Here is a 72,089-nt window from a genome sequence, read left to right on the forward strand (position 1 = left end):
AGCAAACTCAATCAAAGACAAGTGTGTATCCCAACTTCCTTCAAACTTGATAATGCAAGCCCAAAGCATATCCTCCAAAATCTAGATGATTTTCTCAAACTGGCCATCTGGCTGTGGATGGAATGCTATGCTGAAATTCAATCTAGTTCTCAGGACTTTTTGAAGACTACCCCAGAATCTAGAAGAGAATCTCGAATCTCTATCGGACACAATAGATACTGGTACTCCATGCAATCTCACCACTTCATCAATATACAGCTTAGCCAATCTATCCAGACTATAGTCCATTCTCACTGGCAGAAAATGTTCAAACTTAGTCAATCTATCAACAATAACCCAAACTGCATCATGATTCTTCTGTGTACATGGAAGTCCCATAACAAAATCCATAGTAATTCTCTCCTATTTCTACTCGAGAATCGGCAATGGCTGTAGCAACCCTGCTGGCACTTAGTGTTCTGCCTTCACTTGCTGACAAGTTAGGCATTTAGCTACATATTTTGCAATGTCTTTTTTCATGCCATTCAACCAGTAGTGCTCTTTAATGGTTTTATACATTTTAGTTCCACCAGGGTGCATAGCAAATGGTGAATCATGTACCTCCTTCAAAATGATCTGCTTTAATCCCACATCATTAGGAATGCACATTTTGCCCTGGTATAACTGCAACACCCTTCACCCATCTATAGGGTAGCCGAGCAAGGCATGTCACACTCGGTGCCGGAGCGCCTTAACTTATCTTATTATATTTCCTAGTAATCGCATTTAATTTTTATTAATTTAGGTTCAATTAATCAATCGGAGAAACTGACGGAATTTTCTCTAATTTATTCACAATTTGACAATTTTCCACCTGTTTAAAATCTCAATAATATAAATTTTTCACAGTTTCAATGCTTCCTCTCAATGTCTCAAACTCACAAATTCATTCATTCCATACATAAACAAAATCATACTCACATTTATAAATAAAACACTCAATTTTTATTAATTTACATAATTTACAAATAACTACATGAGTTCATAATTTACATGACAAAATTAATGTCTAACTACAAAATACACTGATATAGCCTAGCGGTCCTACCAAAATGCACTGCAGAGGATGGCGACACTGAACTCAGGTTCAGATCTAGACTCCCAAAAATCCCAATCTATGGCCTACTGGGTTCTCTCTCCTGGTTTCCAGTACCTGCGCGTGGCAAAAAGCAACGCGCTAAGCATAATGCTTAGTGGTACAAATATAATATAAAAATAAACTAAATAATTAAAAATAAAAGAATTTTGTTATTATGTCATGCAAACTGTATTTTGAATAATTATTTGTGATTTATTTAATTTTTCAATGGTTTTTCTATTTATTACTTATTAATAAATTTTTAGGACTTATTTGATTGTCCAAGTAACCTACACAATTTGACTAAACTGGATAAACGGGTAACTGGCACTGGGTATGAAGTACCTCGGGTGTGCAATAGAATGGCTAAAAAACCATAATATCAATCAGGCATAATGCCATGTATGTCAAAGAATAACAAAATGGCCAAAAGCCATAAATCACAAAATGACAATAAAAGCCATAAATTACGAAATGGCATGGAGCCATAAACAGTACTGCACATTAGAACCCTATTGACATACCAACCTATCCAAACCAATCATAACTAGGCATACATGGGCATATTAGCAATTTAGTATTGGTTCTCTGCATTTTATGTCTTCGTGGTTACTATTTCCAATACTATTCATGCTAAATTTTGATTATTCCATAAATAAAAGGTATACAAGTTCTAAATATATGATCATACCACATTTTGGGTTATAAAGTTGTTGACATTAATTGTCAACCACAATTCAAGTCTTCCTAGAAGCATTTTAAAATTTTCAGTTTTTGCAACCTAAGTTTATTGTTCCATTGGACCAATCTACAATGGGATTTTGGCTAACCTTTCTGTATCAAAGTTGTTCCTTAATGTCTCTACTTTAATTCTATTTTTGAATCATTCCATTTGGAGTTTTGTAGCTCAAGTTATGATATTTTTACTATAACTAGTCGGATTGGTCAATGTCCAGAATTTTCTGGACAGTTTTGGTTATGGCAGTTTTGATTAGCTAAATTTGGTTAGCAATTTGATTAGGTTATAGTCAGAATTTGGATTTCTATTCTTCATGAAAGATGTTCTAATATGTCTAAGCTTTCCATGGGTTCAAGAATCAGGTCATTTGGACCTCTCTACAAAGAGTTATACCCATTTGAACAATCACTGTTCATATAGTCATTTTTTCCAGGTCCAGATTTTGGTTACCCGAATTCAAGATAATTTTAGGTCACTTTGTGTTGGGTTTATGGGCAGGGTCTCTCTATGAAAAATGTGGCATTATGTCCCTAGTTTCACCTCTAATTGGCTTTACACTAATTGAAGCTACCTAATTCTACTTATACCTACCCAAACCTACTAGACTCATAGTCCAGAATTTCAAGTACAAAGAGCACTTTTTCCTTTTAGCATTTCAACTCCAAAAGCAACCCCAATCTAAGGTCAAACCACACCAAATGGTCATTAATTGACCTTAACATCATCAATTTAACAACCATTTAATAAATCCCCAATTTATCACAAACTCTAACTATCACAATCCATAATTCCATCCAATACATGCAAATTAACTTATCTATCATGTTTATCACTTCACCACAATTAAAATCAATGTTTAATTTCAACAAAGAACATCAAATTCTCCATGTACCTAGGCTGGCTGAAATTCATGTGTACTCTTACATGTATATTTTTTTTCCTTTTTCATCAAATTCTAACTCAAATCAATGTCCTAATAAGGATAGAAAGAGAAGGGAGTGTGTATTGGCACTAACCTCTCTTACCCCAATTGAGACTTTGCCTAAACTTTACTTTCTTTCACTTTCTTGGCTTCCAAACACTTCTCCAAGGTGCACAAGCAAGTTTTTATGAAGTAATCTAGAGATTTTATAGTGTTTTTACATGAGAATTCAAGCTTAAAAATTGAAGAACAATGGAGGAGGGAGGAGCTTGAGTTTCGGCTGGTGTGGGAATGGGAAGAAGATGATGGATTTTTAATTCTTTTAATTATTTTTTATCTCCTTTTATATGTGGTTGTCTAAGTTTAATTAATTGGAAATTTTAATTACCTCATTTTTACATAATACTTATGTCATAATTAGATTTTAATTTCATTTTATTTTATTTTATTTTCTTCTTTCTTTTACTCATTTCTAATTAAATTTTTATCTTTATTTATTCCTATTTTATTACATAATTCTCACTTACTTAAATGGACATTTTGGTTAAAAATCATCTCTGAGGGTAAAATGACCAAAATGCCCTTCATTGTGTTCACCAAGTTATAATTGTCTGTATCAATTGACATAAATTTTCTGTATTTTTTTAGCATTCTATTGTCATCTAAACCTTAATAATCCTTCACTTAAGTCCCAAATAATTATTTCATAGGGATCTCCACGGGTCTAGGGTTGGCAACTGTCTTCATAATTGCTTCCCGTTAGGGTTACCCATCGCCGGAGCTTCGGCTCATTTAACCTCTTTGCATTTCATTTCTTTAATTTCTCCTTAATTTTTCTTAGTCATTATTTAGGTTATTTATGATTCCTCACTTTAGTTTAAACATAGTCCCAGACATTCTGGCTGTCTGGATAAACATTGGTCACCAGAACAGTAGAATATAGAGACTACCTAAAGTGAAGGCGTTACAATAACAACAAGCCTTCACCATTTACTGAAAATTTTGGTTTCTTGCCATCTCGAGCCTCTTCCACTAATTTCAAATACTTATCATCATTCTGAGCTACTGCTTTGATTTATTCAATCAATATTGGCTTCACTTGCCAGGTAGCTATCATTTACCCATCATCACCCATCTCCAAATTTGCATGTAATGCCCTCAAGTCATGCACTATGGATAAAGGTGAAACTCTCAAGCTAGCCATGGTCTTACGACTTAAGGCATTTGCTACAACATTAGCTTTCCCAGGCTGGTAGTCAATCAAGCAATCATAATCTTTTATCAGTTTCAGCCATCTCCTTTGCCTCAAATTCAACTCTTTCTGAGTGTCCAGATATTTCAAACTCTTGTGGTCTGTGTAGATGTAGCATTTTTTCCCATATAGGTAATATTTTCATATCTTCAAAGCAAAGACAATTGCTGCTAGCTCTAAGTCATGTATAGTATAATTCCTCTCATATGGCTTAAGCTAGCGTGAAGCATAGGGAATGACATTTCTATCTTGCATCAACACACAGCATAGTCCATTATGAGAAGCATCGCTATAGATAGTGTACTCTTTAACTATTGTCGGTAAAGTCAAGACTGGAGATTCAATTAAACACCATTTCAGCTCATCAAAACTCTTTTGACATTGATTAGTCCACTGAAATTTTACTTCAAAGCAACTTAGTCAGTGGAGATGCTAAAATGGAGAATCCCTTCACAAATCTACGATAATATCTGGCTAACCGAGAAAACTATGAACTTTTGTGATATTCCCTGGCAGCTTCCAGTTAAGAATAGCTTCTACCTTGCTGGGATCCACCTTGATACCCTCTGTGGATACAATATGCCCCAAAAAGCAATCTCCTTCAGCCAAAACTCACATTTGGATAGTTTGGCATACAATTGTTTCTCTCTCAAAGTCTGCAAAACAATCCTTAGGTGCTTATCATGCTCCTTTGCATTCTTTGAATACACCAGAATATTATCAATAAATACTACCACAAACCAATCAAGATATGGCCTAAAGATAGTGTTCATCAGGTCCATAAAAAGCAGCCGAAGCGTTAGTCAACTCGAATGGCATCACCAAAATTTCATAATGGCCATGCCGAGTCCTGAAGGCAGTTTTAGGAATACTTTGCTCCTGCACCCTCAACTGGTATTATCCCGATCTCAAATCTATCGTAGAGAATACAACTGCATCTTTCAACTGATCAAACAAATCATCTATTCTTGGCAGAGGATACCTATTCTTCACTGTCACCTTATTCAACTGTCTGCAGTCAATGCACAGACGGAGAGTGCCATCCTTCTTCTTTACAAGCAATACTAGTGCTCCCCAAGGTGACACACTAGGGCTGATGAAACCCTTATCTAGCAACTCTTATAACTTCACCTTCAACTCTTTCAACTCAGTAGGTGCCATTCTATATGGAGTGATAGAGATTGGCTCCATATCAGGTATCACCTCAATTTCAAACTACACCTCTCTTCCTGGAGGCAATCTTGGCAATTCTTCAGGAAAGACATCTGAAAAATCACACACTGTAGGGATATCCTTAAGATCTGGACTCTCTACTCGTGTGTCTATTACATGAGCCAAGTAAGCTTCACACCCCTTCCAAATCATTCTTCTAGCAAGTGAAAGTGAAATGAGATTAGATGGCAATAACTGCCTCTCTTTGTGTATTACTACGTTTGCATACTTGGGAAGACCAAAAGTGATTGTTTTCAGTCTACAGTCAATCATTGCGTGATGTCTAGCTAGCCAATCCATGCCCAAGATGATATCATAATCTCTGAAGGGCATTTCAATCAAATCAGATAGGAATGTATGTCCTTGGATCACCAACGGACAATCCTTATACAATCTATTCACTCTAACCTCTTGTCCTGAAGGACTAGTCACCAGCACATTAAAATCCATTTTCATGTAAGGAACAACAGCAAAACAAACAATGCTAGCACTAGCATACGAGTGAGTAGAGCCGAGATCAAATTGTACATAAAAATTTATGTCAAAGATGGAAAACATACCGGCAACTACATCTGAAGTCTCTGCCTCTTCCCTTTGGTACATGGTGCACCACTCTGCTCTGGTTGGTGCACCACTCTGCTCTGGTTGGTTCATTATGCCCTGACTGCCAAAAGTGCTACCTCTACCTCTACCTCTACCTCTAGTGACTGTCTGTGAATCCCTAGAGGAAAAACCTTGGATAGACCCTTCAGCTATGGTAGGTGGCACAGATTTGCTGGCACTGACACAATCCTTAGCAAAATGTCTCATTCCACCATAATTGTAGCAGGCTCCTATGGCCTTATAACATACCCCTCAATGTACCCTATCACAAGGTTCACAGGTACGGACAGGAAGGGAATTCTTGGGCGCTTGTTGACTCGATCTGGGTGGCCTCTGTTCTGAGGATCTCCCTCTACCGAATCTATAAGTATTGGGTCCCCCAAAGTGCTTTCTTTTTCCCAAATCACTATCTGAAGCTTGACCAGAAGTTTTCACACTATTCTCCTTTTCTCATGTTCCCTTCTAAGTTGCCTCTTCCAATTCTATTCTTTCTAACTCAAGTGCCTGGGATATCAATTCTGAGAAGTTTTCATGTCGGAACCCAACTACTTACAACCTTAGGTTGGGCCTCAAACCAGCTTTAAACCTTTTGCATCTGTCCCAGCTGGCAGCAAGTAGACTCCTCGCATAGTGGCTTAGGCAGGAGAATTCTCTCTCATACTCAGCTATAGTTTTGTCCCCTTGTTTCAAACTGTAACGCCCTCAATTTAGGTAGTCCGTACATTCTATTGTTCCAGTGACTAACGTTTGTTCGGATAGTTAGAATGTCTGGAACTACACTTAAACTAGGGTGAGGAGACATAAATTGACTGAGTACAAACCAAATAAAATCAAGGAAAAATAAAAGAAGGGAAGTGCAACTCGGTTAAAGGAGCTGGAGTCACGGCGATGGGTGACTGTACCGAGAAGTGACTGTGAAGACAGTTGCCGACTCCAGACTCGAGAGGAACCCTGTGGAATAAATATTTTGGATTAATTGAAGGTTTTATGAGGATTAAATGACATTAAAAATGTCAAAGAAAATTTAAGTCAATCAGTATAAACAAGTATAACCCGATAAGCATAATGAAGGGCATTTCGGTCATTTCAACCTCAGTATTGAATTTTGACCTGAATGTCGAGTAAAATGAGAGAGATTAAAACACCTAAAATGAATTTAAAATCATGAATTTGCATTATGGAAATGAAAAAAAAAATAAAGAAAATTTAAATGTGTTATGGCATAAGCATGATGTTATAGTGACATCATTAAAACTTTCAACCAATTAAAATTTAAGCCGAACCACAATAGCTAGACTCCACCATTGTTTTTCTTTTCTTCTCACTTAATTTCCCAAGCAATTCCACCCCAAAACTCATACCATCCTTCATTAAAAGTTACTCCTACACTTTAAGGAAGCGCTAGGCAGCTAAGGAAGAGAGAAATATTGAAGTTTTCACAAGCTTGGAACTTTCTTGATCAAGGTTAGTGCACTATTATGCTTCCCTCCTTCATTAAACTTTGAATTCTAGTTAAAATGAGTTGAAATTTTATAAAAACAAAGGAAAATCATGAATAAAAGGGTAAACCTAATTTTTGGAAGCCATTAAAAGAGTTAGGATTTGATGATTTTGATTGAATTAATTGTCTAATAGAGTTGTTTATGAGCACATGTGATAGACAAATTGATTGGATATTAGTTTGGTATGTATTTGCATGAATTGAGTAATGTTGAGTTAGGGTTTTGACCTAACTTTGAGAACCTTGTGTATGGCTGGAATTTGACCTTGTTGAGATGAATTGTTGATCATTAGAAGTGCTATGAATGCCAATTGAAGTTTGGGAGTTGGGAGAAATTGAATTGGGAGTGTTAAATTTTTTATGCAGGAATTCGGACCTATAAGTCAAGTGTAGTGTTTAAGCTATAAGTAGAGTTGTGTTGTTTCAATTGGTGTGAGGCCAATTGGAGATGTAACTAGGGTCAAAACGTCCCATTTTTCATGAAGAAATCATGCTCAAATATTGTCTCCAAATTGACCTAAAACTTGCTTGAATTTGGATGACCATACCCTAAACCCAGAAAAATGACCAAATGAACATTCATTTGGCCATAACTCCCTCCAGGAAGGTCAGAATGACCTGCTTTTTATACTATAGGAAAGGTTAGACATAGGAGTACATTTTACATGAAGATCACAAAACCCAGATCTACCTCTAACCAAATCAAATTGTTAGCACAATTTAGGTTAACAAAATTGTCCAGAACCAAACTGCCCATAAATTCTGGACTTAGACATACCCGACCAGTTTTGGCAAAAAGGCAATAACTTGGTCTACAAAATTGCAAATTCAATGAAACTAGTGTCATAATTTTTATAAGACATAGGTCTACAATATTGGTGTTTTGACCAGAAAACAGAACCTAGGGGAACTAGGCCAAAATTTCTAGAACAAGTCAGCACATCAAAACCTGAAATTTGACTAAACTACCATTTGACTCCAGTTCAATATTTATATCATATCTTCCACTAGGAAATCCCAAATGAGATGAGCTAAACTGTTCTGGAAACCTGAGAGACAGGGCTCCAACTTTGATTTAGAAACTTGCCTCAAAATTTGAGTATAAGAACCCTAAAATGTGAGTCAAAGTTATTAACCTAAACCTAGATTCCTGAAGACACAAGGTACCTGAATCCAGGCTAGTTAATTAGCTATAACTAATTCTAAAAAACTTGAAAAATTGTGATTCAAAATTCTAAGTGATCATAAGACATAGGGTAACAACTTCTATAAAGAAAATTAGTCTAAAGGTGACTGTGACATGTCCAAATAATTAGGGAAAAATTGACTCTAGAATCTGTCTGAATCTAGACCTAGAAAGAGACCATGAACCAGTTGTGGTTATTTGACCATAACTTGAGTTCTAAAACTTCAAATAACATGATTCAAAAAGGAAAACAAAGATAAGACATAGAAAAACAATTTTCATGAAGGAAGTGTGGCCAAACAGTGGCCACATCTTGACCAATTTGTTAGGTGAATTTAAGATATCAAATCTGGACCTTGAGAAAGGTTCTTAAAATGACTTGTTATATGATATGAAGTTAACCAAAATGAGTTGCTAAACACATAAGTCATATGAAAATACACTTGGGACCTATGTTCCCATTATTAATGACATAAAATGATATAAAGTATAGATAGTACATGAAGTGAAATAATAACATGTTATGAACCCTTAATAGTACATAGCATAAAATATTAAAACTATAAGTGCTTAAAAATACTATTTTGCCCAAAGTATACCTGGACTTATTTATATAGCATGGATCGATTGGTATACTAATTATGGACTACAGATTGCAGTACTGCCCACAGGAATAATCATTGACATACAATATATGTCTGGTATGATTGTTCTACAGGTTTTATGCCTGTCCATTGGCCATTGTGCCTATTATTTTATTTTTGGCTTTATGCCTGCCCACTGGCCTTGTGCCTGACATGACAGATCTATACATGTTAGACATACGGATGTTTAACTAGTATATTCCCGTGCATCTAGTCTTTATAATTTGTTATAAGTTACTTGGACACAGATATGAGTAATAAGTCTTAAATTTAAATAATTACATGAAGAGATTACATATATGAACAATAAGATTGAAAATGACATAAATGAACAAAGAAGATCCTAATAATTTACTTGCTCCCAAAATTTCATAAAATATGTAAATGACTTAGAAATTTATAAAATTACTCATTGAATAATTATTTCAATTATTTAGTTTTTTTTTATTTCAATTTAGTTACCACTAAGCAATATGCTTAGCGCGTTGGTTCTTACCACGCGTAGGTAAGAAATACCAGTACCAGCAACAGCAGTAGTAGTAGAGCTTAGATAAGATTTTGTTCTTCATTAAAACTTTCAACCAATTAAAATTTAACAAATAGATATTAAAAGATAAGAAGGGAATTTAAAGGAGAGAGAAATGGTCTTCTTCTTCTCTAGTTCCTCATGGCCGAACCACAATAGCTAGACTCCACCATTGTTTTTCTTTTCTTCTCACTTAATTTCCCAAGCAATTCCACCTCAAAACTCATACCATCCTTCATTAAAAGTTACTCCTACACTTTAAGGAAGCTATAGGCAGTCAAGGAAGAGAGAAATATTGCAGTTTTCACAATCTTGGAACTTTCTTGATCAAGGTTAGTGCACTATTATGCTTCCCTCCTTCATTAAACTTTGAATTCTAGTTAAAATGAGTTGAAATTTTATGAAATCAAAGGAAAATCATGAATAAAAGGGTAACCCTAATTTTTGGAAGCCATTAAAAGAGTTAGGATTTGATGATTTTGATTGAATTAATTGTCTAATAGAGTTGTTTATGAGCACATGTGATAGACAAATTGATTGGATATTAGTTTGGTATTTATTTGCATGAATTGAGTAATGTTGAGTTAGGGTTTTGACCTAACTTTGAGAACCTTGTGTATGGCTGGAATTTGACCTTGTTAAGATGAATTGTTGATCATTAGAAGTGCTATGAATGCCAATTGAAGTTTGGGAGTTGGGAGAAATTGAATTGGGAGTGTTAAATTTTTTATGCAGGAATTCGGACCTATGAGTCCAGTGTAGTGTTTAAGCTATAAGTAGAGTTGTGTTGTTTCAATTGGTGTGAGGCCAATTGGAGATGTAACTAGGGTCAAAACGTCCCATTTTTCATGAAGAAATCATGCTCAAATATTGTCTCCAAATTGACCTAAAACTTGCTTGAATTTGGATGACCATACCCTAAACCCAGAAAAATGACCAAATGAACATTCATTTGGCCATAACTCCCTCTAGGAAGGTCAGAATGACCTGCTTTTTATACCATTGGAAAGGTTAGACATAGGAGTACATTTTTCATGAAGATCACAGAACCCAGATCTACCTCTAACCAAATCAAATTATTAGCACAAGTTAGGTTAACAAAATTGTCCAGAACCAAACTACCCAGAAATTCTAGACTTAGGCATATCCGACCAGTTTTGGAAAAAAAGGCCATAACTTGCTATAAAAAATTGAAAATGCAATGAAACCAGTGCCAAAATTTTTATAAGACATAGATCTAAAATGTTGGTGTTTTGACAAGAACCCAGAACCCAGGGAAACTAGGCCAAATTTCTAGAAAAATTCAGCACATCAAAACCTGGAATTTGACTAAACTACCATTTGACCCTAGAACAATTTTTATATCATATCTTCCACTAGGAAATCCCAAATGGGATGAGTCAAACTGTTCTGAAAACCTAAGAGACAGGGCTCCAACTATGATTCAGAAACTTGCCTCCAATTTTGAGTGTAAGAACCCTAAAATGCGAGTCAAAGTTACTGACCTGAATTTGGATTCCTGAAGACACATGGTACCTGAGTCCAGGCCAGTTAATTGGCTATAACTAATTCTAAAAAACTTGAAAAATTGTGATTCAAAATTTTGAGTGATCATAAGACATAGGGTCTAAAGGTGATTGTGACATGTCCAATGGACTCCAGAATCTTCCTAAATCTAGACCCAAAAAGAGACCATGAGCCAGTTGTGGTTATTTGATTATAACTTGAATTCTAAAACTTCAAATGATATGATTTAAAAGGAAAATAAAGATAAGACATAGAGGAACAATTTCTATGAAGGAAGTGTACCCAAACAGTGGCTACATCTTGACCAATTTGTTAGGTGAAGTTAAGATATCAAATCTGGACCTTGAGAAAGGTTCATAAAATGACTTGTTATATGATATGAAGTTAATCAAAATGCGTTGCTAAATCCATAAGTCATATGAAAATATACTTGGGACCTATGTTCCCATTATTAATGGCATGAAAATGATATAAAGTATAAATAGTATATGAAGTAAAATAATAACATGTTATGAACCCTTAATAGTACATAGCATAAAATATTAAAACTATAAGTGCTTAAAAATACTATTTTGCCCAAAGTATACCTAGACTTATTTATATAGCATAGATCGATTGGTATACCAATTATGGACTACAGATTACAGTACTGCCTACATGAATAATCATTGATAGATAATATATGTCTAATATGATTGTTCTACATGTTTTATGCCTGCCCGTTGACCATTGTGCCTATTATTTTATTTCTGGCTTTATGCCTACCCACTGGCCTTGTGCCTAACATGACAGATGTATACATGCTAGACATATAGATGTTTAACTAGTATATTCCCATGCATCCAGTCTTTATAATTTGTTATAGGTTACTTGGGCACAGATATGAGTAATAAGTCTTAAATTTAAATAATTACATGAAGAGATTACATATATGAACAATAAGATTGAAAATAACATAAATGAACAAAGAAGATCCTAATAATTTACTTGCTCCCAAAATTTCATAAAATATTTAAATGACTTAGAAATTTATTAAATTACACATAGAATAATTATTTCAATTATTTAGTTATTTTTATTTCAATTTATGTACCACTAAGCAATATGCTTAGCACGTTGGTTCTTACCATTCGTAGGTACGAAAGACCAGTACCAGCAACAACAGCAGTAGTAGATCTTAGACAAGATTTTGATCAGATCTGCTAATGTGTAGGTTGTCACCTCAGCAGTCCATTTTGGCAGGGTTCATGTATATTTAGATTTTTCATTTTGATTATTGTATATAAGTAAAAGATGTAAATCATTTTGTGGTTGTAAATAATTTGTACGTTATTGTATCTGAATTTTATATGAATGTATGAATTTTATATGAATGAAGTGAAATATTTTATTTACTTAAAATGGTTATGAGTATTATGCTGATATGACATGGTTTATGGAAAATGATATGGATATGAGATTTTAACAGGTAAATAATAGAATCCGCCAAACACTAATAAAACAGAGGAGACTCTGTCTGGGTCTCCACGAAAATAAAATGTGATAAAAAAAATTTCTACTTGTAAGATAATATAATTAAATTAATATTGTATACGATAAGACAGGATAGGGTGCTCCGACACCAATTGTAGCATGTCTTGCTCAGCTACACTGTAGACGGGTGAGAGATGTTACACAAACCTAGAAACTCCTAGAGCTTTATGTCCACATAGGTGTCTGGGACATACTTTTGCCTAAATTCCCTCAGAAAATCACCCCAGGTCAGAATAGGGGGCTCCATCAGACTATTGGGGATGGTCTTCCATCATTTATAAGCATCTCCTTGTAGTAGAGAAACTGCGTATTCGAATTTGAAGGCCTATGTGCATTGTAGTTTTCTGAAAAACCTTTCCATCCTCTGTAACCATTGCTCTACTTCAAGAGGATCTATTGTGCCTTTAAACTCTGTTACCTCATACTTCACCAACTTCTCATATTGTCTTGCTGGGGGTTGGGGTTGCACTAGTGGTTGTGCTTGCACGTTTCCAGCCATTTGTTGAAAAAAAAAAAAAGCAGCCATCTGTTGTGCAAACTATGTAGAAAACTACATAGGTGGGACTGGTGCAGCTGGCCCACTGGCATTTTGAGGAGCTGAGGCCTCTCCCTGTGCCGCAACTGCAACTGATTGCTCTACGGTGTTATCTCCTTCTTCCATCTCAATTCACAAAGGTTTTCTATCTCCTGAACAACCAACACAAGGAAATTCTCTCCATTAGTCTATTTTCATGATGTAAATGCACTATATGTATCAACCCATGATATTTGAGCAGTTGTACTAAACAAAAATATTTCAAATTTACAATTCAAAACTTGTATAAAAATTTACTTTGATATCACTACAACATGTCTCACCCTACTCTGCTATAAGGTATAATATGATCTCGTAGTACACCTAATGAGTTACCGAACTTTGCTTACCGATAACCTATTAAATATACTAAAATGGATTTTAAATGAATCAAAGCATTTTATTTCATTTTATTTTGCGAAAAATTTGCGTGGTAACGACTGTAATTTTATAAAACCAAATTTTAAAACCTGTTGAAAACAACTTGAGATAAACATATATCATAATTTAAAATCAAGTAATATTCAACTAGAAGATTTTCTTCATTCAAATTCAAAAGAATAATAATTCTTCATTTATATCTCAAGGAAACATTTGATTGCAAATTTACATTCATTGGAGATAATAAAATTTATATTACAAAATTTACAATGGAATAAAGTCTCAAAATAATATTACAACATTTATGTACAACTGCTCAATTTGTCTTACATACACATAGTTACAAATATATCCAAAATGAAATTACAAGGGTATACCTAGTATATACCCAAAGATAACTCCAAACTTAGCCTTAAACCACAGCTTCAAGTAAGCTCACTTAATTTCTCTATCTTTTTCTTTACCTGCGATAGCATACAAAAGTTATCGTTGAGTATTTCACTCAGTGGTGCACAACTAAAAATTTTAAGAAAAACCCAATACAAAACATAATTGTCAAATCATAACAAAAAGGGTTTACAATACATTATTTAAATTTTTCATAAGTCATAACAGTAGTATCACAAATCATTTATTTTAATCTATTTTATATCAAAACATTCACAAAACAATGGTGTTGCCAACAATCACACAATGTAGTACATTACACAAAATTTCACGATCAATGTCATATTGCATACCATGACAAAGCAATCTCAACCCCATTAACAATTATTAATGAGGGAGGGGGCTAGCTAGCAATATGAGTACTCATCCGATTTCAACCTCAATTGGCAAGCCAAAGAGGAAGGCAACATAATCAAATATCAAACACTAATTAGCCGTTACTAATGGGGAATACCGTAAGGGACTGTAATGCCAATTGTGATTTCAAAACAATCTCAAAAAAAATTTCCATTCAATAATCACATTACAAATCAAATAATCACACATCATTTATCAAACATCCCCATATAGGGTTGGCAACACATCAATTCTCAAAATACTTCTAAAAACATTCAAATCGGCTCACCCCCTTGCTACAATAATTTGAAATAGCCAATATCCGCCATTCCACGATTATAAATTCATTTCGCATTCAAAATTCTCAAAACAAGGTAAATAATTCTGAAATGCAAAAAGGAAAGCATACTTGGCTTGAACAAAGTCGATTCAATCCATTTACAATTTTTAAAACAAAAAGCAATTGAGTTGTGTACAAACCTTACGTAAATCTTCTCTTCTTTGACTTACTTCTCCTTTTCTTTCAAGGCCTCTTTTTCTACTGAAAACACACAAGTGCAATGTCTCAATACTCATCCCAATTATCATTAATAACTAATCAAACAAATATCTAATGAATCCCTAAGCTAACTTTGCAATTTCAATGAATTCTGGGTTCATGGCAGTTCTGGGCCCTGACATTAGAATCAAATTTTAACCTAGTTCCAGTCATAATTTAGTAAGTTACTCAAGTTATGGCCAAATTACTAAATACTGTTCCGAATATCATATCCTGAGATTTCATGTTTTCCAGATTTTTACCTTAAACTTGCATTCAGTATCTAGGCCCCTTATGCATAGAATTTGGACCAAGTCCCTAAAACAATGTTTTAGGCATTTGTCTTAGGTTTCTAAATCATTTTGAATCACCTAAATTGGAGTCTTGTAGAAGAAGTTATGGCCTGATAACCATGAGGAGGTCACAAGACAATTTTGTTAAAGTGCAAGATTTTCATATTTGGCATTCCTGACTTACCTCAACATTTCTCCTACTTTGCCCTAAGTTTAGGTCAAAACAAGAAATTTGTAGTTCTATGTCTTGTCGCAAGGGATTTTGCGATCGCCTGGACTAATTCTCACAGAAGTGGGAAAAGTGAGGAGTCGCCACTTTAATTTTGAGGGAAATTAAAGAAAACCATTTGTTTTCTAAATAAATTTAAAAACCACTTTGAAAATAGAGATTCCAGGTTCGGGGTCCGTATATAGGTGGGGAAGGTGTTAGGCACCCCACCTCTTCCCTCAACGAGGGTAAGCAGATTTAAAGTTATGCTCTTTATAAATTAAAATTAATAATTAGGGGGTTGTAATAACGATGTTAATACTTTATGCAGATAAAAGGAATATTTGATATTTCACTATTTAGGGTTGCCTAAGGACACGAGTACTTGAGATGACCCTTCAGTGAATAATTGTTGTATAATGGATTTTTGTTTGTGGGTTAATTCGCATATTGAAGTTGTGACGTTTTGATTTGGATTTAGGTTGGGTAAAAACTCTCTCTCGATCTCTTAATGTATTCGGTTTGAAATTTAAGTGGGAGATTTTGGATAAGAACTCTCCTCCGATCTCTACATATTTTATTAAGAATTTGGCAAAGAATTCGGGTAAAGACTCTCCCCCGATCTCTTAGTGTATTCGGTTTAAATTTTAAGTGGGAGATTTTGAATAAGAACTCTCCTCCGATCTCCACATATTTTATTAAGATTTTGATTGAGAATTCGGGTAAGAACTCTCTTCCGATCTCTTAGTGTATTCTGTTTAAAATTTAAGCGGCAGGTTTTGAATAAGAACTCTCCTCCTATCCCCACATATTTTATTAAAATTTTGATTGAGAATTCAGATAAGAACTCTCCCCCGGTCTCTTTAATTTATTGTGTTTAGAATTTAAGTGGGAGGTTTCAGATAAGAACTTTCCTCCGATCCCCACATATTTTATTAAGATTTTGATTGAGGATTCGAGTAAGGACTCTCCCCCGGTCTCTTTAATTTATTGTGTTTAAACCGAGCTCGGGTAAGAACTCTCCCCCTGAACTCTTAATGTGTTGTATTAAAAATTAAACTGAGTTCGGATAAGTGCTCTCCCCCGAACTCTTAATGTGTTTATTAGAATGGCGTTTATTAAGAACTAGGAACTAAGGATTTTGGTAAAAGGTCCTTCTTGACCCCTTTTGTGGGAATGAAGTATCGAGGACACAAGAGACCCGTGTACAGCCTTTCCTAGCCTATGAGACCTCATAACTAGATAGTGGACGAAAGACCAAACTCCTTGTCGATCTTTCGCGTGATTGCTTTAGCAATATCCGATCTCTTTTTAGTCGCTAGTCCGGGATCCGATCTTATCTCGATTCTCGATCTATTATATTATCTCTTGGGCTCGTTCCATGGCCAGACCTCATAACTTACTTATTTGACCTATTCTTGTTTCCAACTTATTCGACCTATGCTACACTTATCTTCCTTTGTCATTTTTGTTTTTTATTAGACCGAAAACTCTTACGTCGAAATACCCCTACCTATATCCTTTTGAGTAGTTACAAGTTGCTTATGACTTGAACATCTACTCTTGAAGGAAATGAAAACTTAATGACGATAAATGGAATTTGCGAATGAAATAAAAGAAGAAACAGGAAACAACTATTGGCCTAGATAATCTATTTTGAGATTTAATATGACTGGATATAAAAGAAATTTTAAAAGAAAACTGGAGAAAACAAAAAAAGGATGTTCAACAAAATAACAGTTTAGGCACTTACCTGTGGGAAGTTGGGGAGACAGATGAGCTGACTCCGAAATCTATAAGTCTTGTAGAGATTAAAGCTGACGACCGGAGGACTCGAACTTACCCGAAGTAATGGAAATAGGTCAGAACGAAGTTGAACTCTGAAGGTAGTGTCGGATACTAGAACGATGGGAATGAAGATGGTTGCACAAAAACTGAAAATGGAGGTTTCAGGACTTAGAGCTCCTTTTAGTGAAATACTTAAGAAAACTGGTTTCTAAAGTTTTTCAACACTTCAAAAGCTTAGAATGGCAAGTAGTAAGACTGAATCAAATTTCAGAGTCTTTCCACTATAATCACCACCTTCTCGTTTTTTTGTCCGTCCCTTCTATAGTATTGCATGAGGGTTAGGATCTTGCCAGGGGGAGACGGAGGGTTTAGATGCAAAAGGAAATAATCTGATGTCTAAGAATTAAAGAGAATCAAAATGGAGGGCTGGGATCCCGCTCAGAATATCCGTCCTTTCTCTTCTTAATCCAAGGGTCGGGATCTTACCTTACAAATTAGATCCAAATGCTGGGAATAAAAAGCGCTGAACCTGTCGTCTACTTTTTAATCCGACGGCTCCAGATCCATCCTTACGGTTGTGATCAATGCTGGAGATCAAAATGTACAAGACTGCTTTAACTGTTCTGGCGTCTGGAGGCTAGGTGGGCGTCCTTGCAAATGAGATGTGTGGTGAGGTTCTGATCACGCTTGTGATGTTTTAACTAACTCCAATCGGAGGTTGAAGAGAGTTAGTTGAAAGTTTGGACTGGAAATTACTTAATCCTTCTGCGCTTTCCGATCTCTATAGGTCGCCTCCTGCTTTATCATGACCATCCCCCTATTCCAATCTCTATCTCTTGCATCGGGTCCCCTCTTATTTCCCAATCTCTCATTCCTGATATTTCCTTTTCGTCTAACTTGTGTTAGTCAAAGCAATAAATTCTCCAGTTACTGATGCATCCGCTTCGGGTTCTATATGCAATAAATGCCAAGGCCCTATATATATGCAGCAATAGGAAATCACCTTCACACTTCACTTTTCCTTTTTCAGTTTATTTTTGATGCGCCACTTCTCCAATTTTAACTTTTTCGGTGATAACTTTGATTATGATGGCCCTTTTGATCTTTTTCTAACTGTTTCCTTCGCCCCTCGCCTGAAAATTTGTGACCCCGGTGATCAAAGAGCTATGAGAACGTCACCTAATGACAGTGAGAGAGCCGAACTAATTTACCGATCAAGACCGAAAGCGACGGCCATGCCGATCTCGAATCGGTCTATCGATATAATCGATAGACCGATCTCGGATGAGAGGACTGCTAATTTCAATCTTAATGTCGGTGACCACCTCTTAAAGTTCATTTGGCTCCCAACCATATCGGGCATCCAGACTATAGCTCTGTTCTGGTCAATGACATCGGTGATGACTCTGCTCAATATCATGAGAGTCATAGTCACCCCATCTGAGCTGCACATCCATCCAATATTTGTGGCTGGGTTTCTGATCAAACACATCTTTTGATTCAGCCACAAGACTAGGCTTTGACATAGGCCTGCTTTTTGGGCCTCAGAGTAGTCTTAAGCTAGGTAGGATGTAGTGCTGATCTTTAGAGATTGCCTAAATAATGTAATTCGATCTTTAGAGATCGTACCAATGATGTAATTCGATCTTTTGAGATCGCCCAAATGATGTAATCCTATCTTTTGGAAATGAAATAAAATTTTTGTTTAAATGTTTGTCTTATTATTGCATTAGTTATTTTTCGATCTCTGATATGTGTATCCGATCTGACCCCTAAACAAATCGCCATTAGCCGATCCGTGTTTTGGAAGTTTGCTCAATCCGATGACCTTGGCTAACCTATCTCATTTATTCGATTTTTATTATGTTTCTGGAACCTTCTTGCGACGTGTCAAGGAAGCGGCCGGTTCCACTAACCGATGCGTCACTTGGGACTTCACGAGCATTTAATGCTCAGACGGGTATAAATAGGGGAGAGGTGAGTCAGTCATTTCCTTATGTCATTTTCAGAACTTCTCTAGCAATCTCAGTATTTTCTCTCATTTTCTTAAGTTTTCAAGCACCGATTACACTCCGGTAAGGGTTTTGATTCTTTTCTTGGTTAATTTCTTTTTGTTTTCCTGAAAATGAGCGGTGCCGAGGGTCAAAAGGCTGCAAGCTCACCTTCCTTCCATATTTCGTGGACCTCGAAAAAAGGCGATGTGATTAGATCAGGTAGTCAAACTAGCACGGCTATTGTTTCGATTACTGGTCCAGCTACCAAACCTAAGCGAGGAACCTCTTCGAGGAGGGAAAACCTACCAGTTGATGAGCTGTTGTCCATTCTGAGGGAAACAGATCTCCAGTCCATAAGTCAGGAGTACAATCTGCAAATCGACTCCTTCGAACTGATCAAGTGCCATGGCGACCATCAGGCCGATCACTTCTTTGATGAATGCGATCTCATCATAGTGTATGAAGAGTAGCTGAAGGCTGGGCTCCGTTTTCCTTTGGACAAATTTTACAAGGCCATCCTGAAGTTCCACCATGTCTCGGTAGCTCAAGTGCATCCGAACTCTTGGCAGATTTTAGTAGCCTTCAAGGGCCTCTGCCGAGCCAAGAGACTGGAGCCCACGGTTAAAGTCTTTTCCGAGCTGCATAGGCTTGCCCGAAGGAAGGATGACGAATTCTAGTTCTTCCAAGCAAAGCTGAACTGTGCGCTTTTTATCGATCTCCCTTCTTCGTTGAAGAATTGGAAGGATCGGTTTTTCATCCTTAGGACTAAGGATCGAAACAGTTTTGAAGGGATCCCACGCAATTAGAGTTATGTGAAAGAGTTAAAGACTCAAGCTTCCACCCACAAATTCTCGTGCTTAGATGCGGTTATGGCCTAACTGAAGTGGTGGATGATGCGGCTGATCACTAATGAAGACTACGAGCTTCAGCTCTCTGACCTCAATCCTGGTACATTCCCGATCTCTAGTCTCTCAATCTTAGCGAACTCACTGACTTCTACTTTGTGCAGGTATGGCGGGTGGTGAGGCTTCTAAAAAGAGCCGCAAGGGAAGAGGGAGGTGTCCTGAAAGGTGCGAGCGATGAAGGAGGCCACAGTTACCGCTGCTCATACACCTCACCACGATTTGGTAGAAGTACCAAGCTCCCCTCCCCGACCTCAGGAACATCCGATCTCAGAAGTAGAAGTCGTCGTTCCTCCTCCTCAACAGATCGAATGTTTGCCTCCTCCACCTCCTCTGATCTCTTCCAATGTGGAAGGGGAGCCTTCTGGCCCCACTGTTAGGACACTTTCCTGAGAAGCTTAACTCTTCATCCAATCTCTAGAAAGGAACCGTTCCACTCGAGGGAACCCTAGCTTAGCAAAAGTTATGGGCGCCTCTATCTACTTCCAAGAAGATCGGAATAGATTGGCAGAGGAGAGTATCGATGATATTTTAACTCAAACGATGAGCTTGGGCTTGGAGGCTATTGCCAATCAACATGTGATCCGAGAAAAAGCCCACGCCTTAAGGAGGGAGATTCTTAAGGCGGTCCAAGATGCCTCAGCTGCATAGGCTCAACTCTCCTCTGCCAATGATTACATTGCCAGACTAGAAGATCGGGTGAAATAGTGCAAGGAGAGGATAACTGAGGTTGAGCGGGAACTCGAAGTTTCTCAGGTTGGTCGATCTTTCTATCTAGCTTGTTTTTCTGAGGAGCTTCGGGCAAAGGAGGAGGAGCTCCAGGCGAAGGAAGAGGAGAGCACCACAAAAGAAGCTGGGGCATATGTGAATGCCCATAACGACCTCCTGGCTGAGCTGAAGAAGCGTTATCCCGAGGAGGACTTCTCTTGGATGGATAAGCTCATCCCAGAGGTCGAAGAGGACAGTGATGAGGAGCTCGGGAGAGAGAGAGAGAGAGAGAGAGGATGAGAGAAATGATAATATACCAGGGGAGCAGGTTGGGGGAGACCCTCCTGCTGAATGACTTGTATATTTTTATTTTGAAATGAATTGAGATCCTTTTTGTTTAATTTCTTGATGAGATCGGAAAGCGTCCAAATTGTCTGAATATTTAATTGATTAAACGTAGTTGAACATTAAATTTGAAAGCGATTATTAATCAGGAGATAAGAGATCGGAAAATCATTGCACGTGAACTTGAGATCGGACTAAGTCATGACCAAATACCGGATGAAACTTTAAAATATTAGAATTGGAAAGATTTGACACTAACTTGAACTTTTAAAATCGGAACCATTATTAGACCGGACAGAAACCTTAACTTCATTTTAGGGAATATCTGGGGGATTCAAGCGAGAAGCCCAATCACAACATTAGCCGAATGAAGTTCCACAATATTTGTACGAAGAAATCGGAGAATATCGGTAGGTAAGATTGAATGGTCCGGAGACCCAGTGTTGACTCGAACCCATCTGATAAAGACTAAGAGATCGGAAAGCATTCTAACTTAAACGTGAGATCGGAAAGCATTCTAACTTAAACGTGAGATCGGTTTGTTCCAGGGATGAGCAATTGGCGAGCCCGGAAAAGCTATTTGTGATTGGGCACATCGATTGAGAGTGAATAATAAAGTTTCAATTTTAAAAGTTCCTTAACTTCGGAGGTCGGCCAAAATATGGTGTCTATATGTCTTATGGTTATATTGGCTTTAGAATCACCTAATTTTCTGCTATGTAGCTTGAGTTATGGCAATTTTGCCAAAACTGATTGAATGACCAATCACTCACATTTTCAGGTTTAGTCTATAATCAGGGCAAATTTGCTGGACTAATTTTGTCTAGTAATTTGATCAAGTTAGGGTCATAATTTAATTTCATGGTCTTCATAAGAATTGTTCTCTTATATTTTAGGATTCCATAGGTTTAAGAATTACCTAAATTAGAGTTTTCTAGAATGAGTTATGCCTAATTGAATAAGTACTGTTCATATAGTCATTTTCTCTGGTCCAGAATTGGTAACTTGGATTCAAGTCTAAATTAAGATAACTTATGGTCATTTTCTGGGCAGACTCTCTTCACAAAAGTTGGAGCATTATATCATAAGTTTCATTTTCAATTAATTTCACACCAATTGGAGTTGTGTAGCTCAACTTATGAGCCTCTAAACACACTAGACTCAAGTGTCCAAAATTCCAGCATATTGATCACATCCCTATCTCATTAATTCCTTTCACTAACCAACATCAATTCATATTCAATACACCTCAATTGACCATAATTTAACCTTATAAACACTAATTGAACATCATACAACAAAAGTTCTAATTCTCCAAAACCCTAAGTTGCCATTTTTCAAACTCATTCAAATTCAAGCAATTTTAAGCATATAGTCCATGTATATACTTCATCCAATACTAGAATTCATGTTCAATTAAATTGAATCACCAAAACCCTAACTCCCTTTTGCTGGCCGAAATTCCCTCCCCTCCATTCATGCATAATTTTCATGCTTTCCCATATGATTTCCCCACAACTAAACTTAATTCAATGGATTACATAATCATTTAAGCTTGTAAGACCACATACCTCTAATGGAGCTTTTCCAATCTTCCTATTCCTTCAAGTTTTCTTGATTTTCTTTCTCCCAATCTTCCAATTGATGTCTAATTTCAAGTTTTTCTAGTGTTTGGCTAAGGAAATTATGGAGAAAAATCAAGGTTTTACAAGCTTAGAAGGTTGAAAATGGAGGAAGGAAGAGATAGAGAGGGAGCCGGCCATGGGAGAAAGAAATAAAAGATTTTTATCTCATTTTTAATTATTTTGTCTTATATCAATATGTAGATAATTATCCTCAATTTAATTAATTTTAATTTTAATTTTAATTATTATTATTTTTATACAAACTTCTTAATTCCTTCCATGTCCTATATAAATTTCCTACACATACCACTTAATTTAATTCTATTCTAATGTTTTTGTCTTACTCATTTTAATTGGACATTTAAGTCAAAAGTCAACTTTTGAAGTGAATTAACCAAAATGTCCCTCATCAGGTTATAGTCCATCTTTTTTCATAATACCCGATGAGTCCTTAGGTTTTGATTCACTTATTTGTACTTCTTCCCTTTTCATTTCTTTGATTTTCAAATTCCTACTAATTTCTAAATTAATCATTCATTAAGGTCTCTATGAGGTTCTTTACAAAATTAAGATAGCAACTGAACTTATAGTCATTTCCCGGTCCAGTCACCCATCTTTGGGACTTAAGCTCATTTAACTAATTTGTACTTCATTTCTCTTATTTTCTACCAACTTCATTTCATCTTTATTAATTTAGTTAATGACTTTTCTATGTGATTTAAATATGGTTCTAGACATTCTAGCTGTCCGAACAGACATTAGTCATCGGAACAGTAGAATGTACGAAACTAATTACTATGGGGGTGTTACACACTAGATAAATTTTTGTATACTCCCTCACATCATCTTTCAATTGAGGCCAATAATAACCCTGTTTTAACAAAGCTAGTGTGCGTTACTAGCCTGGGTGACCTGCCCATAAACTGTCATGATATTCTTGAAGTAATAGTCTCCTTAAGTTTCCCGCCTTTGGAATAGACACCCTACTTCTTCAAGTTATCAGGAGATTGTCTTCTAGCCAAAATTGTCTCATCTTCCTCTCCTTTGCTAACTTCATTACGGCTACGACATGAGGGTCATTCTTCAAGTTGTCTCAAATTCGTTCTCACAATGTGGTAGCAGCCCTACTACTTGATAATTGTGTTATCTGTTGATAAGTTGACACATCTAACTTCAAACTCGATTCAAGCTCCCTAATTTATACTTAAATTCAAAGTTAAACTCAGCTAGACATTCCTACCATCTTGCTTGTTTAGGTGTCAATTTCAACTGGGACAAAAGTGACTAACTGCTATATTATCAATCTTCACTATGAACTTTGATCATAAAAAGTAATGTCTCCAGGTGTGAAGGTAATGTACTACTACTAGCAACTCTTTCTCTTGAGCTATATATCGAATCTCTACCTCATTCAATTTTTGACTTTCAAAAGCAATTGGGTGATTTTCTTGTATCAAGACACCTCCCACTGCTAGATCAGAGGCATTAGTTTGTACCTCAAAGGGTTTCATCATGTCTGGGAGAGCTAGCACTGGCTCAGCTACCATTGTTTACTTTAAGTTATTAAAGGCTACTTGACATTCAGTAGTCCATTGCCACTTGTTTCCCCTTTTCAACAATTATGTAAGGGGGCATATCCTTTGAGAGTAGCCCCGGACAAACCGCTTATAATAATTTGTCAATCCCAAGAAAGATTTTAATTCAGTTATACTCTTAGGTACTGCACATTCCTGGATTGCTTTCACCTTGGTCTGGTCCAAGCAAATTCTACCCTGTTCAATCACGTGGCCTAAGAACTTGATTTGAATTTGAGCGAAAACACATTTCTCCTTTTTCAAAAAGAGTTTGTTCTCCCTCAACTTCTCAAAGACAAGGTGAAGATGGTTCCTGTGTTCTTCAAATGTGGAACTATATGTCACAATGTCATTAAGGTAGACCACCATAAATTTATTAAGGTAATCATGGAATACCTGATTCATAAGAGTACAAAAAGTAGCGGGAGTATTGGTTAGTCCAAAAGGCATAATAAGAAATCCAAAGGCACCATACTATGTCACTCACATAGTCTTGGGTTCATCCCCCTCCTTGATATGCACTTGATGATATCTCAACTAGAGATCGAGTTTTGTGAAGAATTTTGCTTGAGCCAACTAGTCAAATAGGTCTGTGATCAAGGGAATTAGATATTTATTTCGTACTGTTACTTTATTGAGAGCTCGGTAGTCCACACACAAACTCAAACTACTATCTTGTTTCTTCTGGAAAAAAAAAAAAGGGCACCAAAAGGATCTTTTGCTAGTCGGATAAACCCTGCTTCCAACAGTTCATCTAAGTGTTTCCTTAATTCAGCCAATGCAAGAGGGGCCATTCAATAAGGACCTCTTGCTGGAGGTTTTACTTTGGGTAACAACTCAATCTTATGATTTATACTGTGATGAGGTGGTAAAATTGTAGATAGTCGGTTAGGCATGACATCTTTATACTTTAGCATTACGTTCCGAATCTGTGGTGGATGTTGAAATGTTTCCCCAACTTCCTTAACCAACGGGACTACTACATATGTCGACTCTTTACGCTTCACCCCCTTTTTGAATTGAAGAGCCGATATTAGTTTCTTTTCACTAATGGGGCTAAGAGTTGTGGGAACTATGCATAGTTTATCCCCCATTAAAAGAAGGCAATTTGCAGCTAGAACTGGTATAGCTCGTGCCTTTTTTAGGAACTCCATCCCAATTACTACATCAAAATTATCAAGAGGGCTTACTGTGAAATCGATCTCACCTTTCTAAGGTCCCATCTAGCAAGATGCTCCACGAGCAATGCCTGTAGTGTTCAATGCTTTGGAGTTAATAGCTTTAATCTTCCCTACATCTTCCTGTATGTTTAACTTGAACTGAGATGCCATCTTGTCTGTGACAAAATTATCAGTAGCTCCCGTGTCTACAAGAGCCCCTATTACCTTTCCATTAGTGTACAGATCCACGCACATTAATCCTCTTTCACTACTGACTTTTGTCTTTTGTCTCTCTGAGGCTCTAAGAAAATGGAGTGAAGGAACGGAAGCGTGAAAAACACAAGTTTATACCATTGAATTCAAAAATTTTCACCTAGGGTCACATGCATCATGCAAGATTTATTTTTATCTATTTGATTTCAATGATAAACAACATATTAAAACTCTTTTAATATGTTTTTTGAATCTGTATTTGCCATTTAAGATTTTAAAATTAATCAGATTAATTTTAGAACCCTAGATTAAATCAAGAACGATTACACTAACCTCTTGATGTGCTGCAGCGTGTCTGCGCCTTTGAGATTCGTCTTCAGGACACCAAATGTTGTCCCTCTAGCTTGTCCACACCAAGAACACCTATGTCAACCCTTGAACAGCTTCTAAAGCCTTTTCTATTAATTAGAAATTTAAGTTCTGCCTTTTAAGAGATTAGTGATGTAAACAGGACACTAGAAACAATTTTTAGTGTTCTTAATTCAAGAGATTGATGGCTAATCTCTTTGAATTGATGAGAGACGAAGAAGAATAGCTGGAGAGGCTCAAAGTGGTGTGACAAATGAGAGGAGAGGCTGCTGGTTATTTTTTCTTTTCATAACCACACTTAAATAGCTAGGTTAACACATTAAACCCTTGCCACATATCACCCTTTGATTAGCTCTAGGTTTAAGTGACCCAATCAAATTGTGCCAAGTGTCAAACCTATATTTAATCTTGATTTTAATCATCTTACATGATTAAAAAACATTTGGCAAGCTTATGTGTAATCCCATGTGTCACCATCTCATGGTGCCACATGTCACACTGTGAAATGACCAAAATGCCCCTGTGTCTTAATTTTGAGTTCTGAACCCAAAATAATTATTTTCTTCTTCTAATTAATTTATATCAAATATAAATTAATTAATTAATCTCTATTAATTAATTTCTCATTAATTAAATTCATATTTAAACACTTTAAATATAAATTTAACTTATATTATACATCCAATAATCTAGATTTGGTTTCAAGTCATGCTAGGGACTTTGCAATCTAATTGCGAACCAAACCTATTTAATTAATCAATTAAACTCTTTAATTAATTAATTAAATCATATTTAATTAGGTGATAACTTGTGTATGTGTGTGACTTACTAGGCTCATCACTAATTGGCAATGAGACATGATATCAACTCTTAATATCATCAGAACTCTTTCTTACCATAAATGATTTCTCTAAATCATTTTATGAACCTCATAGACCATGGTTAACACCTAGCATAGCATGCCATGGCCACCCAATTAGTAATAAGGTTTACCTTAAATGAACCTATAATCATATGTTACCATGCACTAGAATCTCTCTCATACAAAATCCCAACTCAAGCCGAGTCATGGTTTATATCAAACTCCATTTGCTATGAATATTATGTTCTCTTTTAATTCCAGTTCTTGATTAAAAGATTTTCTCATCGAAACTCTTTTACGAATAAATCTATCTGTCTGGCCAGAACTTGAAACATCAAGAACAATTAAATGAACATAGGATTTTATCTCTATTTACTTAGAGGAACAGATTCCATCTTGATCAACACCTACCTCCATATATAACTAGTAGGAGCCAACACATGCCCATATACCCGTACATAGTACAAGTATGAAAGCAGTATCAAACTCAAACTACCTATATACAAGATAACTGTGCTATCTCAGGTCTAAAGATTATATGCACTGATATGATTTATGACAAAACATTGACAAGAGTAAACTCCATGTGCTTGTCATAAGCGTCACTGGTTCGGCCTACTTATCATTTATAAGTGCCTATCATGTTTGTTATATGGCATGAGACTCACCATTCCATCTTATTTATATCTCATATAAATAACTTGGGAACAAACATGAATACAATCTTTCTGGATAAGTCATGTCCTTATTATGAAGTATCCTCGATTGTGAACCTATTTATGATACTTCGTGCTAGAAATATTGTCACTCATATTCTTAACAACTTAAGAATAATATTTCTAACAAAATATCAATGGACCTTTTCTATTACACATAAATATATTATGTAAACGGAAAAGTGGAAATGCCTTTTATTAATAAAATTATGTACAAGATACATACTAAATGATATGCTCTAGGGCATACTACTAACATGGAGAGCACTTACCATCAATGGATCATTCTCTTCAATTCTCTGTTCTTCCTTTTCAGGACCCTTTCCTCTCGCATGGCCCTTAAAGCATTTAAACTACCCTTGTGTGGGCATTCTACCACATGATGTGGCCCATCACAGAGAAAATACTTTATTGTTCTAGGCTTAGTTGCTGCTGTGTTACTTGATCCCTGGGAACGGTTATCTCCAGGCCTTGCATTATTCAATTATCTTCCTAGATTGGTTGGCCTATTTGTATTTAGCCCAAAACTCCAGTTCTTCTTTCTGTCTCCCTTGTAGTAAGGTTATTCCAATCCACTCCCCCACTTGAGGTCTTGCCCCATTTGTTAGGGCGATTGTCTAAGCCTTGTAAGGAATTAAACTTCCTCTTGGGAGCAATGTTAGAGTAATCATCTAGGCTTTCTCTATGCTCAGAGCTACACTAAGCTCTTTCACATTTTGTCTCACTAACTCATCATTTGCCCAGGTTTTCAAACCCTTCAGAAAATTAAATATCCTGTCTGTATCAGACATATCCTTGATGTCCAACATTAGTGCTGAAAAGTCCCTCACGTACTCACGAATTAAACCAGTTTGTTGTAGATTAGTGAGTTTATATTGTGCATTGTAAGCCATATTCTCAGGATAAAGCTGAGTTTTCAGTTCCTTTTTAAAGCTATCCCAACTAATAATAAAGCACTGTCCTAATATAGTTTTTTCTACTTTAGTACGCCACCACAGTTTGATATCATTAATCAAATACGTGGGCACTATCTTTAACCTGCCCTCATCAGAATCATTTTTAGTAGCATTGAAATATAATTCCATATCAAATAGGAAATTATCTATCTCTTTGGCATCACGAACACCACCAAATGCTTTTCACTCTAAAATTTTAGCCTTGCCTACCTCGTAGGCTCCCACATTAGGGTTACTAATAACTCTCACTAGTAGATTCACCTTGCCTTTTAATTCTACCAATTCACCTTGGATCATGCTCACTATCTCCTTGATGTCATCCTTAATGTCATCCACAGTCCCTGCAAGAGAATTGTGAGAATCGGTGATAGATTTTAAGCCTTCTATCACATCTTCCATATGAGAGGCCACTGCCTCAAATTCAAGCCTTCTGCTTTTGAGGTCACCCCACTGGATAGACCTTGCATGTGCGGGATTTTAAGTGGCCTCAAGCTCTATTGGCTCACCCTCACCACTAGATAGTTTGGCTACCACAGCCAACAAATATTTAATTTTCTCTTCTAGTGCCTCAATGTGCTTATCTTGAAGCTCAAGAGTGAGGCAAACTGACTCAAGCTCTATTGTCAGCCCTTTGTAGGTCAAATATTCATCAATCCGAGCAAAGATCTCATCAACCCTTTTCTCTAGGGCGTCAATACATGCAGTTGACTTTGCCATGCTTTCAAATGCTCACGGATCAATTACTACTCTGATACCAACTATCACGAGCCCAGGTATTAGCACTCACTTGGGATCATGTGGCACTTGGCTTGAACTCTTTCAAGATAAGTTAGCCAATGAGAATCTCACAATAGTCTGTGGATCAAAATGAATATTACATTAACTTGGGGCTTTAGCAAGCCAATTGGGAAAATATCACAAGAATCTCATAAAAACAAGCATCACAAGCATAACAACACATCAAATAATGGGACAAGAACATTTGATGAACATGCTACTTCTTTCATTTAATTAATATAATCAATACAAGGAGACAAGCAATCTTCACATTACTTATAGGCACTTACAAGGAGTAAAGAGACAGGGACTCAACAATCGATGGCTAGCTAGGCCCAGCATTGGCCAACTAGACACTCCCCTCTAAAGAGCGTTAGCGACACAATGAGGTGCGATAGGAGAAGACATTATTATGCTTGAGCCATCATACCCTAATATTACATAAATAGAAAATAAATATAAAATATCCCTTTTAGTCTCTGAAATTTACATTTTACTATCCAAACTTCCTACCTGTTGACAATATGGAACCCTAAGATGCCAATCCTTACGACATCTCTAAGCACCCTCCTGCGAGCAATAACCAACTAGCCAGACCAAGCCAACTTCAAATCTTTTCTAGTCAGTCAAAAAAATACATCAACCCAGGTACCCAAAAAGGGCAATAGGAAAATAGAGACTCGTAACTTCATAATAAATTAAGTCAATGCAAAAATTTCCTTGATGTTAGTCATAACAATCATTGGCATTTGAAAGATGAATGACAATCAAAAATGAAAATTTTAAATCTTTAATCTTTTGTGGTCACTAGACGATTGGATCAAATGAATTAGTAACAATGCTTTGAGAATGAAAGTGCATGAATTATTCAATGAGATTCGTTTAGTGTGTTAAAAATAATTTTTTTATTAATAAGGATTTAATTTTATTGAAAAAAAGTCAAAATATTATGTTTTGGATTTATTTTTTTTCTATTATACCATAATTAATAATTAAGATTTTATACTTTGAAAAACTAAAATAATATTATTGAATTTTAATTTAATCAAACACTTGTCTTTTTATTTAATTTTTAATTTTTAATATTAATAAAAAATAAAATATCTTAATATCATTCCAAATAAATCATTATTTTATCTTTATTTTACTATTATAAACCTTTTTATTTATAAATTTTATTATTCGTTAGCACTTTGATCTGTTAAACTAATTAAATAAATAGATTAAAGTGTATAACTATATTAAATTTAGAAATATTTTAATATGTTTTATAAAAATAGAATTAAGTACGGATTATAATATGATAAAAAATGAAAGTAATATATCCTTAAAAAAAAGAGAGAGTTTAAGGATAAGTAAAGGTGGAGTAGTACTAACAATTGTCAGATGCAATAATAAAAGCCATTATATTTTTAGTGAGAGAACTCAAATTCAAGTTTTGGTAAAGGTATTATCATAAGGGCCGCCATTAATTTTAAAAATACTAATTTTTTATATATCAAGAAACGGACATGACATGAACATGGATAGACACTTTCGTGTATAAAAAAAAGGGTTAAAGCTTAATTTTATTTTGTATTTATTAAGAGAGTTTAATTTAATTTATTTTTAATTTTTTATTTAATTTAATTTAAAATTTTAAATTTAAACTTAATTTAGTTTAAAAATAAAGAAAATAAAAAAATTAAGCTTTTTAATTTTTCAATTTAAATCAAGAAATCAAAAAATTAAATCTAAAAATTAAAAAATTAAATTTTTTAATTTTTTATTTAAATCAAAAATTTTAATGAATAAATTTTAAATTTTAGACTAAATTAATTTTAAATTAAAATTTTAAAATTAAATTAAATAAAAATTAAAAATATGTTCCTAATAAATATATAAATTAAATCGAGCATTTTACCAAAAAAAAAAAAAAGGAAAAGAAAAGTTTGAGAAAGGACAAACGAAAATATTAGTAAAATTCCAAGTTCCATTATGAGAGCGATATTGGGCGTATCACATGTGATTACTGCGACATGATTGAAAAGGGATACGAGGAGGACTAGCATCAGTTCCTTTCCTTTCTCTTCTTCTCTCTTTCTCTTCTTTTTCCACAGTTCTCTGCGGAGGAGAACAAGGCATTTGCCGTGATAAGTTGGCACTGCTTGCTGCTGCTAAGGCCAGCCATTGAAAGAAATCCCAAAAGCAAATTTCAAATATTTTTCATGATCGGATTATGAGTGAATGAAAGCGATAACCCGAAATATTCACAGCTGTAATCAAATGTCCGTTTGTCTCTCATATCTGTTATGGAATTTTGTGGTGTTTCTTCTGTTTTGGGTCCTTACTGTCTTTTATCTTTCTGGCTAATCTCTATGCTCTAAAAGCTAACAAACACTAACACTACTATTGTTGCCTAGCTCTCTCTTTCTTCTATTGTATGATCTTTTTTTGTTACTTGGATTTTGGGGCTCAACAACCAAGGTTAAGGTTCTTGCCTTTTTGGGCTTTCTTTTTCTTTAATCTTTCTTGTCCTTTCTCGTTCCATCACCTCAAGAATCAGAGAGTGACACAGAAAGCCGCTTGCAATTATATGTCATTCAATTACTGATTTTCTTCTTCTATTACGACACAATATATGTTCATTATCTTCTTATATATAATTTGACTTCCCATGTTTTCTCCATCTTTTCTTCTTCTCTACAAACTTTTCGCTCCAATACATTCATCGCATTGAACTCCTTGGCCTTTTGAGAAATGGGGTGTAGTCACAATCTGCTTTTGTGTCAAAGACTTGGTTATGTTACCATTTCCTTTCTCTTTCTCTTGATTTCAAGCTCCACCCATGTGAGATTCAAGACAGAAGGTAATGGGTTAGGATGAATTTTTAATTTGAAAGGCTAATTTGTGCAGTTTTGAAGTAAAACCATTTTACTTGCCTTTCTGTGTTGCAGGCAGAGCTAATCCAAAATCTGCTACCTTTCCAAAGGTGAGCACTGGGTTTTTTTCCTTTTTATCTGAGCACATTATCGCTTAAGAGTTATCACAAGTAAAAAATTGATTGAGGTTTGTGTTGCTTTTGTTAGACAGAAAATGAAGAGAAGATGATTATGAGATCTCAGATAGGCTCAAGGCCTCCAAGATGCGAGCGAAGGTGCAGTAACTGTGGACGTTGTGAGGCTATTCAGGTGCCTACAAATCCCCAAGTAAATCATGGCAACATAAACTACCCAACAGTCTCCAACATTGTTTATGCAAGAGGAGATGACTGGTCCAACTACAAGCCAATGAGTTGGAAGTGCAAATGTGGAGATTTAATCTTCAACCCTTGATTATATTTCTTAATTATATGAGCTTCCCTAGGTGTTGACAACAAAATTTTTTTTTTTACTTTGAAGAATGTACATTATTGATATTGAAAGAAGATTTTTCTTCTATTTCTTCCTTTTCTATTGTGCAGTACCAGAATCTTTGTAGTGTCTGCTCTATAACAGGTCCAAAGGACCGGATCACAGAAACCAAGATTGGTTAATGAAAGAGTGCTTGGAAGCTTGTTCCAACACTTCTACCACATACCAAAGAAATCTATAATGGACAAGCTAGTAATTATCAAGTTCCAAATTTTAAGATCAAATAGGAAGCCCTTCGCTGCCATGGATCCTACTCTTGTTCAATTCCCAGGTTGAGTTTAGTTCTCAGTATTTCTTGACGTGTAAGAAATCACAAAAATATCAGTTTCTCAAACTTCCCACAAATGATGCTAATCACTGTGGGCAGACACAGATATAATTTGTCCTAACAAAACTGACCATCAAAATTTAGATCAGACAGAAAATGCTGATTCCACAGTTGAGAAATCACACTCACACATTCCATAAGCACGTGTGCACAGTTAATCAACACCCTTAATTACAATAGACATTCAAGATTTTGATTTTTAAAAAAAATGAAAAGAAAAAATGATGAGCATTGAGGCTAATACATGACCTGTCGGTTAATTCAGGAACCTGCTGGTACTCTCTGTGTGTGTAGAGAAAAGATCCTTCCATTTTGGGTCAATAAACGGTAAACACTCAAGAAATGGCCTACAGAATCCTCCTTCCATGTAGAAACAGGAAAAGAAGTGATAGAAGAGGGACAAGAACCATTGTAATTAGACCATCAAAAAGTGATGAGATGTTTCACGGGTTTTCCTCTTTCGTGAATCATTGCTAGCTATCACACAAAACTTGCGCACTTTTCTTTGTAGGCATGACTTAACAGTGGACTCAGACACAACCCAAATCAATCAAGAATTCTGAAATTATAGTCCTTGTGAATGACTACTCTTCATAGGACACCACAATACCAGTGTCTGAGGGAGGCCCAGAATCAAAGGCGGGGTCTTCTGTTTTGAGCAAGTTACAGTGAAGCACGTTCGGTTGCTGCCAGAGTTGGAAAATCAGCCTCTCTCTCTCTCTCTCTCTCTCTCTCTCTCTCTCTCTCTCTCTCTCTATATATATATATATATATATATAATGATCTAAGTAAGACTTACATCTTGACTTTGAAAAAAATTCTTTAAATCTAATCGTATTTCTTATGATTAAAGAGCTAGCATCTTCTTTGGAGTCCTCTTGCAGTTCAATTAAAGATCATGATCATATAACTAGTTTTGAAATCAATGGAAAGTTCTTCAGTTTGGTAGATGTCAAAAGATGAAATCATAGACATGATTATAGATTGAAACTAGCCTTTAGGACGCTATTTAGGGTGCCTATTCAGGATTTCAGGTGTTTTCCATTTATTCAGTTTGGTAAAGTGGCCCATTACTTTCCTTTGGAAAAGGATAAAAATGTGGTAAACCCAGATGGAATAGTCACGTGTGGCTGTGGAAAATCTCTCCCAAGCCTAAAAGAGAATGTTGGTCCAAAGATCAAGACTTGCAGACTGAAAAAGAAAAGCTGCGCCTGTGAACAACGGATTCTGATTCCCAATGCCTTTTCACAATGTTTCTTGTGCTGTATTCCAACAAACCCAATTGAATTAAAAAAAAAAAAAAACTTTCCTCTCTCCCTTTCTCAAGTTATGGACAAAATATACTATGCTGATCATCACTCAAAAAAATATCATGGGCTACAACTCGCCATAAGATTCCTATCTTCAGATACATATGTGGTGATTTTCCCTTATGGGGCATTTTCGTGGGTCTAGTTGCCTTTTGGTAAGATAAGAACTAGAATTAAGATGATCAGATTCTCCAAATAACTAGGCTTGATGTGGAAGGAGGCTTACGTTGTACTACTTTAATCAGTTGATTTGCATCTGCCTGTGTGGTCTTTTTTTGATCTTCTGATGGAACCTTAAAAAGCCTTCTACGCCGGCAAGAAAAATGAAAAGCACATGATTTCTGATATGCAAGTCAGGATAGTCTTCATCCCTATCGACCTTTCCCAGCAGCAGCGACAAATCAGAGAAAATTTTTGAACGCTTTAAAACCATATTAAAATTCTAGAATTCAGATAAATTTATGTGGTGTGCCCATAAGTTAGTCTGGTTGAGCTCAGGACTAACACGATTACACGACAAAATGGAAAAAGATTTGAAATATCAACATATGGTCAGAAACAGGCCCAACGATGGACACGATAACGTTAGACAAGCTGCTCAGCATGCACAAACGAATCCACCTAGTGTAGATAGGCTTGATCCAAGTGAAAGCTCTCTGAAATTATGATGAATAATGACTCATCATTGTCCTTAAAAGCCCATTACTTCATTTATATTAAACATATAACTGAAGACGAGGAAGCAGTAATCAGGAGACTGAGGCTGAGATAAGCTGCCCCTGGGTGCAAGGGTAAGTAGCTTTTTATAAAGAATTATTTCATAACCACTGTGAGGACATGTTTGAACCAAGTAGAATCCGACTCCTAGTACACCAAAACTAGATACAGTCTGCAGATCAGAATTTAGAAACCAGAACAAAACATCCTAATGAATTGCATTTCAACGAAAAAAGAATCATAAAGAATAATGTTATAACCTCCACTTGCTATAACTCCTTAGAACTAAATTCCCAATTTTTCAAGACATCTATTCTACATGTGCTGGTGTCACAGCATGAAACACATCCCTAAATCAGTGGTAGGATCCCAATCTACAACTGCAATGAGCAAGAAAGGAGCCGGGAACAACTTGCCAGCAAGAAAATTACAGCAGCAACCCTCTAAAATGAGAGGAAGATTCTAGGAGAGAAAAAGTATACATGCGGAAAAGAGACAGAAGCTGTATAATTAGTAATTAAGGAAGAGATCTAAGAGAGATGAAAAGAGGTGAAAAACCATGGGGCTAGCACAAACGTAGGTTGCCAACAGACCTAATTTATTTACAGTATTGCAAGTACCACCCTTCCATCACAGCAGAACCAAGAATAATATAAATCATCATTAAGGAAGAAGTTTGTCCAAGTCTGTTAGCACTTGGTATCAAGAGCTTACCCATGCTAAGTTACTAACAAACAATGATAAGAAACATCAATGTAATAAATGTGCACCCGATTCCTCCTTTCCAATAATCAATACTGGAACTCATCACTCAACGGAAAATATCACAACATTTCTCAAGTAATTATCTACAGTACTGTATTATACCTATGCACTAGATTCCTAACAGATAAAAGGGGGATAATATTAGAACATATCCTCTCATTACTTTTGGTAATTGTGAACTAAAATACCGTCATACTTAATCCCTTGAAATCATCCATAATTATCCTAACTTGAATGATTAACAACCTATGACCATCGACATTAGTTTTTAACTAACAAGTTTTCTTCCAAGATTTTAATGCAGTTACTTTAACTAGGCTATAATTTTGTTCAATCCACAAAATATTACCCCTTTGTTGATCCAACTCTTCACTTCACCTCAATGAATGCATAATGGACCATAAAAACAGAAACAGCCACTTGAATATGATCCTCCGGATAATGAGAGAAATAACTACAAAATTTTGAGCATAATGTAGTATTGCACAGTTCATAGAGATTTCAATGCCTAAGGGGCTTTCTATTCCTTTCTAACCATATCATGGGCCAGCAGCATAACCAACAAGCTCTTTAACATGTCTCTCCTTGTAAATAAGCACTCAACATGCCTTTCACAGGTTCAGATTTCCAGGGTTCCAAAGTCAACCTTAGGATAAGCATAAAAAACAATAACTTCAACCACCCCAGAGAAATTCTGGTCTTCTATCTTTAGAAGCAAGATAAAAAAAGGCCCCAACATATTTATTGGTTTATAAGAGAAATATGCTACATGTTCTTGTCTAGAGCCTTAAGAAATTCAACCTACGTAAACAGAATAGCAAGTAATATCTTTGATTACTTTCTAGGAGGTAAGAAGATGCTTTCATTATGACACTTCCCCCTCCTCCTCTCCTCCCCCCACCCACAACGCGCCCACACACACACACACACACACACACACACACAAAACAAAACCAAAAAAACCCAATAATAATAATAATAATAATAATAATATCCCCAACACCACATCTTGATAAATAGTTTTGCTTTTGTAATGAATACTAGTAAGGAGAGTAAGGTTTGTAATTGTATGTGGAAGGAGTAAAATAGTGAGGGTGGTGTGTGGTAGTTGAGTAGTTGTAAAGATGTTACAACTTTTTAGGAGAAAGCCAAAGCAGTTACAGTAATTAGGAGTGTATAAATAGAGTATATCTGTATTAGAATAGGTTATTCCAAGAATCAATAAACAAGAATACTTTTCTCTCATCTTTGAATATTTTTTTCTCTTCTCATCCAATCTATTTCTTTTCTCATCCAATCTATCTGTTTTCTCATCTATTTCTCTCTCTTTCTCTCCATATTCCTCTATTTCACTTAGTTGGCAGGCTGTTATGTAACAATTTGGTATCAGAGCCTTGATCTCAGTAGGGTTTGCTCCCAATATTTTCTATTGCAGTCACAACTCTGCGCAAATTCATGGGAGTCTTCCAAAATTCCAAAATTCCAAGTTTTTCTCTGCTCTTCTCTCTTTCTCTCTTCTTTCCCTCTATTCCTTCTTTTCTTCTTCCTCCCTGAAATTTCTCACCTCAATTTCTTCTTCTTTTCTCTTTCTTTCTTGAAATTCTTGAATCAAATTCTTTCTTTTTCTGTCACTTTCTGGTTCTTTCTTCTATTCCCTTCTTTAATTTCTTATTTCCAGCATTTCAAGAAACATGTTTCTTAAAATTCTTGAAAATTTTCTTCCTCTCCCTCGTTCTTCTCTCTTGCGAGCTGCCTTATTCTTTTTTCCCCTCTATCAAATTCTTCTCAATTTCCCTATTTTCAATTTCTGCCCTGTTAGGGTTTCAAAATCAAGACCTGTCTTGTCAAATTCAAGAAACATATGAAATTAAAAAAAAAAAAAAAAATCTTCTTTCCTCTCAATCTTTCTTCCTTCTCTACAAAATATTTTCCTTCAATTTCTGTAATTTCTTCTCTATTCTTCTTTTCACAATTTTTCTTCTTCCTTTCTCTGTGATTTTCTTCCAATTCCAGTATCAATTCCTTATCCCTGCTCAGATCTGATTTTCTTTTACTATTTTCCTCAAATTTTCTTTCTTAAATTTTCTTGGAAGTAAAATACAATCAGAGCATCAAACCATGGAAGTACAATCTTGGAAACAAAAGGATCTCAAGGGAATGCTAGAAATTTTTGAAAGAAGAGTAATAGAACGCTTAGAGGAGCTGCTGTATCAAAAATGGAAAAAATTAGATAAGTTGTTAGAAGAGCAAACAGAAAGGAGGAATAAATTATTTCAAGAGGCACAATCCAAAAGTCAATTACAAGATTTGGAGTTGAGATCCCAAATTCCAGGGGGTTTTACAGAAAATGGAAAGAAAACAGAAAATGTTGTAGCCTTTACTAATGAAGATGCATTGGAATTGTGTCTTGCACAAGGAGGGAAAACATTACAACATCTAGAGCAGGATTTTCTTCCTCATATGTCTAGTATAAGTGAGGTTTTTGGGGAGGAGAATGATGAAGATATAGAAGACAACAATTATGGAACTGAAGTTTATTGAGGTGATGGCAAGGAATTGGGAAAGACCAAGTAGAGTGCTGCTAAGAAGGAGATTGTCCTTCTTGATGATAAGATTCCTGGGGATGAAAATGTGAAGAAGTCGATTCAAAAGAAGGAGCAAAAATTTCAAATTCTTGAAGATTTAATTCAGCAGAGTTTTGAAAATGATGTTAATGGTGCAAATGATGAGAATACTCAGGGTTTTGAGAATGATAACATTACTGAAGCTTCTAGTAAAGTGCATATAAGGCAACTAGACTATTCAATGGGAAGAATAGGAGCTGAATATGAAGTGGAATTCCTTTGCTCAATGACACAAAGGATGATTTTGCCTCGATTCAGAATGGAATAAGTGTTGGAAGCTGCGCAATCTAGAGTCCAAAAACTTGAAATTTCTGGGAGCAATGGGAATGGATGGAGTTTACTAATTCAAGAGAACCATGATCGTGAGTTTTCCTATTGTGAGTTCCTAATGTCCATAGAGGATAAATGGAAAATATCAAGAAGGCTGAAGAAGAAGAAATTAATTTTGAAGAACATTGCATCTGTAATTCTTAAACAAGATGTATTTGAAAGATGGAGAAGACAAAGAAAGAAAGATTACTATGACGAAGGAAACAAATTGACATTTTGGGGTTGGTTTATTGCGCAAAATCAATAATTTCAGTGTTGCATACTCCCTTATTCATTCTTGAGGATAAGAATGATTTCAAGGAGTAGGAAATATAATGAATACTAGTAAGGAGAGTAAGGTTTGTAATTGTATGTGGAAGGAGTAAAATAGTGAGGGTGGTGTGTGGTAGTTAAGTAGTTGTAAAGATGTTACAGCTTTTTAGGAGAAAGTCAAAGCAGTTACAGTAGTTAGGAGTGTATAAATAGAGTATATCTGTATTAGAATAGGTTATTCCAAGAATCAATAAACAATAATACTTTTCTCTCATCTTTGAATAGTCTTTTCTCTTCTCATCCAATCTATTTCTTTTCTCATCTAATCTATCTGTTTTCTCATCTATTTATCTCTCTCTCTCTCTCCCTATTCCTCTGTTTCACTTAGTTGGCAGGCTGTTATGTAACAGCTTTCTGCCCTCTTTTCGTGATCCTAGATTCCAGTTGCCTACAAATGGCTAGCCCTGTCATAAGAACATTCCTAAATAAGAATAGTGGTACTCTTGATTCATAACACCAGCACACGATAGTAACACCCCAAAGGAATGCATGAAGATAGCAAACTTAAGTTTCCATTTCAATCAAATCTATTTGTAAGGAAATGCATTTATGGGACAACATATTGCCTGCTAAAGACCAATATTGGTGTCAGGTGTGATAGAGAAGCCAAGATTTTCTACAGAAAGTCAGAAATTGGGCAGTACAAAGTACTTGTCGTATTGCTGTTGATAGCACCTTAACAAGCAGAAGGTAGTATGACATTCATAAAAAGGAAACTTTAAAGGTATTAGAGGTAGTAAAGTGGCACCATTAGTGGCACAAAATAGCTAGGACTAATACATATCCACTGTCAGTACATAAAGAAATTATGGTGGCGAGACAGATGAAACTATAAACCATATAGATATTTACCAGCTTTTCATTTTGTCCTAAAATACCAGTGTTAGATAAGAATACTTGGACATGGTATGACACTTCAAGACTTTAAACCAGTGAAAAATAGCTAAGGCTGGCCCCTGGACACATGCCCATATATATGACTCCTATGACTGGGGCTGGGTAACAAATCATTATACTGATTTCTAAATAGGACATCATTACTTTTAAAATAAAGGTACTTCAACGATTTTATTTCCCAAGAAACTCTGAAGGAAGGGTGAAAAACATTCAATGGTTGGGATATATCCTCACCCTCCAAAGACACAATATATGGCATGAATAAGAACTCAGACAAAAAAATCATAAACATAGCTTTTTCCATTAATGCTATACAAGATGGAATCCTTCACAACTTTCTTCTTTTCATGCAACTAAAGCGTGCCATAACTCACTCATGTTTTGTATATGAACAAAATTGGAAGAGTAAATAGGGAGCCATTTCAAGGTTTCTCACCAATACTACATAAGAAAAATGAAAGGGACCTGTCCAAATTCCATTCCAAGAAAGTCCAGGACAGATCCTTGGTTCTCTAATTGCATTTGTTGATCAATGCCAACCTGCAACTATAACAGTTGGACACAAGTGCATCTGCATTTTCTATCTGTGTACTAGACTATCAACAGAATAACAATCTTGTCTCAAAACTTCTTTATAAGGCTATGTGCAGCTTCTTTCCACTAATACTACCAATGACAAGCATAAGTACTAAAAGATGTTTGCTAAAAAAGTAATCTAGCACCACAGGAAAGAGACGTGAGAATAACTGATGTAGAACAGCTTGCAAAGTTGGTTGTTTAGGCTAGATTTTGGGTTTATTAGAAATCTAGATTTTAGAATGAGTAGAAATTTAGGTGAACAATTAGGCTTCATAAAAAGGTGGGATTAAGAAGTAAAAATAAATAAGAGAATATTTTGGAGCTGTTTGCAATGCAAGTTAGACACTATGAACAGTAGAATATAAGAATTTAGACTTCACACTTAAACTTCCATAGGCATCAATCTCAAGGTCCCATTCCCATAGGCTGATAGGCATCACAACTAGGGTAGAATTGCATCTCAAGATCCTGAGCAAATTTCACTTGGTCTAAATACCATTGAAACCACTAAAATTCAATTTGTTACTTAAAAATCACTAGACCTTGATTTTTATAACAACAAACACCATTAAAATCAAAATCCAGCTAATTCAAATTGGAAGTATAAAGTAAAAATCATGTTGATGCATAGCAGAATACACAAGACATTTCTCTCTCATTCTCTCCTTTTTCTATGGGTACAAAAAATGAAATTAAGGGGGAAAAAAAGCTGATATTCTCCCTCTTCTAAATTTTCATTCTTTTTAAGCACTCAAAATAATTTTTAAAAAGTTCATACCCATTGCCACATTAAAATTTTTAGAATGAATTTGATTCGAAATTGGTTTTAGTGATTTTTTGCTGTTACAATAATCAAATTTAGCGATTTGGAAGAGAGAAATTGAAAATTAGTGAATATAATAGGATCTAATGATACGTTCAGTAGTTGTGGGTGAAATTAACCGCAAAATACAAAGAAAAATAACTGTTGGCATTCTATTCAATGACAAAGCTGATTGATAAGCATTAAAAGCACAAACCTAAACCTTTAAGACTTTGGACTCTCAAAACTAGCATTAATGACTTGGACTCCCAAAGAAAAACTAAAACTTTGAAACAAAAATAGACTACTAAGGACATCCTGGCAACCTATTCCAGCAACGCTTCCAAGGACACTTTTTAAATGCATGAATTTACCTAACATTTGGCAAGCTGTTCCTCATGAGTTATAACTGTCACTACCGTTATTATTTTACAGCTGAATATTCATGAGGCAAATATCACAACGAGTACAGCAATTATTTAATTAGAACACCAGAATAGAAATCAATAAGTTACAGACACAACAGAAAATAACTTTTACATATGCACTATAAGCAAACCTTATTATTTCTGTTGCCAAATTATGGTATGCTTATACCTAGAGGAAGACAACTTTCATATAGTTTAAGAAAACATCTAGAGCCAAAATTCTACCCTAGTTAAACTAGGAAACTTCGCAAGGGCATATACAAGGACAGCAGAAAGTAAGAACCTGTATAACAACCCTTAAGCAATGCACTTTGGCAGCTCCAGCTCAATGGAGGTATCCTCATTGAGCATGCAATCCATTCCTAAAACTGTGTCGCGTACTCAATATCCATAGCTGTTTTATCCTATACCAACCTGTCAGTGTTGTGCCCATTGAATCTGCTTAATATCAATCCCTTCCTTCACCATCTCATAAAGTGGGCTCATTTCCCTCAACTTCTCAACCTGCTGCACCGTAAGCTCAATAGCCCTATCGATCTCTGCCTCTGTAGTAAACCTCCCAATTCCAAACCTGATTGAAGTATGTGCCATGTCCTCATCCACCCCCAATGCCCTCAACACATATGAAGGCTCCAAACTCGCGCTAGTACAGGCACTCCCACTTGACACTGCCACATCCTTCAACCCCATCAATAAGCTCTCCCCTTCTACATACGCAAAGGAAAGATTTAAATTCCCTGCGTATCGCCTCTCTAAGCTCCCATTCACCACCACTCCATCGAGTTTAGCTTTAATTCCATTCAGCAACCTCTCCTGCAATGCTGTAATTCTCTTATCATCATACTCCATCTCCTTCTTCGCCAATTCACAAGCAGCACCCATTCCGACAACTAAAGGAGTGGGCACCGTCCCACTTCGTATCCCTCTCTCTTGTCCACCTCCATTCATTTGGGGCTCCACTCGGATTCTTGGTCGCCTGCGCATATACAAAGCTCCAACGCCTTTCGGACCATATATTTTGTGTCCACTCAATGACATCAAGCTAACATTCCATTTCTCCACATCAATTGGAATCTTCCCCAGCGCTTGAGCGGCATCAGTGTGAAACGGCACATTGAATTCCTTACAGATTTTGCCAATTTCCTCCAGCGGTTGAATCACACCAATCTCGTTGTTCACCGCCATAACCGACACAAGTCCAGTATCAGGCCTGATGGCTGATCGTAATTTCTCCAAATCGACAATCCCATCGTTTCCCACAGGAAGGTAAGTGACGTCGAAACCCTCCTGTTGGAGATGGCGACAGGAGTCCAGCACGCACTTGTGCTCAGTTTGAGTAGTAATGACATGACGCTTCTTTTCTTTGTAGAATTTCATAACTCCTTTAATCGAAATATTATTCGACTCCGTCGCCCCCGAAGTGAAGACGATTTCTTTAGGGGACGCACCGATTAAATCCGCCACCTGAGTGCGGGCGATCTCGACCGCAGAATCGGACTCCCAGCCATAGAGGTGAGTACGAGAGTGAGGGTTGCCAAAACGCGCGAGATAATAAGGAAGCATAGCATCAAGGACTCTGGGGTCCACGGGGGAGGTTGCCTGCATATCTAGGTAGAGAGGCCGAGCAGAGATTTTCACGCCTTTTACTGTGACTACTCCTTGATCCTCAAACGGTTCCCGAGACGGAGCAACGACGGCTGCCGCAGCGGTGGAGATGCCGCGGTAAGCGCAAGTGTTGGTGGTCCTTGCTAAGGTTCGGCGGAAGGCGGACGCTAGAAGCTTGGAGGCCATGGCTGGGCTACTAGGTAATTCCGTGCAATAGTTTCTTCTGCGTTGCCACTCATGAGAGAGATAGCAGATATTTAAATTGGAGTTTTAGGGTTACCTGCGGGTAAATTACACTTACAGTAACCAAATTTTGTAGTGTACAATAATAAAGTATTTATTCGTAATTTGTAATAAAAAATCTCATAATTTTTAACTTCAACACCAAAAAATTCCTCATAACCAGTTTTGAAGTCACCATTATTTATGTGGTATTTATTTTATTAAAAAATTATATTCTCTTTTTTACTTTGATGTTTATTAAAAAATTTTAAATAAATTAAAAATATTATTTTATAATTAATTTATCTGTACTTTTTTTTTTCTCTTGTTCTTTCTCTACCTTCTCTCTCACACTTATTCTCGATAACTCACTTCCATAGAAACTATCTCAAAGGTGAACCCACACAAACCTATTTCCACACAAAACACGATCCTCAAACATGACTCTTCAAGTGTCTCTTGGCACTCTCAATGATTCTAAGCACAAATAAAGAAAATCTCTCAAAATTCTTCTTTAATCTCTCCCTGCTTGGTAAAGAAAGACAGAATGCTAAGAACACAATTCACATACTCCACACACAGCCTAAGAGCATAAAACCACACTGTTAAGTTCTTCCTCCAAGAGTATTGAAAGCCATCTTGTAACATAATCAAACTTTCACTTTACACTTTTCCTCCTTTCTCCTCCAATCACAAATTCAAGATTTCAATATCAAAACACTATTCTAATTGGGTCTCAAAAATGAAAAAGCTACTCCTCCCTATGCCATTTTTGCACTCCTAATCTCAAGTCCAATTTCTTGCCTAAATACCCCAAACAACCTATGTACAAGTCATGTCCAAGACTTAGCAAGCTATTGTTTCACAGATTATTTCATATTGGTATCATTGTTGGTTGAGCCAGTGTTGTAGGGGCTGGATGGGCATAAGTTGTTGAGAGACATGAGAGTTGAAAGAGGTAGTGGGCTAGATTGAAGAAGAAGTTAGGTTGTGAAGTTTGGCCAAGGGTGCTACTTGGTCTTGGCACAAGTTGGTGAAAGTGATTAGTGTGAAGGAAGCTAGGTGAGGCTTGAAACATATAATGGGTTAGGGAAGAGGAAAAGCTAGGTTTAGCTGGAAAAGGAGAGACAGTGGGGAGAAAGAGCATAAAAGGTGGAGAGAGATTAACTGTAAAATATTTTTTTTAATTAATTAATTTTTAGCATTAAATTTAGAAAGCATAATTTTTTAATAAAATAAATGCCATGTCATTAAAAAATTACTGAAAAACAAGCTACTATAGATTATGGAGGGTTTTATGTTAATAAAATGAAAGATTATGTGATTTTCTATTACAAATTAAAAATAATATATCTTACTGTTACAAGCCTCAAAATTAGAGTACGATCAATGTAATTTATTCGATCACCGACTCACAGGAAAACATGACGAGTTTCTAGCCCTACAGCTTAATGATGATATAATGATTTTTAAAATAGATAAGTATTATTTAAATTTTATATTTTAAATTATTTAATTTATATATTTGAAAAAATATATTATTTAATTTATATATTTTATTATTATTAAATTATTTAATACCTCTAATAAATTGTTAATACCTATTAAATAGCTATTTAGTCTTTTTATTTAAATGAATTTATTGTTCTTTGCTCATCAATTAAAAAGTAATAAAAGGTAATTGGAGGGAAAAAAATTTTTGACTAATTGTCCCCAAAATAAAAAAGGATATTGAAGACTTTTCATATTATTGGAAATCCATTGATCTATAGTAATACGGATCAGCTTGAGTTACGAATAATTGAAAAAAAAAACATTATTTAGTCATTTTTTTTGTTATTATTAAATTATTTAATACCTTTGACAAATTATTAATACTTGTCAAACAACTATTCTGTCACGACCCAACATATGGGCTAGATCGGCACTAGGACCTGGGTCAGTCTAAAGCCTCTGAGGCCCGTAGTAAGCCTAACTATTCTTCAACCCAACTCTAAAGCCCATTTGGGCCCAATTTCAAGAATTCAACTGGACAGAGTTCGGCCATAAAATGGACCATTTAACGGGGGATTTTTGACTCGCCTGACCTGTAAACACAATATATAATAAATTAGGGAACTCAGCTCACCCTCCACATAATCAAAATGTCATAACTCAAATGGGAGCTCAGCTCCCTCATCCAATCCCATCATGCATACAGTTAATAATTTTACAGGTCCAACATAACTTTTATAATACATGCCTAAAATAAAAATAAGTGCTTCTAATACATGTGGAGTCTAAAATTTAACTCAATTATACAAAATACATTAAAGACTATTAATGGACCTGTGAAGAAGAAGAACAAGTTAGCCACAACAAAAAAATCCTCCTGTAGCCCGGAAAAATAGATGAACAGGAGTGAGCGTTCGACTCAGAGAGTAAATATCAATTTTAACCATAATCTCTATAGCTATCAAAAGCTAATGCACCCTATGGAGTGAAATACAGCATCGTCATAATTGTCATATCATAACAGTAAAAAGGTAATTTGGAGCACTCACACACCCAACACTGTCAAGCAATACATATATGGGAGTTGATCCCCTATTCAGCCCTCTTAATCCAACCTCTATCAGCGAGTATCTCTCAAGCCGGACTTTCGCTTAATAAACCAAGTGTGGGATCCCAGCGAGTGTCTCTCAAGCCGTGTCTACCCCGAAGGACCGAGTCCTAGTGAGTGTCTCTCAAGCCGTATCTACCCGTCCTGTCCATATCCAATACCATACCACACGCACGCCACACACACATACACACTGCTCCAAATTACCACAAACAATATTCATGGCACTTCAACAATTATGAATGCAATATAAAACGTGCCTAGTGTTTAACTACATAGATACATATTTATAAGTGATGCAGGGCATGCTTGAACATATAATAATATCGAAATTATAATTAAAATTAATATTTTACTCACAGACTTAACCGAAGTCACTGTGATGGCTAGGCGGAGGAGAAAGGCTGTCTCGGCTCACCTGACAATTTTTATTACAATTATTTAATACATTTGACTCAATACAAACTAAGAAAAGACCAAAGATGTCCTAAGTCGTGCCGAAAATCTAGCAGAATCTCCCCTATACCTAGGACCTACTCAACTTGCAAAAGGGCTTAAAACACACTTCTATATCCACAAACCACACACCCACAACTCAATCACATCACATAGCCCCTCCTGGGCCCATTCAAACAATCAACAATCACAATATGAAAAATTACAATTTAGTCCTTATAATTAATCCTTTTGCAAAAACTATCCAAATGAGCTCTAAAAATTCTAAAACTTTGTCCCACGGTTCTTAGCTATTACTAAGCTAATGCAAAGGGAATTTTAATTTTCTAAGCTACCACGAATATTCTATCAATTTTTAATTCAATTCAAGCATTAGATAATTAAGAAAAAGTAAGGTTTGGGTTTACCTATGCCGATTCTGACCCCGGGAACGTGCTCGGGACATCTAACAACGGTGGGATAGCCAAAATCTCGACTCAATTCCAAGACTTTTTCAGTAGCTTGTCTGCGGGGCCCAAAATTTACAGATCAGGGCAACCATTGAATTTCCCTGAATTGAAGGTACCTACACGAAGCTCAAAACATAGGGGTTAGTATATAATTTTTATGGAATTTTCTAAGCTCATTTAGTGCTCGAAAAAATACTACGAAGCTTCGCGGGACCCACCAAAAAACGATGTCGAAAAATTTTGAAATTAGTGTTGCCCCGAAGCTCTCGACGAGTAGAGCACTACGGTACTCTCATTTTTCTCGTGGGGTTCACAGTTTGCGAGAAATTTAGCCCAAAAGTTGAAATGGGCTCTTGATGGATTTTGGTATTCTTGGTGTCAATGGAAAACTCTCGAGGTGTAGATGAGGTTTGGCACAAGACCCGATCCGATTAGTGGCCGGATCGGCCGGAATCGGCCCGAGAAGCTGGATCGGCGTACTGCGCGTTGGGGTGTCTTCAGGCGCATTTTCCATGCCCCTAGGCAACGGCCGACGAGGGGGACAGGCTGTGGTAGTGCGCCGGCGAGCTGAGAAAGCTGGGGCGCGCGGTGGGGCAGGAGTGAGGAGAGAGAAAACGAGAGAGAGAGAGAGAGAGAGAGAGAGAGAGAGAGAGAGAGAGTGTCGGGCGCGCGCGGAGGGAAGAAGAAAAGGAAATGGGCCTGTCCAATTTGACCGGTCTGATCCAGTCTAGTTCGATTCTGTCGGTTTGATTCAAGATATAAAATTTTAAATTTTTACTCTACTTTGGGACCCAAAACGAGGCCAAAAAATTCCGAAAAAATTCTAGAAAACTCAAAAAAATTCGTAGAATCCAAATATATTTTTAGTTTTGTCACGTGGTCTTTAAATTAATTTTTGAAAATCATCAAAGTTTTATATTTTTAGAAAATCAAACCCGATTTCTAAAATCTAAAAAATTTCAAATAATTTCTTAAAATTTAAACAAAATAAAATATTAATATCTGTCCATAAAATAATTAATTTAAAAATTAGGGGTGTTACATATTCAATCTCTTTATTTTTATGAAACTAATCAATTAATTCATATATTTTAAAAATAACATTATTTAATCCTTATATTTTAATAAACTAACTAACTGATCTATATATTTTGAAAACATATTTCTAAATGAAAATTAAAATTTTGTTGTGAATTATATATTTTTTAAAATTATTCAATTATTTTCATTTAATTTCTTAAGGACCGTTTTTGTGTTCCTCTATTGAAAACAATTCTTTTATATTAGCACATCTTGATTATTTAGAGATCTAGCAAAATTGATTAACTTTTAACATTTACTTGTATCAATTTTTAATAAAAGATTAAAAATAAAGAGAGAATGAGAGGGAGAAAAGATATTGGTGTAAAGGAAAAATAATTACATAGAGAGATATAAAAGAGTCGTAATAGTTTGAGTATAAAAAATAATAAGAATGCTTAAAGAATTAATAAAACCAATTATAAGAACTAATAAATATATTTCTTTAAAAAATAAAAATAACTAATTAGTTTTATTAATATAGGACTAAATAATTATTTAATTAAAATTAAAATCTTTGATAAAAATTTAAATAATTTAAAAAAAATAAAATATATAAATTAAAATAATATATTTTTTAAAATACAACATCAAGTAGTTAATTTCATCAAAGCAACCAGGTTAAATAGTAATTTACTTTTGTAATGAACTCTGAGAATAAACGACGTCGTAGGAAAGAACCTAAGCATAGGTGCCGTTTGAAAGATAAAATGGATGTCGTTTGATGGACGTGACTGTCACGCGCTATAAATGATGATTAGTCGAAATATGTTATCATTATCATTGTTATGGTGTTTGTGAGCGTGTGTTTCTTTCTTAGTGGCTATATAAAGAAAAGGCATTTGTGGCTTCGAAGTACTCTGTTTCCTTTCCTTATTTAATTTCCTGACCAGATCTAATCTGAGTAGAAAGGCATTTCACCAAAAAGATCAACGTTGTGACATTTCTAATCCATTATATACACAGTTCCAATCTCTAAATCTTTGTTTATATTTGGCTACATTATTCTCCAAATAAAGGGGTCTACTTTTTTTTCATTATTGCATAACTAGTGGCTCTGTTTTCTGGGTAAGTTTCTTTCTTGATTGTTTCTTGCCATTTCTAATTTTCTTAAAACTGGGATTGGTTAGATCTCTTATGTTTTGTGTAGATCCGTATTTTCTCTCCAAAAAAGCTTTCTGCTTCTGCAATTTATGTTGCGTTTATGACTATAGTTTGTTTTGTCAAATTTGATAAGTGGGTATCATAAATGGGTGTTGTTCTGATGCAACTAAATTCACTCTTTATGTTTACCAATCTGAAATGAAATGGTGTACATCTTCTCTTGCTTTTGATTATTGATTTGGTTTTAGCAACTCTGTTCTTTCTTTTTTCTGTTAATCTTCAAGCTTTCTCTGCAGATTAGATTTTCTTTGTTTCATTAATGCTCATTATATGTGCGTGCTATTACTTTTATATAATTACAGTTTTTTTCCCCTTTTCTAATAATCTTTTGTTAAACTTGCATGCACTGGTTTTTAATTAACTTGTTGCTGCTTTAGCAAGTAATTGATATAAACTTGTAGGCAGGTTATTGGAGGAGAGGAGAGGAGAGAATTATTTGCAGGGGGCTAAATCATGTTTCGGTCATCACCACGTAGGAGTCAGAGATCAAAAGGTTTTAAGGTAAAGCATGCTGTACAGATATGTCTTCTGGTTGGTGTTGGAATCTGGCTGCTTTACCAAGTCAGGCATTCTCATGACAAAAAAGCAGCAGCAGCAGCAGCAGCATATGAGGACAGTGTGAAAACTGGGAATGGCATTATAAAACTAGGAAGAAAGGACCTCCCTGGAGTTCAGGAAACTATCATTAGAGATGAGAGACGCAAGGATGATGAAGGAGAAGAAAACAAGAATGTGGTTGAATCTAAGCCTAACAATAACATGGGAAATGGGGGTGGAGATGGCAAGATCCATGGTCAATTTCATGATCAAACTGAAGAGGGATCTGATCGGAGGGAGGATTCCATAGATGGAGAAAAGATGGGTGAAGAAAACAAAGAGAATGTTGGTGAAGAAGGAGAGAGGGAGGATAGCGCTGAAAATCACCAGACAGAGAAGGAAGAGATCAAGGACAATGTTAGCGAAGATAATGTGGGTGAAGAAAACAAAGTTAATGATGTTCAAGATAGGGAGAATGTAGAGAGCAAAGAGACTGATAACGGAGAAAGCAAAGAGGTCAAAAAGGGAGAAAATGAAGGCAGGGAGAATCCTGATGAGAATAAGGAGAATGAAGAGAGCAAAGAAACAGAAAACCAAGATAAGGCAAATGAAGAGAGCCAAGAAAACAAAAGTGAAGAGAAGGAAAGTGCAGAGGAGAGTCGAGGAATGGAAATTAAAGAGGCTGTGGAAGAAAGCAAAGGGCCAGAAACTAAAGAGATGGAAGACAAGGGAGAGAACATTGAAAATTCAAGTTCAGTAGAAGATCAGGTTCCTGACGGAAATTATGAACATAGTAAGGAGACAAGGGAAGAGCATTACAAGGGAGATGCTGCTTCCAGTGCAGTTGTCCATGAAACTCAAAATGTAACACCTGGAGAAGAGCAAGGTGATTTGGAGAAGAATAATGAGGCTGAGGCAGAACGTGTGGAGAACAAAGAGAAGAATGAGTCTGACTTTGACAGTAAAACAAAGATCACTGAGGTAGTTGATGTCAATCAAAATGAAGTTCCAAATGGTGAACCAATGGAAAAGAACAATTCCACAAATACAGCGAATGAAGAGAGTGGCAATGAAAATAGTAAGCAAGGTTCAGAGGATGGTTCCCATGATACGTCCACAGTAGCAACAGAATCAAACAATCAGCAGCTGGTCGATTCTAACTCCATTCCAGTTGCTTCAGAAAATAATGATCCATCTCCACAAAATCAAAAAGAAACACCAGATAACACGATGTCAAATGGAGAGGAGTTGACTACAAATGATGTTGTACATGTACAAACTGAGAAATCTGACGCAGATGCCAGTGGCCAGCAATCAGATTCGAATGCAACACCTTCCACTGCAACTGAGAATGTAGATTCAACTAATCAAGAATCAACAGATTCAAGCAATTCCAAGTCTGTTTCATCCAATGGCCAAACCGTTGACTCCAATAGACCTTTATCAGCAAGCCAAAATGATGATGCAGTTCAGGGTGAAAAGTCTGATAGTGGCTCTGGAGAAGGAAATCAAGAAATTGTATTATCTTCAAACATAAATGAAAATGCAGAAGGGCAGAAGGAACAAGTTGATTCTTTGAACTCCCAAGACAAAGACACATTATCAAGTACAAATAACAATGCTGATGCTGGCCAAAAGGAACAAGGTGATCCCTCAGAGTCCCAAGGGGATGATTTGTCCTCCAACACAAACAATAATGGAGACTCTGGCCAGAATCAGGATGAGAATTCAGTTCACAGCAACATGAATGACAATATAGATGCAAGCCAAAAAGAACAGGTTGACTCTAACAGTGGTGATGCTGGTCAGAAGGAGAACAACAATGCTGTTGAAAGCAACATAAATGACGACGGCAATACAAATGGCAACACAGATGCAAGCCAAGAACAAGTTGTTTCCTCTGAATCTTCAACATCCCAAGAGGAGAAAGATGCACCCTCAAACACAGATAGCAGCCTGAATGACTCAAATAATTCATCCCAAAATGATTCAGTTGATTCTTCAAATTCTTCAGTGTCTCAAGAAGAAAAAGAGGCTCGAACAGATTTGGGAACCTTGCCTGATACAGGAAGTGAAGGAATTACTAGGGGGGATGCAGCAGCAGAGTGAAGTTTCTACTTTCTACTAGGATATAGTGTACTTAAAACAAATTTTCACGTCACCAAGATTTTGTTTTCTTGTCCCTGACATAATCAGGAGAATTTGTAAGGTTCTATGTTTATTGTTGTGCTTTATTGCAATAATAGTGTCCAAGGAATGTTGCTGTTTTTTTGCTTTATTGAGACAGGTTGTAAGTTAGAAAATTTTGGTTTCGATATATAGTAATCAAAGATTTCAAATTCCTTACAATCAGGATTTATTTTTGAGATAAATTTTTAATTTGCAATTTGTGCCAGATGGATTTGCTTCTAGTAGTGGCTACTGGCTAGACACGGAAGAAAAATTTACTTAGCTATCAGTAATTCAGTATCCTTTCAACCCTGAGAGAGAAGTGGCAACTTGCCTTTTACCATAATCCTCTTTTTTGGCTTGCAAGCATAAATGAAACCTGTAAGGCTCCCAAAACCTGAAATGGACTTTGATGAGTCCAGTGAAACTCCTACCTAAGCCTGAATTTGACAACCCAACTTTTTCCTCTGTTCTTGTATTTCCCATAATATCTGAAATGACTTAGAGGCATGCAAAGTTGTTGGAGGAAAAACTTAAGAGTAGCAACAAAAGATCATTGTATAGCTTTTAATAGATTTGACATCTGAACTTCAGTCAATAAGGTAAAGGGATGCTTTAATACAACTGTAGCAAATTAAAGTTGTATAATAGCTTGCTGTGTCAGGGAACAAACTTAATTTGCCTCCATAGGACAAGTTTTTTTCTTTCTCATCCATTTCAGGGCAACAGGATAAAATATTAAGCAATCCAGGCTACTTTCTAGCATTGAACTCCAAGCTGTCATTCTTGTGGTAAATAGTAGGTTTGTGCACGGTTTCTGAGGTTTCGAATAGAATAAAAAAATTAAACTAAATCAAATCAAAATTGAAAAAGAATCGTTACTGTAGGAACCGAATCAAAATTATTTTATTGTTTTAGTATGGTTTGGTTCTTCATCAACAATCTAACAAGAATCGGGCCGAAACCAAATCAAACCGAAGAACCAATTCTATGCATATGCATTTTTTTATATATATTTTAGATATATTACATAGTTTCAATAAAATTATATATATTATATGCAATTAAGATGGTTATATATATAACTTAATTTGTTATTAATTATAAGTGTATATATGCAACCTAATATTAACTTTTATTATTTTTAATTATAAATGCATTAAATCACTTTATAGTCATTAATTATCTTATTAAATTACATTTTCATCATGTATTGAAAAATATGTATAAGATATTAAAATATATTTATTAATATATATATTATGAAATAACTTAATTTATGTATATGTTGTTTCATAAGATTGAATTATGACTCACTCAAAATGTTAATAGTGTGATTCAAATAAAATATTTTGTGAGTTATGTGGTCATAATAGAGAGCATAGACGAAAAAAATATTTAAGGATCAGCGTTAATAATTGAATTTACTAAATTTAATATTATATCAGTTATCTTATTTTTAATTTCAAAAAATTTTAATTATAATCCACAAAATTTTTGTAGACATCTACTATATTAAAATTAAACTTATTTTTAATACTTATTATTGTGAATTAAAATTTAAATTAGTAAAAATTATATATTATCCAACAAAATGTTAACTATAAATAGATGAATGAAAATATAATACAGAAATTTTCTGTAACACCCTTATTATAGCAATTCCGTACATTCTACTGTTTCGGTGACCGGTGTTGGTCCGGACAGTTAGAACATTTGAAAAAATATTTAGAATAGAGGGAGAAGTCATAAATAACTCAAATAATAGTAAGAAAAATCTAAGAAATATGTTAGAAATAAAATATAACCAAGTTAAATGAGTTGGTGGCCTAGCGATGGATGGTCCCAGTGGGGAAGATACAGTCTTCCCAGCTAGAAGCCCTAAAACCGGGAGAAAATTTATGAAATAATTTTTGGGATTCCAGAGAAGAGTCATTGAGGTTTCAATAGCATTAGAATGCCAAAAAAAGGTTTAAAAAAATTTTTCAATCAGTACAGACGATTTTGGCTCAATAAGCCAAACGGAGGGCATTTTGATCATTTCGTCTTTAGAGATGACTTTTAGCCAGTTAAGTAAATAATTATTATGACATAAAATGTGAATAAATATTGCTAAAAATTTAATTGAAAATGAATAAAAAAGAAAAAGAAAGAAAATGAAGGAAATTTAGAATTTTGACATCATAATGATGTCATTTAAAATCACCCACCAATCATATTTAAATAAACACTTATGAAACTATTAATGTCACACTTTACCCCTCTGTAAGGCATAATATGATCCCGTAGAATACCTAATAAACTACCGAATTTCACCTACCGATAACTCATTAGGTACCCTACAAGGGATTTTAAAACAATTTTCTTATTTTTGACAAGTGGTGAGCATTTTCTAGTAAGTACTTAAAACATTTAGTTAAAAATTAAAACTAGTTAATATTTTTTGTCCATTTTAGTTTTCCGCAAATTCTATAAAAATTTTGACAGAGTTTCCTTTGTATTTTGAGAAAACCGTTCTTCAAATACCTGTAAAAAGCACTTCTAAAAATTTTTCTCAACCACTACTCCAATTTCATACTCAATCCCAATCAATTTCTCAACACATTTATCAACTTTCAAATTTCAAATCTACTATTCAATGATCATCAAAATATTAGCAATCCATTTCATTCAAATTAAATAAAATAGTTGTACTCATTTTTCATTAGGGACAAAATAATTTATATACATGCATACAAAATTTACATCAAAAGAAATACAACTAAACTTTATTATCAACTTCATACAAATTTTTGTACAGCTGCTCAAGAACCATTTACATATCCATACATTTATGTGCAATATATACATCAAAAGAAATATTTACAGTTAGGGTATAAATTATACCCGAAGACTTTAAGCTGATAGCTCCTCACACCTCAGCAGCTCAGTCTGCTGCTCCTCTAGTCTCTGTATCTGCGACAGCAATAGAAGCCATCACTGAGTACTAGGACTCAGTGGTGCATAACATACTAAAATAATCTTTATGCAAAAATAAAATCATATTTATTCAAAAATTTGACTAAACATGAGCATTAAACACAAAACATGAATTATGAGATTTTAATGCAAACCACGTTCATTTCGAAGTATCAAAACACATTTCATAAAACCCACAGTTAAATCATGCCATTCGAAACAAATAGAATCTCAATAGCCAGAGGCTAAAGAGAAATCACATCACAAGGCTAGCTAGCTCAAATATATGGATATCCATTCACATCCTCTTCTACTGGCACACCTCAACACTTCTCCAGAGAAGGAATCAAAATTCGAAACTAATTACCCTCACTAGTCGTGCTAGTGAGGTGTTCAAATATATGGTAATGACACTGTGATTTCAAAACTTATCTTAACGATTTGCTAAACATTGCTATTTCAAATATACACAATAACTTTTACAGTTTAAATCAAAACATCATAAATAATGTCACAAATAAACTTTCAACAATTCCAAATCACAAGTAAAATACATATTTCGTTCACTTTATCAATGAATTTTAAAGCATGGAGATGTTGTGCACAAACCTTAAGCGAGTCGTCCCTTAGCCTCGACTCGGTTCCTCGGGTTCCTTCCCGATATTCTTTTCAACTGAAACACACAATTTTACAATGTTTCAGTACTAGAATTTAACATAAATCCAAAATAAATTTAGCTTTACATTTACCTAGTTCTAACGTGTTAAATTCGACGTTCTCGAAATTTTTGTGTTTCGGGTTACTATTCACTATACTATTCAAGTCAAATTGTTGACTTTTTAAAGCTTAATAGGTATAGAAACTCCAACTTCACCCACATACCACATTTTGGCCATTAAACTTGTTGGTTTTGGTCATTTTCTCAAAGCTTAAATCCTTTTGGCCAAATTGTCAAATTTTCAGTTTTGGTGCTCCAAGTTGCACTGTTCCATTAGCCCTTTTACTGTTGGAATTTGGCAAAACTTCTTTCATAGAAAATGTTTCTTATTGTCTTAAGTGTATTCTCATTTTTGGATCACCCCAATTGGAGTTTTGTAGCTCAAGTTATAGCCAAAATACAATTACTATTTACATGCACTGTTCATGCTGAGATTTTGGTTCTGGTAGATTTTTGGTCCAACTTTGTTCAGTAATTTGATCAAGTTAAGTTCATAATTTGGTCTAACTTTCTTCATATGAAATGTTCTACTATGTCTTAGGTTTCCATCGGTTCAAGAATCACCTAAATCCGAGTTTCCTAGAGAAAGTTATAGCCCTTCAAACATTACTGCTCAAATGGAATTCTGCAGAATCATAGGTACAGTAACTCAACTTTTGCTCAATAATTTGACTAGGTTAATGGCATAATTTGGGATGGTGTTCTTCATGAAAGTTTTAGGTCTATATCTTATCTAATTTTTGGTAAAATTTCAGGTCAATTTGACCTTCCTAGCTCGAGTTATGACCAAATGAACAGTTACTGTTCATTTGGTCAGTTTGGTGCAGTGGCAGCCTGCTCTCATTTCACTTTGGTCAATTGGTTCACTAAGTTTTAGTCAGTTTTTGGCCATGGTTCCTTAATAAAAATTGTGCTATTTTATATCTATTTTCATCTCCAATTGGTGGCATATCAATTGGGTTTGTAAAATTCCCGTTTTGGTCCTTCAAAGTAGGTTTGGTCATGCTGCCAGCAGCATGTCCATTTGACCTACGAATTTGGTTTTCATTCCAACAATTCCCACACATCTCTTTTGGTCATTATTGACCATTTTTCATCTCATAATTGACCAAAGTCATCATTTAAGCCTTTCTCCAAAATTTGGTTCACAAACCCTAGCATTCAAACCCTAACTCATACATTTCATGCAATTAATTACATCTAATGGTTTTAATGCTAATCAATCAACTAAGTAAGGTTCCTAAACTCATTCAAAACCCTCAAGCCATACAAAACCATACTCCCTCTAAGCTGGACGAAATTTCAGCAATGGTCCTTCCCCATATTTGTTTCATTTAATCAAGTTCTAAGCTCACTTAAATACCTAAACATGCATTTGAAGTAGAAAATTGAAAGTTAGCACACTAACCTTTCTTAAATCCTCCAAACCCTATCTTTAACTCCTCTTTCTTCTTGTAATCCTTGTGCTTAAGTTGAGATTGCAAGTTCTAACAAGGTTTTTAGGGGATTTATGAAGATTAAGTGGAGCAAATTAAGCTTAAGTGTAAGCTTAATGGAAGAAACTTTCATGGAGAAGAGAGGGAGAAGGTGGGGCGGCACAACAAGGAAGAAGGAAGCTAAAATAATTTTTGTTTTTCTTTTATTTTCTTTAATCTTATCCCTTTTGGAGACCAAAAATCCCAAATTAATAAAATAAGTTAATTAATCTTTTATGACATCATTCATGATGTCATCACCTTTGACTTTTCTAACTTCTTTCTTTTTTTTCTATTTATTTTTTTCTATTAGTTCTTTAATTTAATTCTCGATTCCGAAATTTTCTTTTCTCCGTTTTTATTTGACAGTTAGGTCAGGAGTCAGCTCTCGGGGTCAATTGACCAAATTGCCCCTCGCCGGTTCATCCCGGTTTGCAAATAATTTAATATTTCTTCCGGCTCCATGACCTAATTATTTGACTGACTTAACAGTTCTTTTTCGTGATTTTCTCTTTTCCACTGTGTCCATAAGGGTTTTAAGGATCGCGGCGTCATATTTTACGGTTCGAAATTTGAGTTTAAAATGACTTCACAGTCATTCTCGAGGAGGTTACTCATCGCTGTGACTCTCGGCTCGTTTAACCTCTTATGTTCTGTTTTTCTTATTTATAGTTAACTAATTAAACATTACTAATTATTTGTGTTTATGGCTTCTCAAGTTATCTTAAGTATGGCTCTAATCTCCTTAATTGTCCGGACCGACACCGATCACCGGAACAGTGAAATCTACCAGGCTATGCAAACGGGGTGTTACAATTAAAAAGAAATAAAATTGACCCAAATTTTTGTTGTCTTCTTCATTTTGTTGAGTTGGCCGAGACCCACTTATTTCTTCCTCCATTGATTTCTTCATTCAAAGCTTTGATTCCCACCCCATTTCACCATAAAATCTCTTACTCCCTTCACAAAAACTCATTCTCATACCTAGAGTAAGCTTTGGACAGCAAAAAGAAAGGAAGAAAGTAAAGTTTTGGAAAGTGACAAAGTCAAGGTTAGTGCCACTTTTGCTTATTTTTCTCTTATATTCCTTGTTACAACATTAATTTAAACTAGAAAATGTGAAATTGGAAGAAAAATAGGCATGTTAAAGCTGTTACACTCATTTCATATAGGCATTTTAGGGTAGTTTTGCATCCATTTTGCCCTTATATTTTAGTATATTTTATGTTTTTAGCTTTATTTTAGCTTATTTGTTAAATTTAAATACTTTATATGTGATTTTTGTAATTTTGTTGTTTTTGATAGGATTTTGTGGCAAATCGAAGATCAATGAGTGCAATAGGAAGTGATTTGAAGAAATTTGGAGTTCTTTAAGCATGGAGGAAAGTTAAAGAAATCAAACCTTGAAAAAGCAAACCAGCCGAAATTTGCTTGAGGCTTTGCTTAAGATCATGCTTAGGGTAAAGCGACAAGTCAAGCATGAGCAGAAAAGTCCATTTTACTCTAAGTCGCCGAGATTTTGAAGGTCCGCTTAACCTTAAGCGACATGCGACCGTGAAATCGCTAAAAGTCGCTTAGGGTTAAGCCAACCCTAAGCTGCATCGCCTAACGTGAATAGTGTCACGACTTGGATAATTTTACACCTCATTTCCTATCCACTCCTTGTCTTTTATTTACTTTTAGGGCAACTTTTAGGGACCATATAAATTCATCATTTCCTTATTTTTGCCACAAGAGGAAGGGGAGGAAAAACAAAAAGGAAAGAAAATTATATAGAAAGAGGGAGAGAAGACGCCATTCTCTAGGAAGAGGAGCTGCTGCACGAGTTTGGAGCTCCAGAAACCAGAGACCTTGGTTCTTCCACCTGGGTTTTCCCATTTCAGTCCTTTTATCATGTTTTTCTATATTCTTCCATCAATATTTCTTGTAAATACCATCATGAGTGAGTAATTTTTTTAGATTTCAGAGTTGGGAAATATGTCTTAGATTAATTTGTGGATTTGGACTGGGTATTTCCTTATTTTATATGAATATGAGTTTTGATTCCTTCCTTGTGTGCTTGATTTACTTGCCTAATGTTGGTACCCATTGGGTATTGTGTTAATCTTTGATTGAAGGACCGAAAGGTGAAAGTCATTGATGGGTAATCATGGATTGGAACTTAAAATCACCTAGATTTATAAATAAACTAGGACTTTAAGAGGAATTAATTATTGGTTACAAAACTTAATGGGTTTTAAAGTAATCAAATACATACGAAAGTAGGTTTGGTTATTTTAGAATACACTTTGATTTGCTTGAAAAAGATATCAAAGGGATTTAGAATCAATTTCCTTCAAACTCTATTTTTCCCTAAAAATTGGAATGCCCAAGACAAATCCCAACTAATTTATGCATAAACCCCCAACTCTGGAATCACTTTTACCATAATTAGACTTTTGCTTAAATTACCCATTGTTAATTTTAGTTTAATTGCGAACTAGAATTAGAATTTATTTGTTTGCTCTTTACCCATTTCAATTGGATTAATCAATTTACCTTGCTCATTTACATTTACCATTTATTCATTAATCATTAGCCCAAATAATCGCTTCATTCATAGTTTAGTAATCAAACAGCAAATCCTCGTGGGAACAATACTTGATTCATCACTTTATTACTTGAGACGACCCGTATACTTGCGGATAAGTCACATCAAGTTTTTGGCGCCGTTGCCGGGGATTTGATTTTTTGTTTGATATTAAACAATTGTTTGTTTGGTTAATTTGGGCATTTTATTTTATTTCTTTTTACCATTTTACTTTGAGAATTTGTTTATTTTTGTTTTTCAGGTGCTTTATTTTATGAGAAGGACAAAAAGTGAAGAAATCAATTTATTCTTTGACCCAGAAATAGAGAAGACAGCAAAAGCTTTAAGAGTAGAATCTAAGAGGAGAAAAGCTGAAATTAAGGCTCAACAACAACAAGAAAGAGCACAAGAGCAAGAGGAATTACAAGAAGAAATGGCTAACAACAACAACAATAACAATAACAACCGCTCTGTGAAGGATCATGCCTATCCTAACATTGGAGATTTCATGCCAAGTATCACAAGACCAAGAGTAGAAGCCAATAATTTTGAATCAAGCTCTGACTCACAAATGGTACAACAAGCACAATTTGGAGGAAATCCAAGTGAAAGTCCACATGTGCATCTAGCACACTTTCTTGAGATCAGTGATATGTTGAAGATAAATGGAGTTTCTGATGATGCAATTCGACTCAGATTATTTCCTTTTTCTCCAAGGACCGAGCTAGAGAGTGGTTACATTCTTTGCCACCGGGTTCTATCACAACATGGGATGAACTTTCTCAAGCATTTTTAGCTCAATATTTTCCACCAAGCAAGACAGCTAAGCTGAGAAATGAGCTGACTTCTTTTAAACCTAGAGATGATGAGAGCTTGTATGAAGCATGGGAGAGGTACAAGGATTTGCAAAGGAGATGTCCACATCATGGGATTCCTAAGTGGATGCTTGTTCAACACTTTTACAATGGAGTTTCACCAGCTATTAGAAGTACAATTGATGCATCTTCTGGAGGTGACCTTATGGAGAAATCTGAAGATGAAGCTTTTTCCGCTCTTGATAAAATTGCTTATAACAACTACCAATGGAGTTGTGAGAGGAATGAGATCAAGAAACCAGCTTGTATGTTTGAGCTTGATGCCATGAATATGATTAATGCAAAGTTTGATGCTTTGACAAGGAAGATGGACAAGCTGAGCATGAAAGTAGATTCTTCAGCCGGAGGTTCTAGTAATTCAGTAGAAGTTGGAGCTGCAAATGTCAATTGTGCAGCAGATTTTTCTGCACTTAATCAAGATTTTTCAAGTGAGCAAGTGGATTATGTGGGGAACTACAATCAAAGGCCAGGTGGTAACCCATTTTCTGCGACTTATGATCCAGCATGGAGAAACCACCCCAATTTCTCTTGGGGAGGTAGACAAGGGCAAAATCAGAATTTTCAGCAACCTTCTGGATATCAACAAAATCAGAATTTTCAGCAGAATAGAGGCCCCCCTCCTGGAATTTCTAAACCTCAAAATGCACCTGCTCCACCTCTACCACAACAAGCACAACTAGACAAGACAGCTAGATTGGAATCTATGATTGAAACTCTACTTGTGAGCCATCAAAGTCAACAAGAAATGATTTCTCAATTAGCATCTAAAGTGGATCAAATGGCAACACACAACAAGATGTTAGAGAATCAAATAGCTCAACAAGCTAGCTCTTCAAGTAACAAAGCATTTGGGAAGCTTTCTAGCCAACTAGAAAATTCAAGGGAGCATTGCAAGGCTATTACATTGAGAAGTGGAAAAATATTGAAGAATGGAGATAAAAAGATTGAAGAGGAAGTTGAAGAAAAGAAAAGCAGAGAAGGAGATGAACAAACTGAAGTTGAAGTTAGAATTGAAGTCAAAAAGAAAATTCAGTGGAAGAAAAAGGAAGTAAGGAGAGGGAGAGCAAAGAGGAAGAACCTAAATATGTTGCACCTAAAGCCTACATGCCACCTTTACCATTCCCACAAAGGTTTCAGAAAGCGAAATTGGATAAACAATTTGGGAAGTTTTTGGAGGTATTGAAGTCTTTGCATGTGACTATTCCTTTCACTGATGCCTTAGCACAAATGCCTTCATATGCCAAATTTTTGAAGGAAATTTTATCTAACAAGAAGAAATTGGAGGAATTTGAGACTGTAGCTCTCACGGAAGAAAGCAGTGCTATTTTGTAAAATAAGCTTCCACCCAAACTGAAGGATCCTGGAAGTTTCTCCATACCATGTCACATTGGGGATATCAGTATAGATAAGGCTTTATGCGATCTTGGAGCCAGTGTTAGTCTGATGCCATTGTCTATCTATGAGAAAATGAAGATTGGAGAAATGAAGTCTACTACCATATCACTACAGTTAGCAGATAGGTCTATTAAATTTCCAATTGGGGTAGTTGAGAATGTTCCTCTGAAAGTTGGAAAATTTTTCATACCAGTGGATTTTGTGGTATTGGAGATGGAGGAGGATGTACACATTCCTATTATTCTTGGTAGACCTTTCCTTGCTACTGCTGGAGCTGTGATTGATGTAAAAAATGGGAGACTTACATTAGAAGTTGGGGAAGAGAAAGTTGAATTTAATTTGTTTCAAGCAATGAAAAAGAAAGATGATTCAAACTCATGCTTGAGAGTTGATGTGATAGATGAAGAGGTTAGAGAAGTGCTTAAAAAGCAACATCCTAAAGATCCCTTAGAAGCTTGTTTGGTTCATAACATCAAAAAAGGAGATGAGATTGAGGAAGCTGCATAATATGCTACAATTTTGGAAGGAAATCCACCATTGCCTATGGTTGATATTGAAAAAATTGGGGACTTGAAGCAAGAAACAACTTCATCATCAAAGCTTGAGAAAAGTGAAGCACCAAAGGTAGAGTTGAAACCTCTTCCAACAAATCTCAGGTATGCTTTTCTAGGTCAAAATTCTACATATCCTGTGATTGTTAGTGCTAAATTGACTGATTGTGAAGTTGAAAAATTATTGAGAGTTCTTAGGAAGCATAGAAGGATAATTGGTTATACCATTGATGATATTAAAGGAATACATCCTTCTGTGTGCATGCATAGAATTTTGTTGGAAAATGACCATAAAGCCTCTCGAGAATCACAAAGGAGATTGAATCCAAACATGAAAGAGGTTGTGAAAAAGGAGATCTTGAAATTGCTTGATGCAGGTATCATTTACCCTGCTTCGAAAGAATTGGGTAAGTCCATTCATGTTGTACCTAAGAAAGGGGGCATCACAAAGAGTGAAAAATGAAAATGATGAACTAATACCTACAAGAACTGTAACTGGATGGAGAATGTGTATAGACTATAGAAAATTGAATAAGGCAACTAGAAAGGACCATTTTCCATTACCATTTATAGATCAAATGCTTGAGAGACTAGCTCATCATTCTTATTTTTGCTATTTGGATGGCTATTCAGGGTTCTTTCAGATCCCTATTCACCCAGATGATCAGGATAAAACTACCTTCACATGTCCTTATGGTACCTTTGCATACCGAAGGATGCCATTTGGACTATGTAATGCCCCTGCTACATTTCAACGATGTATGATGTCCATATTTTCTGACATGATTGAGGATATTATGGAAGTGTTCATGGATGATTTTTCTGTGTATGGTAAATCTTTTGATGAATGCTTATCTAATTTGTCTAAGGTTTTGCAGAGATGTGAAGAGTTCAATTTAGTTTTGAATTGGGAAAAGTGCCATTTTATGGTGCAAGAAGGAATTGTTTTGGGACATCTTGTGTCAAACAGGGGTATTGAGGTGGACAAAGCAAAGGTAGAAATTATTGAGAAAATGCCACCCCCAACATCTGTGAAGGGAGTGAGGAGTTTCTTGGGGCATGCTGGATTTTACAGGAGATTTATCAAGGATTTCTCTAAGATTTCTAAACCTCTTACCAATTTATTGAGTAAAGATGTGGAATTTAATTTTGATACTAATTGTATGAATGCTTTTTGCAGGATAAAGGAAGCTTTGATATCTGCTCCTATTATGCAGCCACCCGATTGGTCATTACCTTTTGAGTTAATGTGCGATGCTAGTGATTATGCCATTGGGGCTGTTTTGGAACAAAGGAAAGATAAGAAAGTATATGCAATATACTATGCAAGTAGGACCTTAGATGATGCTCAAATAAATTACTCTACTACAGAGAAAGAGTTTTTGGCAGTAGTATTTGCAGTAGACAAATTCAGGTCCTATCTTGTGGGATCTAAGGTCATAGTATACACAGATCATGCAGCTATCAAGTATCTCCTTCAGAAAAAAGAGGCTAAACCTAGATTGATAAGGTGGGTGTTACTCCTTCAAGAGTTTGACTTGGAAATTAAAGATAAGAAAGGAGTAGAAAATGTGGTAGCGGATCATTTATCTAGATTGAGACAAGAACAAGGAGACAATTTGGGAAAAGAGCCCCCAATAGATGATTATTTTCCTGATGAGCAACTGTTAGTAATCATGAATGCAAAAACACCTTGGTATGTAGATTTTGTGAACTATCTAGTGTGTGGAATCCTTCCACCTGATTTAACATGGCAGTAAAAGAAGAAATTTCTTTTTGATGTGAAGGATTATGATTGGGAGGAACCATTTTTGTTCAAGAGATGTGGAGATGGGCTGATTAGAAGATGTTTAGCTGATGAGGAGATAGGGAATGTTATCAAAGATTGCCATTCTTCACTTTATGGGGGTCATATGAGTGTGACAAAGACTGCAGAAAAAGTTCTTCAAGCAGGGTTCTTTTGGCCACACATGTTTAAGGATGTGAGGAAGTTTGTAAATGCATGTGATAGGTGTCAAAGGATGGGTAATATCTCAAAGAGAGATGAAATGCCCCTCCAAAATATATTGGAAGTGGAATTATTTGATGTGTGGGGCATTGATTTCATGGGACCTTTTCCATCGTCCTTGGGACACAAATACATTTTAGTTGGAGTAGATTATGTGAGCAAATGGGTTGAAGCTATACCATCTCCAACTAATGATGTAAGAGTTGTGATTAAATTCCTTAAAAAGTTCATTTTTACAAGATTTGGAACTCCACGTGCCATTATAAGTGATGGAGGTTCTCATTTTTGCAACCATCAATTTGAAAGATTATTGCAAAAATATTGAGTGAAGCATAAGGTTGCAACACCCTACCATCCACAAACTAGTGGTCAAGTGGAGATCTCTAATAGAGAGCTGAAAAGAATTCTTGAGAAAACAGTGAATTGTTCAAGGAAAGATTGGTCACTAAAGTTAGATGATGCTCTTTGGGCCTATAGAACAGCTTTTAAAACCCCTATTGGAACTACCCCATTTAGATTGGTTTATGGGAAAGCTTATCATTTACCTTTGGAGTTGGAGCATAGAGCATATTGGGCCATAAGGACACTGAACTTTGACTTAAAACTGCAGGAGAAAAAAGAATGCTGCAACTAAATGAACTTGAGGAGCTTAGATTGGATGCTTATGAAAATGCCAAGCTTTACAAGGAAAGAACTAAGAGATGGCATGATAAGCATATTAGGAGGAAAGAATTTCAAGAAGGTGATGTTGTTCTCCTATATAACTCTAGGTTAAGGTTATTTCCAGGAAAATTGAAGTCAAGATGGTTAGGGCCCTACACTGTTATAAAAGCATACCCCTATGGAGCTGTTGAGTTAGGCAATGAGACCTCAGAGACTTTCAAAGTTAATGGGCAGAGATTAAAACACTATATTGTTGGAGAACCCACGCAAAAGTTTATAGAGGTTTCATGGCTTGGTTCTCCAGTCAGGGATACTTAGGAGAATTAGAGTGGAAGGTCAAGCTTAAGACCTTAAACAAGCGCTTCTTGGGAGGCAACCCAAGCGTATCCTTTTATAGTAATTAATTTCCATTTAATTTCATTTCAGTTTTCACCCCCATTAATCTCAAAAGTGACATTTGTTTATCTTTTGTAGGTCATTCATGAAGATGGGGCAAGTTTCCACTTGTGGCAAAAACAAAGAATTGAAGGGAAGCAAGTATAAGCAAAATTCTGCACTTTATGCAGTGCCTGTGAACAGTAACACCTTTAAACTTGTGCTAAATTGCTGATATTGCAATCTACTTGATAGCACATGTTTGATTTTGTGTTTTGTGTAAATTCTGTGAAATGCAACTTGAATGAGGATCAATTTTGATATTTAGGACTGATGAGAGCTTTATTGAAGTGCAAAAATAATGTTTGTTAAGTTTCACCTTTTAGTGTATATATAATTTTGTAGTCTGATAGGAATTTGCATGCTTTTGTTTGCAATTGCTGCTAATTTTTGAATTCGGCAGATTTTGGTTACTGTATACGCTACTGTTCATGCTGTTAAAAAGGTCAATTTCTACATCTTTTCTGCAATTCTTGATTGATTGGAACTTGTCCAAAATGCTGCTGAAAATGTGCTTTTGGTATAAGTAAAGAAAGGAGACCATTTCATTAAATGTGTACAAAGGTAGTTAAAATAGATGCCTAAATTGAAAAAAATGCTTGCATGAGGTAAATGAAAATATATGGTGTTTGATGAGTTTTAAGAGATTATGAACTTAAATCCCTCAATTTTATGGTGTTTGTGTGTATTTGGTAATTGCTGAGGGTCACAATAGCATTCCATAGCTCTTGGACTGATTTTGGTAAGCAAAACCACGATTTTTCCCAAAACCTGCCAAAACTTGCTGATGACATTGCTTGTAAAGCAGAGTCTTAAGCAAATTCTGCTGAACCTTATGCCTAACCCTAAGCATGGCCCAGAATACCACATGTCTACCCCACATTTTAAAAGGCCCAGCACTTCCGCCAATTTTCCAAAAGCTTCACCCACACTCCTGATAACCTCATCGACTCCTTTCTCACGCCATTTCTTCCGGCAATTTTTACAGGAAGCCGAAAGGTTTCTTCCTTTACATTAAAATGGTAAGAACTAAAATGTGGTCTTCCCACAAACCCAAACTCAGTGGACTTCGACATTCTATCAAATCAAAAATGGGTATTCCATCCTCATTACCCACAAACCCTAACCCCAGCCCCAGTCCGCCGCTCCCTCAGTCACCGCCACCACAAACGCCACCATTACCTCAATCGCCACCACCTCAGTCACCGCCACCACCCCCAAGCCAAATACCACCTTTCATTCCGCCGACTCCTCTCTCGCCGCAATCCGAGCCACAAAATGAAACACCAATTCCCGACACCCATTCCCCGTAACTCCGCTGAACTCATGCCTACTCAAACGAGAACCCAAGGCAAAACAAAAAAAGCTGCAAGTAAACTTAAGAAAACCCCTGTCGGAAAACGGAAATGAGTACCCTCTGTTCCTTTCGACCTGAATTCTCCACCTCAGCCGTCCTCTGACCCAGTTAGCAAAAGGACCAAGTCTTCCTCACAAACTCCAAAGACCAAAGGACCCAAACACCAAGATCTCGCCTCTTCCTTGCAAACTCCAGCACCTGCGTCATCTGCAGATACTATAGAGGAGGTAATTTCTCCATTACCTTGGGCTTTTAGGGATATGGATATGAAAAAGGCCTATGAGAAATTAGTTTCTAAAACTATTTTGGCAAACAAGTATATGGATGAGCAGATTTTGAAAGAATTAGGCATTTATGACTCTGTATTTGCCTATTTGAATGTCATTAATGGATCGACTTTGCTAAAATTAGGGAACCAAAGGTACAAGGATCTAACCCTCGAATTTTTGAGTTCCCTAAGGTTGAGTTTCAAACCAACAAAGGTTCGAACATAAAGATATGATATATTTTCGATGTCCGGAATTGATAGGGAATTAGACATGGTCGCTATGAATGCAATTTTTGGTTTTCATTATTCGTGGTATAAAAACATTGAGTGGAATCAAACTGTTTATGACCCTGTTCAATTCTTGAAGGATATTGCACCTTTTGGGGTTATTATACACGAGGACTGCAAAGCCTCTAGGATAGTTGACCATGTATTGAAATACCTCCATAGGTTCATTACTTACATCGCTTTAGGAAGGGGACACAAGAATGATTGTGGGTGCTGGGGATTTGTTTCTCTTGTGGTGCATGAAGGAGAGAAAACAAGTAAGCACAGCCCATTTCATAGCTACTCATTAGCACCAAATTGTCACAAAGCATACTAAAGGTAGTATTGTTTTTGGGGGGTATATAACTGCTATAGCAAACTCATTTAGCTTTGATGCTAGTCTATATAAATTGTCACGCTACTGGGAATCATATATAGACAAAGACAATGTTGTCGCATATGGATGTTTGTGAGAAAGTAGGCCATACCTATACTCTATAAAGAAGATCTCGATACCACTGCATCGCAACCACTTTTGCACCAGCAGAACCACAACCAACCTCTAACCCACATTTATAAAAAGACAGTTTATCACTCTTAAGAACCTTTTAATCCAGAATAGCAAGTTTCACTGTCCAACCATCTGCTCTCACCGACACCACGTAAATTATTGCTACCTTGAAGAGCTTAGAAATCAAAATTGAAACCATGGGTCAGGAGCAGGTTAACCAAAAGAAGAAGCTAGAAAAGAAACTTAAAAAGAGACTTTTATCTCTTAAAAAGAAATAGAAGCAACATCAACTTCAAATGCTAGAGCTTTACAACAAACTGGCCCAATCCTACAACAATTTATATCATTGGGGCCAAGCCATGTTTCAAGAAATGAAAGACTTAACAGAAAACTTGGAAACTGCTTCTGAAGCTTCGGATCACAATGAACCTACTGCAGAACATGAAGCACACCCAGTGCAAAGAAGAAAGCCTTGACAGCAAAGCTTGATCAGTAGCAATAGTTCTAATTTCTGTTTTAGGTTTATTTTGTAATCTGTTTATTTTAATTTTCAAACTTTGGTCATGGTTGTAATACTTTGGTAATTAGTTTTTATGATTATACCTGCACTTCCTTCTTTTCGTTTACTCTATTTTATTTTCTGCTATGGACATAGATACTCTGTGAATGCTTTTTGGTTTAATTTTTGATTTAACTATTAGATTTTATTTCTTTACACTTTTCCATTTTCTTGCACATTATTTTTGCACTTTATCTTTTCTTCAATCCTAATTTTGTTGACATTGATGAGTTGCACAAATTTTCTTTGAGCCGCAACTGTTCCACATCAGTTGGAGGTAACAGCTTCCCTTACACCAGTTAAGCCTATGGTATGTTGCCAATGCTTATGGTTTCGCTTTACCCTACGCAATGTGTTAAGCAACATCTTAAGCAATGTAAATTCATACATTTGGGATACTTTTTCACATTTTTCTCTAAAGCTTCATTGTTAATATCATTTTGAGCTAATTTTGAAATACTTGAGCTTACATTGATTTAATCCCCAATTATATATATTTCATTAATTGATTAGTTCACACAATTTTGCCCATCTTTGCATTCATTTTAGACATTGAGGACAATGTTTCATTTGAGTTTGGGGGTGAGGGCAAAATTTTTGCAAAATTTTTAAATTTTTCATTCATTCATTTATTGCATTTCATTCATCCATATATAGATAATCCATACACTTTTACATATACCACACACATGTCTATACCCATATACAGACATTTGCATATAGTTTTCATATAGATTACACTTAGTTTTAATTCAATTTATGCATTCATTTTAGGATCATGCATATCATAAAAATAAATTTTTACCTTGTCCTTAAAGGATTGAGAGTTGCTTTGAAGAGTAATTAAGCTTATTTTTAGAAAGGTTTGATGGATTGAAAGTTCTGGATAGGTGCAAAGTTATTAGATTCTTGCTTTAGTTTATATCTTCTTAGCCAAGGGCCACCCAATCAATTGCATTGACTTTGAGTGCTTAGAGAAAACTCTAAGGTGAGAAGTAGCTAATTGATGTCTCACCAATCCTAGAACAATCTTCCTAAACCTTTCAAGGCGAAATCATAGCATACACTTGAAAAAGAAATGATCTAGGCATTCTTTGAATTTTAAACCCATATTTTAGCCTTAGCCAACCTCACTTAAAAATTTCCCTTTGGAACTAATTTGAGCCTACATTTATCCTTCTTATTCCTTTAGAACCCACATTACTACCTAGCCATAAACCCAAACACTTACCTACCCTCCATGAGAATAATCCTTTAAGTGATAGATACACATAAAAAAAAAAGAAAAAGAAAAAAAATATATGTATAACAATTAGTTGGGAGAAGTGACTAAAGTAAAAAGGCTAGCAAATTCAATTATGGTATGTAAAGTAATTCACCACTCAAGCATACAAAGAAATGAGTTTGGGGGTGAATTGAAAGGGACAATTGTAATTCAAAGTCAATATTATTTATATAGTCCCTCTAAAAGCTTCAAAATTATATGCTAGCATTGGTGAATAGTTGTAAAGTTCCTTCTCCCAAATGATTCAAAAAAAACAAAAAAAAAAAAAAAATTTGTGTGTCTTGATCTTTTAATAATTTGATTATTCTCATATTTTGTTACCCTTATCCCTTTCTTGTTAGCCACATTATCACCCCCTTAGCCCCATTACGACCCTTGAAAGTTCTTTTGATCTTTTGATGGTGTTTTGCTACATTAGTGGAGATTGGAATAGGAGAATTGCCTATGGGATTGGGATATCATTAAATCCATCCATTTACTTCCATCATTATTTGAGACACTTTAGTTTATGGATTACCCTATAGTCTATTTAGGCATGATTATTCTTTGTGATTGATTGGTTTGGGCTTGATGATATGAATAATTGACCCAAGGCTAAGCGGTGATAACTTTGGTAAGGATTGAATTCTTTGCATCTTGAAAGTGGGTATATGGTTTGTTGGTGGCTAAAAGTAAGCTTGAGAGTTTGGATAAGTAATTTTCATAAATTTAAGGTAAGGTACCCCAAATTGCATTAATTGTTTTAAATTTGCTTGAGGACAAGCAAAGGTTTGAGTTTGGGGGAATTTGTTACACTCATTTCATATAGGCATTTTAGGGTAGTTTTGCATCCATTTTGCCCTTATATTTTAGTATATTTTATGTTTTTAGCTTTATTTTAGCTTATTTGTTAAATTTAAATACTTTATATGTGATTTTTGTAATTTTGTTGTTTTTGATAGGATTTTGTGGCAAATCGAAGATCAATGAGTGCAATAGGAAGTGATTTGAAGAAATTTGGAGTTCTTTAAGCATAGAGGAAAGTTAAAGAAATCAAACCTTGAAAAAGCAAACCAACCAAAATTTGCTTGAGGCTTTGCTTAAGATCATGCTTAGGGTAAAGCGGCAGTGCTTAAGGTGCAGCACAAGTCAAGCATGAGCAGAAAAGTCCATTTTACTCTAAGTCTGCCGAGATTTCTTTGAAGGTCCGCTTAACCTTAAGCGACGGTCGACCAGCTGAAATCTGCTAAAAAAGGCTTAGGGTTAAGCCAACCCTAAGCGGTGCCCTAACGTGAATAGTCTTTCTTGACTTGGATAATTTTACACCTCATTTCCTATCCACTCCTTGTCTTTTATTTACTTTTAGGGCAACTTTTAGGGACCATATAAATTCATCATTGCCTTATTTTTGCCACAAGAGGAAGGGGAGGAAAAACAAAAAGGAAAGAAAATTATATAGAAAGAGGGAGAGAAGACGCCATTCTCTCTAGGAAGAGGAGCTGCTGCACGAGTTTGGAGCTCCAGAAATCAGAGACCTTGGTTCTTCCACCTGGGTTTTCCCATTTCAGTCCTTTTATCATGTTTTTCTATATTCTTCCATCAATATTTCTTGTAAATACCATCATGAGTGAGTAATTTCTTTAGATTTCAGAGTTGGGAAATATGTCTTAGATTAATTTGTGGATTTGGACTGGGTATTTCCTTATTTTATATGAATATGAGTTTTGATTCCTTCCTTGTGTGCTTGATTTACTTGCCTAATGTTGGTACCCATTGGGTATTGTGTTAATCTTTGATTGAAGGACCGAAAGGTGAAAGTCATTGATGGGTAATCATGGATTGGAACTTAAAATCACCCAGATTTAGAAATAAACTAGGACTTTAAGAGGAATTAATTATTGGTTACAAAACTTAATGGGT

The 72,089-nt window shown here is 35.6% G+C and overlaps 3 protein-coding genes and 1 non-coding gene across 5 annotated transcripts; 2 read left to right on the plus strand and 2 right to left on the minus strand.

Moving 5' to 3' along the window:
• Window positions 1–31,534: 31,534 nt before the first annotated feature.
• On the plus strand, window positions 31,535–32,947 carry LOC110642012 (EPIDERMAL PATTERNING FACTOR-like protein 2). The gene is made up of 3 exons (XM_021793938.2): window positions 31,535–32,376; window positions 32,465–32,499; window positions 32,597–32,947. Exons 1-3 carry the CDS (start codon window positions 32,268–32,270, stop codon window positions 32,840–32,842), a joined length of 390 nt encoding a protein of 129 aa, XP_021649630.1. The 5' UTR covers window positions 31,535–32,267; the 3' UTR covers window positions 32,843–32,947.
• A 9,092-nt stretch (window positions 32,948–42,039) lies between these two features.
• Window positions 42,040–43,901, minus strand: LOC110642005 (cysteine desulfurase, mitochondrial). The gene has a single exon (XM_021793930.2). It carries the CDS (start codon window positions 43,801–43,803, stop codon window positions 42,430–42,432), a length of 1,374 nt encoding a protein of 457 aa, XP_021649622.2. The 5' UTR covers window positions 43,804–43,901; the 3' UTR covers window positions 42,040–42,429.
• Window positions 43,902–49,258: 5,357 nt separating this feature from the next.
• On the plus strand, window positions 49,259–52,394 carry LOC110641991 (uncharacterized). Of its 2 annotated transcripts, none has more exons than XM_021793912.2 (2): window positions 49,259–49,494; window positions 49,992–52,394. In XM_021793912.2, the coding sequence occupies exon 2, from the start codon at window positions 50,044–50,046 to the stop codon at window positions 52,234–52,236; it is 2,193 nt and encodes a 730-aa protein (XP_021649604.2). In that variant the 5' UTR covers window positions 49,259–49,494; window positions 49,992–50,043; the 3' UTR covers window positions 52,237–52,394. The 2 variants fall into 2 exon arrangements, with proteins under 2 accessions (XP_021649604.2, XP_021649610.2); XM_021793918.2 differs by having other exon boundaries at window positions 49,996–52,394.
• An 8,447-nt stretch (window positions 52,395–60,841) lies between these two features.
• Window positions 60,842–60,948, minus strand: LOC131181882 (small nucleolar RNA R71). The gene has a single exon (XR_009150357.1). It is a non-coding gene; the product is annotated as a small nucleolar RNA R71 (small nucleolar RNA).
• Between the last annotated feature and the right edge of the window lie 11,141 nt (window positions 60,949–72,089).

Source organism: Hevea brasiliensis, chromosome 7 (assembly GCF_030052815.1).
Source record: "Hevea brasiliensis isolate MT/VB/25A 57/8 chromosome 7, ASM3005281v1, whole genome shotgun sequence".
Lineage (NCBI taxonomy): Eukaryota > Viridiplantae > Streptophyta > Magnoliopsida > Malpighiales > Euphorbiaceae > Hevea > Hevea brasiliensis.

Coding starts and splice junctions, on each gene's coding strand:
- LOC110642012 (XM_021793938.2), top strand. CDS start 32,268: ATGGGGTGTAGTCACAATCTGCTTTTGTGTCAAAGACTTGGTTATGTT. Junction 32,377..32,464: donor TGTGAGATTCAAGACAGAAG/GTAATGGGTTAG, acceptor TCTGTGTTGCAG/GCAGAGCTAATCCAAAATCT. Junction 32,500..32,596: donor AATCTGCTACCTTTCCAAAG/GTGAGCACTGGG, acceptor TGCTTTTGTTAG/ACAGAAAATGAAGAGAAGAT.
- LOC110642005 (XM_021793930.2), bottom strand. CDS start 43,803: ATGGCCTCCAAGCTTCTAGCGTCCGCCTTCCGCCGAACCTTAGCAAGG.
- LOC110641991 (XM_021793912.2), top strand. CDS start 50,044: ATGTTTCGGTCATCACCACGTAGGAGTCAGAGATCAAAAGGTTTTAAG.